We start from the raw sequence: 72,089 nt of genomic DNA on the forward strand, positions 1-72,089 counted from the left end.
CCGGTTCTCACGGATGAACTCGATGAGCGCGCTTTCCTATTTCGGATCCAGATTTGTGCTGATGCTAAATTGTTTAGATGAATCGCCAGGAACAAAGTCAACAAGTTTAGTCTCATCAGCCAGTTTGAAATACAGGGTTGGGTCGTGCTCAGTGGTGGGCTTCTTCAGAGGGGTCATGTCTGCCGGATCAACATTGTCCTTGTAGTGTTTCAACTCCTCTGTAGCACAAACCGACTCAGCATAGGCTGCATCACCTTCCTCGCAATCCAGAGCGATCTTACGACTTCCGTGAACTGTGATGGTCCCCTTGTGACCCGGCATCTTAAGCTGCAAATAAATATAACAGGGCCTTGCCATGAACTTTGCATAAGCCGGCCGTCCAAACAGTGCGTGATATGGGCTCTGGATCCTCACCACCTCAAAGTTCAATGTTTCAAACCGGGAGTCATGCTCATCACCAAACACAACCTCCAAAGCAATCTTGCCAATGGGATATGCCAATTTACCAGGTACCACACCATGGAAAATAGTGTTTGACGGTTTAAGACTCTTGTCTGTCAACCCCATGCGACGAAAGGTCTCATAATACAGAATGTTGATACTGCTCCCTCCATCCATCAGCACCTTGGTGAACTTGTAACCTCCCACCTGAGGTGCCACCACTAAGGCCAGGTGACCCGGATTGTCAACCCGGGGCGGATGATCCTCTCTGCTCCACACAATGGGTTGCTCGGACCACCGCAAGTAATGTGGTACTGCCAGTTCAACAGCATTAACTGCCCTCTTGTGGAGCTTCTGATCACGTTTGCACAAGCTAGTAGTGAATACATGATACTGCCCACCATTCAACTGCTTTGGGTGACTCTGATAACCCGACTGCTGCTGATTTCCTTGATTATTCTGTTGGCTATTACCACCTTGGTTGTTCTAGTTTCCTTGATTATTCTGAAATCCAGAGCTTGAACCGCCGCCACCATGAAAACCTGGACCTGAACCGCCTGATGGACCTTGATCATACCGGAAAAGATCAGAGTTTTTGAACTCCTTCATAATGTGACAATCCTTCCAAAGATGTGTTGCTGGAACCTCCTTGGTCCCATGCTTTGGGCAGGGCTGGTTTAATAAACGCTCCAGATTCATTCCGCCACCATGCTGGGGCGGTTTACCCTTACAACGCTGCACATTAGCGTTAGCCACAAAATCTGAATCCGCTTTACGCTTACCATTATTCCCATGGCCTCCTTGGTTGTGCTATTGTCCCTTTGCACCTCCGTTCTTCTTTCCCTTCTCCGGTTTCTCCTCATCAGAATCGGGATCCTTGGTATTATCAGAATCGGCATATTTGACCAAGGCGGCCATAAGGGTGCCCATATCATTGCAGTGGCGCTTGAGCCGTCCCAACTTCATCTTCAGCGACTTAAACCGGCAATTGCGTTCCAGAGTGATGATTGCTTGGTCGGCGTTAATCCGGTCTGATGAATGCAAAACCTCTGAAACCCGGTGCACCCAATCGGTTGTTGACTCGTTCTCCCCTAGAACACAGGTATCCAGATCCACAATGGGCATAGGCTGTTTACATGTGTCCTTGAAATTGGCTATAAACCGGGCCTTCAACTAGTCCCATGACTCAACGGAGTTAGCTGGTAAGTTCTTCAACCATGTACGGGTTGTTCCCTCCAACATCATCGTGAAGTACTTTGCACAAGCCGCTTCATCCACGTCCAGCATCTCCATAGCCATCTCATAACTTTCCACCCATGCCTCGGGTGGCTGATCAGCGGTATAATTAGGTACCTTACGTGGGCCCTTGAAGTCCTTAGGCAGTTGCACATTACGGAGAGACGGAATAAGACACGGCACTCCCCAAGAACTGAAAGCAAGCCCGGTGCCTCGGTCTACTGATGCTGCTGGCTGAACCGGGGCGGGTTGATAACGACCCGTATGCTGTGCTGCTAAAGTGGTCTCCCTTCGTGCTCTGCCATTATCCACCACGTCCTGAGCGTTCACCTCACCACGCGCCGGATTGGGTCCTTGAGGGAACATACGGCACCGCGCACTGCTGGACACCTCTGGTTCATCTATATGCCTGCTATAGCTTTTGCTTGGACATCGAGTTGAATGAACCCTGTCTCGGCTATACGAGTAAGTGATGTCTACTACACAACCTTCTTCTTGTAGACGTTGTTGGGCCTGCAAGTGCACAGGTTTGTAGGACAGTAGCAAATTTCCCTCAAGTGGATGACCTAAGGTTTATCAATTCGTAGGAGGCGTAGGATGAAGATGGTCTCTCTCAAGCAACCCTGTAACCAAATAACAAAGAGTCTCTTGTGTCCCCAACACACCCAATACAATGGTAAATTGTATAGGTGCACTAATTCGGCGAAGAGATGAAGATACAAGTGCAAAATAGATAGTAGATAAAGGTATTTGTAATCTGAAATTATAAAAACAGCAAGGTAGCAAGCGATAAAAGTGAGCGTAAATGGTATCGCAATGATAGGAAACAAGGCCTAGGGTTCATACTTTCACTAGTGCAAGTTCTCTCAACAATAATACCATAGATAGATCATATAACAATCCCTCAACATGCAACAAAGAGCCACTCCAATGCCACTAATAGCGGAGAACAAACGAAGAGTTATGGTATGGTACGAAACCACCTCAAAGTTATCCTTTCTATTCTATCTACTCAAGAGTTCGTATTAAAATAACATAAAGCTATTCTTTCCGCTCAATCCATCATAGAGTTCATACTAGAACAACACCTTAAGACACAAATCAACCAAAACCCTAATGTCACCTAGATACTCCATTGCCACCTCAAGTATCCGTGGGCATGATTATACGATATGCATCACACAATCTCAGATTCATCTATTCAACCAACACAAAGTACTTCAAAGAGTGCCCCAAAGTCTCTACCGGAGAGTCAAGAACGTGTGCCAACCCCTATGCATAGGTTCATGGGTGGAACCCGCAAGTTGGTCACCAAAACATACATCAAGAGGCACATGATATCCCATTGTCACCATAGATAAGCACGGCAAGACATACATCAAGTGTTCTCATAAAAGACTAAATCCGATAAGATAACGTCAAAGGGGAAACTCAATTCATCACAAGAGAGTAGAGGGGGAGAAACATCATAAGATCCAACTGCAATAGCAAAGCTCGGGATACATCAAGATCGTGCCATAGAGGGAACACGAGAGAGAACACGAGAGAGAGAGAGAGAGAGAGAGAGAGAGAGAGATCAAACACATAGCTACTGGTACATAACCTCAGCCCCGAGGGTGAACTACTCCCTCCTCGTCATGGAGAGCGCTGGGATGATGAAGATGGCCACCGATGATGGATCCCCCCTCTGGCAGGGTGCCGGGAAGGGCTCCCGAGAGGTTTTTGGTGGCTACAGAGGCTTGCGGCGGCGGAACTCCCGATCTATCTTGATATATGATGGTTTTAGGGTACGTAGGCATATATAGGCGAAAGAAGTCGATCGGGGGGTGCTCGAGGGGTCCACGAGACAAGGGGCGCGCCCTACAGGGGGGGCGCCCTCCTATCTCGTGGAGTTCTCGAGTATCTTATGACTTGAACTCCACGTCTCCAGGATGATATTCTTCCAAAAAATCACGTTGCCGAAGGTTTCGTTCCATTTGGACTCCATTTGATATTCCTTTTCTTCGAAATACTGAAGTATGCAATAAAACAACAATATGGGTTGGGCCTTCGGTTAATAGGTTAGTCCCAAAAGTAATATAAAAGTGTATAATAAAGCCCATAATCATTCAAAACAGGTAATATAATAGCATGGAACAATCAAAAATTATAGATACGTTGGACACGTATTAGTAAGCTTGCTGCTGGGTCATAGCCGTCTGAAGAAGATCCCTAGCCCGCCGTGTCTCGACCACCGCTGGCGATTCACAATCTATCGGAATAGCAGCCAGCCGGGATGCTGCTGCTATCATATTGTCCAAATGGGTAGAGAAGTGACCCGGTGGGGGGGGTATATACCGCGGCGGGTTGTCTGTGAGTCGAGGTGGACCCATCACCCGAGGTTGATCCGGCGCTTCGGTCCTTGGCACAATGGTCCGGTTTACTGCTGCAGGATTGCTAGTCCCTGCTCCTGGCGTACCAAAGAGGTTCATCGCATTGTAATCCGCCGGTAAGTGAGATCGATGTCTCCTCCTGAATACTTCATTTGAAGCGTTCTGATCAATCAAAAGTCGATAATTCTTGGCTTGAATCCTCTGCGCCTGGGCATCTAAAGTGGCCCGTTCCTCAGCCATCCTGGTCTCCTCAGCCGCTAAGTCCTCCTTGGCTTGTGTTATTTGATCCTTTAGCCTCGCAATATCCGCATTGTGTTGATCCTGTGTCGTCGGAGTAACTGCCGTGGTCAACAAGGTCGCCCAGGCATCCATCAAACCAGAGAGAACTTGAGCCGTCCGGCACATGGAGCCTCCTGCCCCTGCTACCGGTCCGGATGCTGCCGTAGTAGAGTTTTGCAAGGTTGGCTGTGTTCCGGTCATGAAGATCCCGATGTGGTTCGGTGGTTCAAGAAATTCCGGAATACTGGTGCCATCGGAATACCCTTCAAACACACCATCCTGAACTTGGTACAGGGATTCGGTTTCACCAGCGGATGACTCACCGTCGAAATAAGCGACCGTCTCACCTTCAGACTCCGGTTCAGATCCGATCCCGTGGACACATCCCATGAACGCATGCTTCACGGTGGGCTGAATCCGAGCGGGGCTTGCACGCTGAGCCGTCTCGACGAGGTCGGTGCAGATGTCCGGCTCAGGGCCCGGTTCGCCAATCTTGCCGATGAAAACGTGAATTCCGCCAAAGGGGACCCGATACCCGTACTCAATTGAGCCGCCTCGGGGCCCCATCCTGCATCGTCGATGTAGAGTTTGCCGTGATGACTCTTGGTCATCCGGCCAACCGCGTACCCTTTGAGTCCTTCAAAGTTTCCCTTCAAGAGCTTGAAACCATCGTGTGATAGCCCCACGGTGGGCGCCAACTGTCATGGAAATATCACGTCATATGTCCTCGTGAAAGGACCTAGTCGTGGAGCCATCGCGACGGGTTAGCTTAGAGGGGTTAAACCGGACAAAGGACACGAGGGATTTTATACTAGTTTGGCCCCTTCGATGATGGTAAAGGCCTACGTCTAGTTGTGATGGGATTATTGGGGTCTCGATTACTAGGGAGCTAAACACGCTATGCCTGGCTCTCGAGTTGTTGTTTCTTGTCCCTGAACCGCCGTCGGGTCATCCCCTTATATACATAGGTTGACGCCCGGCTGGTTTACAGAGTCCCGAGGCCGGCTCATAACAGCGTCTGGCTCGGTCTCTCCTTTTCTTATCTTACAATAAAAGTTACATGACTATGTCGGTTTACCACTATGGGCCCTATTCCGCCTTTGGGCTCCGGGCCTCTAAGCTTCATTAGTAAAGCTCCATCTTCTGGGTATTCGTGGGCTTCAATATAGTAGAGGGTGAACCGGTCCCTCCTGGGCGGTTTACACTCAGTAGTTATATCACCAACACTACCCCTCAGGAGGAGGGCACCGGGGGCTACCGGAGAGGGGCCGAGATCCGGCCTCACCCCCGTGGCGCTCGGAACAAGGCGTCCTCAGGAGGTAGGCCCTCTGCCGGGGAGGTGCCCCAGGGCCTGCCCCCGGCAGAGGACCTGTGGTCGGCAGCGTCCTTGGTCTCCGGTCGCCGTCGGTGGCAATAGAGTGTGGTGCAAGGCGAGGCCCTCGTCTGGCGATATGAAGCAAGGCTGGTACCTGTGAAGAAGGCCCAGTGCCTGTGAAGCTCGCCGCCCGTGACACTCTCACGTAATAATGAGTTGGGGTTGTACACGCCCCGGAGTCTCAGGAGAGCCGCCCTAGGGCCTCGGGGGCTCCCGCCCATGCCCAGTGGCAGCACTTAGCTCCGTGCTGGTGAGAAGACGTCGAAGACTAGACTAGGTGCCGGACGCGGCTTTTTTGCTTTTTTGCCTTTCTCTTGGTTGTTGAGTTTCTTCGATTTGAATTTAAGTTGGATATAAGCTTGAGACTTGCGTGTGTTCGGGGAAGGGGTGTTTAGTCTCGTTTGAGCAATCTTTCACGTTCTGGTTGCGGCTTTGCGTCCAAAGTTAGCGTCAGCTGCATCCCCTCGCGAGCCAGGCCAGGCCAGGCACGTCTATCGTCCGGACCGCTGTCACCACGCCCTCTTAAGGAGTTCTCACCACAGGATCAGCGGGTTCACTCAGAAGACACTCAGGGCACTGCGGCCCCCGCAAGCTCGCTCAGGACCCGTCCAGGTCGAAGGTAAACAAGTCAACCGACTCATCGTGGGGCCAATCGCTCAGCATAAGCATGCATGCGGCGTTATGTCTACAAGTACACTAACTGCAAACTTTTACATGAGGGGCTTCCCCTCCCAAAATGCTCTTACAACCTTCAGGGCCGAGCCCGAACTCTTTTTGCGCAGGATAAACAGCAGAAATGACATGCGATCAATCAGACAAATCTCCCAATGCATCTTCGGGAGCGCCTCCGGAAGCGTCACTGGCGTCACTGGCCTCACCATCACCCACGTTGTCGCCATCATCAACATCGTGCTCATTCACAATGCCACCTTCATCGGCGGCCACGACCACGCCATCGTCATCAGTGGCGAAGGCCCTGACGAGGGCGTCCACGTTGTCCTCCACCCACTGCGCCAGATCACCCCGAACGGCTATGGGCACCGACGCGATGGCTGCATCGAAGTCGAAGTGGGGGTCCCGGTCCTGAAGATAACTGAAGACTCGGGAAAAAGCACGTCCAAGCAGGGCTCGGCTCCTCTCCTCAACAAGCCCGTTGGCCCTGTCAGAGCGGGTCTCCAGCTGCGTCACCACGTCTCTGAAGAACCGGAGATTGCCAGCCTAGTTGATCACACAAGGCTCCGTGACGGCTGCCTCGTAGATGTTGCCCAGGGCAGTGTTGGCCCTTTCCCTGAGACTTCGGAGCATGGGGCCATGCTCGTGCTCTAAAGTCTGCCGCTGGCGGATCTCGTCCTCATTCCACCACGCAACGGCCTCGGCGCCATCAACCCTTTGTTGGAGAAGAAGCAGCTCAGCGCGGGAAGAAGCCAGCTCCGTCTACGCTGCGTCAAGGGCGGCTGCAGAGGCGTCCGCAAGCCGCGTCACTTCAGCCAGCTTGGTCCTGAGGGCAGCGGTCCTGCCCTCAGCTTCGGCCCTGATCAGCCCCAACCTCCTTTCGTACTCGCGCTCAAGACTCAAGCGAGCTCCCACCATGCGGCGGTCGACCTCTTCTTGGACACGGGCCTCCCTCGCGCCAACTTCATCCTCTGCATGGGTTACCAGGCGTTCCCTCGTCTCCAACCGCTCGAGGTCGAGGTTGCGCTCGGCGGCCTCCAGCACCAGCACCTCCTCACGCCTCTGGAGCTCCGCCTCGTCATCAAGTGCCCCCTTCAGCGACACAAGGGCCGCCTGGCGCAGCTCCACTTGCCGCTCCAGAGAGTTGCTCCAGGCCTGGAGCTCCCACGCGCGCTCCTCTGCAGCCCTGCGCCGACGGTCTGCTTCCTGGGCCTCCTCGACGGCTTGGGAGGAGGCCTCCCACGAGGCCACCAACGAAGCCTCGGCCTTCGCATTTTCAAGATCACGCTGGTGGCGTGCAAGGCTGACGGCCACCTTCAGCTTGCGCCTCTCACCAGTGAGGTGCAGGCCTTCGGCCTCGAGGCATGCATGTTGGGGAACGTAGTAATTTCAAAAAAAATTCCTACGTACACACAAGATCATGGTGATGGCATAGCAACGAGAGGGGAGAGTGTTGTCCACGTACCCTCGTAGACCGTAAGCGGAAGCGTTAGCATAACGCGGTTGATGTAGTCGTACGTCTTCACGATCCGACCGATCCAAGCACCGAACGTACGGCACCTCCGAGTTCAGCACACGTTCAGCTTGATGACGATCCCCGGGCTCCGATCCAGCAAAGCTTCGGGGATGAGTTCCGTCAGCACGACGGCGTGGTGACGATGATGATGCTCTACCGGCGCAGGGCTTCGCCTAAACTCCGCGACGATATGACCGAGGTGGAATATGGTGGAGGGGGGCACCGCACACGGCTAAGGAACAATCCGTAGATCAACTTGTGTGTCTATGGGGTGCCTCCCGCCCCCGTATATAAATGAGCCAGGGGGGAGGAGGCGGCCGGCCAAGGAGGGCGCGCCAAGGGGGGAGTCCTACTCCCACCGGGAGTAGGACTCCCTTCTTTCCTAGTTGGAATAGGAGAAGGGGGGGAAAGAGGAGGAAGAGGGGAAGGAAAGGGGGGGCGCCGCCCCCCTTCCCTTGTCCTATTCGGACTAGGAAGGGGAGGGGCGCGCAGCCCCCTCCTGCCTCCTTCCCTCTTCCCCCTCGAGGCCCATGTAGGCCCAATAACCCCCGGGGGGTTCCGGTAACCTCCCGGTACTCCGGTAAAATGCCGATTTCACCCGGAACGATTCCGATGTCCAAATATAGGCTTCCAATATATCGATCTTTATGTCTCAACCATTTCGAGACTCCTCGTTATGTCCGTGATCACATCCGGGACTCCGAACAAACTTCGGTACATCAAAACTTATAAACTCATACTAAAACTGTCATCGTAACGTTAAGCGTGCGGACCCTACGGGTTCGAGAACTATGTAGACATGACCTAGAACTATTCTCGGTCAATAACCAATAGCGGAACCTGGATGCCCATATTGGTTCCTACATATTCTACGAAGATATTTATCGGTCAAACCGCATAACAACATACGTTGTTCCCTTTGTCATCGGTATGTTAATTGCCCGAGATTTGATCGTCGGTATCCAATACCTAGTTCAATCTCGTTACCGGCAAGTCTCTTGACTCGTTCCGTAATGCATCATCCCGTAACCAACTCATTTGGTCACATTGCTTGCAAGGCTTATAATGATGTGGATTACCGAGAGGGCCCAGAGATAACTCTCTGACAATGGGAGTGACAAAACCTAATCTCGAAATACGCCAACTCAACATGTACCTTCGGAGACACCTGTAGTACTCCTATATAATCACCCAGTTACGTTGTGACGTTTGGTAGTACCCAAAGTGTTCCTCCGGTAAACGGGAGTTGCATAATTCTCATAGTTATAGGAACATGTATAAGTCATGAAGAAAGCAATAGCAATATACTAAACGATCAAGTGCCAGGCTAACGGAATGGGTCATGTCAATCACATCATTCTCCTAATGATATGATCCCATTAATCAAATGACAACACATGTCTATGGTTAGGAAACATAACCATCTTTGATTAATGAGCTAGTCAAGTAGAGGCATACTAGTGACTATATGTTTGTCTATGTATTCACACATGTATCATGTTTCCGGTTAATACAATTCTAGCATGAATAATAAACATTTATCATGATATGAGGAAATAAATAATAACTTTATTATTGCCTCTAGGGCATATTTCCTTCAGTCTCCCACTTGCACTAGAGTCAATAATCTAGATTACATAGTAATGATTCTAACACCCATGGAGACTTGGTGTTGATCATGTTTTGCTCGTGAGAGTGGCTTAGTCAACGGGTCTGCAACATTCAGATCCGTATGTATCTTGCAAATCTTTATGTCTCCCACTTGGACTTGGTCCCGAATGGAATTGAAGCGTCTCTTGATGTGCTTGGTCCTCTTGTGAAATCTGGATTCCTTTGCCAAGGCAATTGCACTAGTATTGTCACAGAAGATTTTCATTGGTCCCGATGCACTAGGTATGACACCTAGATCGGAAATGAACTCCTTCATCCAGACTCCTTCATTTGCTGCTTCCGAAGCAGCTATGTACTCCGCTTCACATGTAGATCCCGCCACGACGCTTTGTTTAGAACTGCACCAACTTACAGCTCCACCGTTTAATAAAAACACGTATCCGGTTTGCGATTTAGAATTGTCCGGATCAGTGTCAAAGCTTGCATCGACGTAACCATTTACGACTAGCTCTTTGTCACCTCCATATACGAGAAACATATCCTTAGTCCTTTTCAGGTATTTCAGGATGTTCTTGACCGCTGTCCAGTGATCCACTCCTGGATTACTTTGGTACCTTCCTGCCAAGCTTATTGCTAAGCATATGTCAGGTCTGGTACACAGCATTGCATACATGATAGAGCCTATGGCTGAAGCATAGAGAACATCTTTCATTTTCTCTCTATCTTCTGTTGTGGTCGGGCATTGAGTTTGACTCAACTTCACACCTTGTAGTACGGGCAAGAACCCTTTCTTTGCCTGATCCATTTTGAACTTTTTCAAAATTTTATCAAGGTATGTGCTTTGTGAAAGTCCTATCAAGCGTCTTGATCTATCTCTATAGATCTTGATGCCCAATATGTAAGCAGCTTCACCGAGGTCTTTCATTGAAAAACTTTTATTCAAGTATCCCTTTATGCTATCCAGAAATTCTATATCATTTCCAATTAATAATATGTCATCTACATATAATATCAGAAATGCTACAGAGCTCCCACTCACTTTCTTGTAAATACAGGCTTCTCCAAAAGTCTGTATAAAACCATATGCTTTGATCACACTATCAAAGCGTTTATTCCAACTCCGAGATGCTTGCACCAGTCCATAAATGGAACGTTGGAGTTTGCACACTTTGTTAGCACCTTTTGGATCAACAAAACCTTCTGGCTGCATCATATACAACTCTTCTTCCAGAAATCCATTCAAGAATGCAGTTTTTACATCCATTTGCCAAATTTCATAATCATGAAATGCAGCAATAGCTAACATGATTTGGACAGACTTAACCATCGCTACGGGTGAGAAAGTCTCATCGTAGTCAACTCCTTGAACTTGTTGAAAACCTTTCGCAACAAGTCGAGCTTTATAGACAGTTACATTACCATCAGCGTCAGTCTTCTTCTTAAAGATCCATTTATTCTCAATTGCTTGCCGATCATCGGGCAAGTCAACCAAAGTCCATACTTTGTTTTTATACATGGATCCCATCTCAGATTTCATGGCCTCTAGCCATTTTGCGGAATCTGGGCTCATCATCGCTTCCTCATAGTTCGTAGGTTCATCATGGTCAAGCAACATGACTTCCAGAATTGGATTACCGTACCACTCTGGTGTAGATCTTATTCTGGTAGACCTACGAGGTTCAGTAGAAACTTGATCTGAAGTTTCATGATCAATATCATTAGCTTCCTCACTAATTGGTGTAGTTGTCACAGGAACCGGTTCTTGTGATGAACTACTTTCCAATAGGGGAGTAGATACAGTTATCTCATCAAGTTCTACTTTCCTCCCACTCACTTCTTTCGAGAAAAACTCCTTCTCTAGAAAGGATCCGATTTTAGCAACGAAAATCTTGCCCTCAGATCTGTGATAGAAGGTGTACCCAATAGTCTCTTTTGGGTATCCTATGAAGACACATTTCTCCGATTTGGGTTCGAGCTTATCTGGTTGAAGTTTCTTCACATAAGCATTGCAGCCCCAAACTTTAAGAAACGACAACTTTGGTTTCTTGCCAAACCATAGTTCATAAGGCGTCGTCTCAACGGATTTGGATGGTGCCCTATTTAACGTGAATGCGGCCGTCTATAAAGCATAACCCCAAAACGATAGCGGTAAATCAGTAAGAGACATCATAGATCGCACCATATCTAGTAAAGTACGATTACGACGTTCGGACACACCATTTCGTTGTGGTGTTCCGGGTGGCGTGAGTTGCGAAACTATTCCGCATTGTTTCAAGTGTAGACCAAACTCGTAACTCAAATATTCTCCTCCACGATCAGATCGTAGAAATTTCATTTTCTTGTTACGATGATTTTCCACTTCACTCTGAAATTCTTTGAACTTTTCAAATGTTTCAGACTTGTGTTTCATCAAGTAGATATACCCATATCTGCTCAAATCATCTGTGAAGGTGAGAAAATAACGATACCCGCCGCGAGCCTCAACATTCATTGGACCACAAACATCAGTATGTATGATTTCCAACAAATCAGTTGCTCGCTCCATAGTTCCGGAGAATGGCGTTTTAGTCATCTTACCCATGAGACACGGTTCGCAAGCACCAAGTGATTCATAATCAAGTGATTCCAAAAGCCCATCAGTATGGAGTTTCTTCATGCGCTTTACATCGATATGACCTAAACGGCAGTGCCACAAATAAGTTGCACTATCGTTATCAACTCTACATCTTTTGGTTTCAACACTATGAATATGTGTATCACTACTATCGAGATTCAATAAAAATAGACCACTTTTCAAGGGTGCATGACCATAAAAGATATTACTCATATAAATAGAACAACCATTATTCTCTGATTTAAATGAATAAATGTCTCGCATCAAACAAGATCCAGATATAATGTTCATGCTCAACGCTGGCACCAAATAACAATTATTTAGGTCTAAAACTAATCCCGATGGTAGATGTAGAGGTAGCGTGCCGACCGCGATCACATCGACTTTGGAACCATTTCCCACGCGCATCGTCACCTCGTCCTTAGCCAATATTCGCTTAATTCATAGTCCCTGTTTCGAGTTGCAAATATTAGCAACAGAACCAGTATCAAATACCCAGGTGCTACTGCGAGCATTAGTAAGGTACACATCAATAACATGTATATCACATATACCTTTGTTCACTTTGCCATCCTTCTTATCTGCCAAATACTTGGGGCAGTTCCGCTTCCAGTGTCCAGTCTTCTTGCAGTAGAAGCACTCAGTTTCAGGTTTAGGTCCAGACTTGGGTTTCTTCTCTTGAGCAGCAACTTGCTTGCTGTTCTTTTTGAAGTTCCCCTTCTTCTTCCCTTTGCCCTTTTTCTTGAAACTGGTGGTCTTGTTAACCATCAACACTTGATGCTCCTTTTTGATTTCTACCTCAGCGGCTTTTAGCATCGCGAAGAGCTCGGGAATAGCCTTGTTCATCCCTTGCATATTATAGTTCATCACGAAGCTCTTGTAGCTTGGTGGCAGTAATTGAAGAATTCTGTCAATGACACTATCATCAGGAAGATTAACTCCCAGTTGAATCAAGTGATTATTATACCCAGTCATTTTGAGTATATGTTCACTGACAGAACTATTCTCCTCCATCTTGCAGCTATAGAACTTATTGGAGACTTCATATCTCTCAATCCGGGCATTTGCTTGAAATATTAACTTCAACTCCTGGAACATCTCATATGCTCCATGACGTTCAAAACGTCGTTGAAGACCCGGTTCTAAGCCGTAAAGCATGGCACACTGAACTATCGAGTAGTCATCAGCTTTGCTCTGCCAGACGTTCTTAACGTCGTCAGTTGCATCAGCAGCAGGCCTGGCACCCAGCGGTGCTTCCAGGACGTAACTTTTCTGTGCAGCAATGAGGATAATCCTCAGGTTACGGACCCAGTCCGTGTAATTGCTACCATCATCTTTCAACTTTGCTTTCTCAAGGAACGCATTAAAATTCAACAGAACAACAGCACGAGCCATCTATCTACAAACAAACATAGACAAGCAAGATACTATCAGGTACTAAGTTCATGATAAATTTAAGTTCAATTAATCATATTACTTAAGAACTCCCACTTAGACAGACATCTCTCTAGTCATCTAAGTGATCACGTGATCCAAATCAACTAAACCATGTCCGATCATCACGTGAGATGGAGTATTTTCAATGGTGAACATCGCTATGTTGATCATATCTACTATATGATTCACGTTCGACCTTTCGGTCTCCGTGTTCCGAGGCCATATCTGTATATGCTAGGCTCGTCAAGTATGACCTGAGTATTCCGCGTGTGCAACTGTTTTGCACCCGTTGTATTTGAACATAGAGCCTATCACACCCGATCATCACGTGGTGTCTCAGCACGAAGAACTTTCGCAAGGGAGCATACTCAGGGAGAACACTTCTTGATTATTAGTGAGAGATCATCTTAAAATGCTACCGTCAATCAAAGCAAGATAAGATGCATAAAGGATAAACATCACATGCAATCAATATAAGTGATATGATATGGCCATCATCATCTTGTGCTTGTGATCTCCATCTTTGAAGCACCGTCGTGATCACCATCGTCACCGGCGCGACACCTTGATCTCCATCGTAGTATCGTTGTTGTTACGCCATCTATTGCTTCTACGACTATCGCTACCGCTTAGAGATAAAGCAAAGCAATTACAGGGCGTTTGCATTTCATACAATAAAGCGACAACCATATGGCTCCAGCCAGTTGCCGATAACTTCGGTTACAAAACATGATCATCTCATACAATAAAATATAGCATCACCTCTTGACCATATCACATCACAACATGCCCTGCAAAAACAAGTTAGACGTCCTCTACTTTGTTGTTGCAAATTTTACTCTCAGGACCCCGACTCAATGTCACATCGATCTAGCATGTAACACCTCATATCACTTTGCGGCCTCACGCACGGTATTCCCACGGGTGTCACCTTACCTTAGCCCGGGACCGTTTGCGCCTTTTGGCACACGTATATGACAGTGTTGCTAGCATCCATATGATAAGGAGCCCGGGCTGACATGGCTAGTCGTAAACCCAAAGTGGCACAGACTTACAGGGACAGGCATCCATGACCCAGCATCGAACGTGTCGGTCATCAGCCAGTGAATCCAGGCTGTAGCACTGGGCTAGCAGGACTCCGGTGAACCGGGCTGTAGCGGGCTAACAGGACTCCAGTATTCATCGCGTGACATTTCCCCGAAGGGACAGACACAGGAACGAAGAAGGACACATGCCTGCCGGCCTAAGTGTTCCGGAGCAGTAGCAAGCTACCATGGCTCGGTGGAAACACTAGGAGACATTTCCCGGTAAGAGAGGCTACTAAAGATAAACAACTAGATGGTCAGATCCCACACATACCAAGCATTTCAATAACATACACACAATATGCTCGATATGTGCAAATACAACATGGCATCACAACATGACTCTACGACTCAAGTATTTATTCAATAGGCTCCGATGAGCGAGATATTACATATAGGGGTCTCACGACCCAACATTCAGAGCATACAAAACAAAGCACAAGCGGAAGCTATCATGTCTGAGTACAGACAACTATAAATGAAAAAGGCTGAGAAGCCTGACTATCTACCAGATCCTGCCGAGGGCACAAGATCGTAGCTGAGGTAACAAGCTAAACGTCGAAGTCCACGTGGAACTACTAGTGAGACTGAAGTCTCTCTGCAAAAACATAAATTAAGCAACGTGAGTACAAATGTACCCAGCAAGACTTACATCAGATCTATCTACATATGCATCATTATCAACAAAGGGGATGGTGGAGTTTGACTGCAGCAAGCCAGCTTTGACTCGGTGGCTATTCCTGAACTACGACTGCAAGCGACTCTTTTGAGGTGGCGCACACGAGTCCACATATTCACCATATCAATACACCACTATGGATCCGCTCCCGTCTCCCTACGAGAACGCCATCCATAGCACTCACGCTTATCTTGCGTATTTTAGAGTATCCACTTTCACTTGTCTATGAACTATGCAAGGGGTCCAAGTTTCCATATCCGAGGAATCCGGCTATTCGAATAGATGATGTTAACCCTGCAGGGGTGTACTTCTTCACACACGCTCTCGCCACTTACCGCCCTGTACACGTCATGTACCTCGGCAACCTTCAAGCGGAAGCCGGGCGAGGGAGTCGGCCACGACCTGACTAACCGAACAAGTCTCTAGTCCAGGTTTATCGCCTATTCGGGTTCCATCCGCAAGGAGATCCGGCCGGGGTGTCGCTCACGGCCCCAAACGATGTGAGCAGGGTTCCCAAGCCCACCATCCGGGTGCCACTTGGTACACCGTGCCACTGTGCCTAGTCTGTCCCAAGCCCACCTGTACCGGGTGCCACTTGGTAGACTACTAACACTACCTACAAACACCAGAAACTAGTTGCAACTCCTGGACAGAGATCATGTTGATTAATAAGTCGAGAGGGGTCGAGTTACCGGAACCCAATGTGTGGTAGTAACTGGTCATGGATCACAAACACAGAACTCAGTTCCTGAGGACGGCTGCAATGAGACAACCCACCATGTACTCCTACATGGCCTCTCACCGCTACCTTTACCAAATCGTGTTCACACACTTAGTTCACCCATAGTAGGACATGTTCACACGCCTCTGATTCATCCCCGATGAATCAGACCTGACTCAACTCTAAGCAGTAGCAGGCATGACAAACAAGCATGAATGAGTAGGCACATCAGGGCTCAAACAACTCCTACTCATGCTAGTGGGTTTCATCTATTTACTGTGGCAATGACAGGTCATGCAAAGGATAAAGGGTTCAGCTACCGCAGCAAGTATCAAATATGTCGTTGTTGTCCTAATGCAGTAAAAGAGAGCAGGAGCGAGAGAGTGGGATTTTATCGGAATGAACAAGGGGGTTTTGCTTGCCTGGCACTTCTGAAGATAACATTGAGTCTTCATCAGTGTCAACGATCACATCATCGGTATCACGTCTATCGAGAGGGGACAAATACCGGCAACACAAAAGGAACACAATCAATGCAATGCACAATATGATGCATGATCATGACATGGCAAAATGAATGTGTTTTGAGCTAATGCAACTAGCAACAGATTAAATGAAGTTGGTTTGAATACAAGATTCAAATTCAAACTCCATATGTGATTATTCAAATGTCATTCACTTCATTTGTCCTAAACAGTAGTGATAAGTTGTTCTAACATGCATGAAAATGGTACAGATGGATTCCTTGAATTTTTCTGATAATTTTTCATATATAAATTATTTAATTTGGAGTTACGGTTGAATTTCTATGATTTTTAGAAGTTTTAGGCATTTTCTGGAATTTCCTGAATATTAATAAATCCAGAAAATACGTATTGCGTCAGCATTGCGTCACTATGACGTCAGCAGGTCAACAGACGCTGCTGGTGGTCAAACCTGACCAGTGGGGCCCACTGGTCAGTGACTGGGGCTGGTTAGTGCCGCTGACGTGTGGGGCCGGTCAAAGGCCACGTCAGCACAGTCAACTCTGACTGGTGGGTCCCGTGTGTTTATTAACTAGTCTAAACAGAAATAAAACAGAGATTATTTCGAGCGTGGGGCCCAGGTGTCAGTGACATAGGGCTTAGTTAGTGGGGTGATTAACTCCTAACAGCTGCTATCACCGACGGCTAATCGCCGGCGTAACCAGGACGCGGCGGCGTTGCCCGTCCGGCCAACTCCGGCGACGGGAGCTCGCGCGGCTGGGCGCGTTGGAACCGGAGCAAGGAGGCGCGTCGATTGGTGGCCTCAGGCGATGCTAGGGTGGCCGGGAACGTCGACGGCGTCGAGTTCCACGGCGGCGCAGTTGCGGCTTGCACGGGTGCAAGGAGCACGGTGCACGATTGGGCGACCTGAGGCGCGCTACGGGTTCCTGGAGAAGCCCGGAGCATGACTCCATGCTTGGGTTGGTCGGGCGGGACGGCTAGCGGTGGCGAGCTTCACGGCGGCGGCGGCGAGCTCTCGGCCATCACAGAAACAACGGCTATGGGAGGCAATCGATGGTGGGGAGAGGGGGAGAACGTAGAGGAGCTCACAGCGGTGAAGGGGAGCAACTCGGTGTAGCCGGGGACGCGCTGAGGCCGCAAATTGACCGGAGGGGGCCGTCGGATCCGGAGGTTGAAGACGGCGCGTTGGCGGCGATGCAGGGCTTCCGGAGGGCTGTGGATTGGTGGGGAGGAAGAGGGGGTCGAGGCGGAGCTCCTGGGCGCATCGGCGAGGCTAGGGGTGGTCGGTGGCCATGGGTACGGCGACGATGACGGCGAGCTCCGCTCGGTGGTGTGCGCGAGAGGGAAGCAGAGGAGGGAATGGGGTCCAGGGGGAGAGAGGAGAGGTGCAGGGGGCGAGGGGGAGTGCGTGGCTCCCTCGGGTGCCTCCAGCGACGAGCAGGTAAGCAGGAGGTGGCCGGAGCTCTCGGGCACGCGCCACGCCTCGCCTCTGCCTACTGGCAGAGGAAGACGACAGGGGAGGGAGTAGCGGTGGCGGGCTGGGCCGGCTGGGCCGGTTGGTGGCGCCAGGTAGGCTGCGGGTAAGTGGCCCAGGTAGGTTTTCTGCTCTGTTTTATTTTTTTCTTCTGTTTTGTTTTATTTAATTTATTTTGCCACTGTTTTGAATTTAAAATAATTCAAACAATGCCAAAAAACTCCTCTGAATATTTTATATTGCTAGATGGACTTTTCCAAAAGCTTATAAAATATTTCAGGGGGATTTGAAATTATATTCTAATTATATGAATATAATTCAAATTCAAATAGCTAATGATTTAAATTCAAAGTCCCAAAAATAAATCCTTAAAAATGTTCAATATTTTGGTTGGAACCAGAACCCTTGCCAAAAATTATCAAACATTTAAGAAGAGCATTTTGGAACAATGAATGAGATTTTTAGGGTTTTTGCCCTACTTTTATTTAGGGTTTTGAGGCTTCTAAATTCCTCAGTTCAAGTTTCAAAAATTTAAACATGATGCACACACCAGGCAGCACCAGAAGCTAGGGATGTGACAACTCACCCCCACTAAACAAGAATCTCGTCTCGAGATTCAAGCGTAGGGTAAGGTGAAGGGGAAACGCAAACTAGTACAATCTTCACGATCCAGGTTGCACTTCAAATGAGCGTTGATTTGAACACCATCTTTGTCTTGTCGTCTTGCTCTGAGAACTTCAGCTAATCCTGACAAGAAGAGGAAAGGAAAACTCTAGAAGGATCGGTCTTCTCGAAGGTCGAACAACTCAGGATTAACTCACGGAATGAGACTTAGAACCATCTCTCGGGTTGAGACACGAGATACACATCAGGAGGGGTGGAAAGAATACGGATGACGAAGGTTCACTAGGTGGACAATAATTCCACACTTAAGAAGGTGGTAAACGATTGTCAATGTAGCGAGGAGTTAAGTTGACATGACACCATAATGATGCACCTTAGGGAAGGTGACTCGAAGATATATCCCCTTAAGTGGCAAAAGGAATTACTTTTGATTCAAAGATCATTGAAACTCTTTATACCAATTTAAGGCAATTCTCGACCAATCGTTTGGAGGGGGTCGGTAGAATGGCATACTCGGACTTGGATGATGTGGATTACCTTGTTGAAGACAACGTAATGGATGAATTTGCTTATCACCGGAGATGGAAGAGACCCGTGGTAGAATGGCACATTGGCGGTGCAAGCTAGGAACAAAATGCAAATGCTGGGAATGATTCTGGTAACTGGGGAAGAGCCCAACAATAGAGAGTGAATTCACTGTTTGAGAAGTTATAGTATAACCGAGGAAGGTGAGAGCAAACCCAGTTAGTGCCGATGATAACACCTAGCGCTTGTGCGTGCTCTCAAGAACTTGAGCAATTCCATATTCATCAAGGTTTTACCAACATCCGTGTCAAGGGTCCGGTAACACAACTTACTACCATGATGGCTAATGATGGATGATGCAGACGCAAAGGAAGATAACATCAACTCAGGTTTCACCCTAGCGAGGCCAAGGAAACAAAATCTAGATGATCGACCGAGAGACCTTTAGCACTCCGCTTCTAATGTTCTCCTTGACGTGCTAGTGTAACCCATTCATAGATATGGTTTGATAACTAGAACATCAAGTAAAGGTCGGACTTCGGGAGCAATAGAATCCATAAGGAACAGTTATGGAGGTAAATCCTGCGGAATCCTTATGGGGAGGTGGCCAACTTCCTCAAACAAGATACTACAATAATAGGTCTTCCGGCTGGGTGTGTTGGCCACGACATCCACTTTACCGGTTATCGAGGGACCAATATTATAGTTCTTGGGAAATATTCCAACCATCATATCTGCCTGAGACTCAGATCTGGTTGGTGTCAGGATATTCCAGAATCATCGAGTCTAGGAAGAAAAATGAAAGTTTGCAACACAAATCGACGAGATGACGTTGCGAGATTCTCAGGAAATGAACTACGATAGCAAGCTCCAAAACATGAGCTGGTTCTGCTACAAACATGTGAACACGTTGTTCCAGACAAGCATGCCCACATGGTAGTCTTACAATAAAACACTACCGAGTTCTGGTTGGGAGCCATCATCGAGGATATCGAAGTCTTTACGCAAGTCCATGGATTAGATCCCAAGCATAGACTTCTTTTCCTTGAACAAGTCAATCAGTGGCTTGGTGTGCTAGGATATACATATGGAATGAAGATGATCAGTCTAACAGACCACAGAATTCTTCGCACGTGCATGACCGACTTGGGATGATTCCAAAGGAGCAAAAACAAACTTTCTCGAATTCACGACGGCAACTTACATCAAAATGCACGTGAATCAAAGGAAGTCACTCCTTTCATCAAACAAGTACTTCATGAGCTAGCATGAAGAAAATGCTTTCAAAAGTTTCCAACACTAACTTAATGTTCAACAACATCATGGAGGAGATAAGGATGTTGTCAATGGGCTCAACAACAACTCATCGGAATTTCCATATCACTGAACTTCCACCATCATGTGAACACGGTGATAGCATTGGTCAGAACCAAAGGATATAATGGTGTATGCTCGAGGGATCAACCACGAGTAAGACAACATTACGAACATCGTTGGTTCTGACTTGATTTGACGATAGCCCATACTCAAATCAAAGGATTGATAGGACAATAGGTCCAACAACTGATCACAGGGACCAATCGATGAAGATATCATCTTTCTTCAACACACACTACACAAGAATATCCCTTTGGAACGAACTAAGTCAGGCAAGCTTTTATCTTCCAACCCTCCAAGTTGTCGTTTAGCTTAACCAACTAGCTCAGGGATATCTAACACCGACTCTTGGAGAGAAGGTGGTTCACAAGAAACCAACTTGATCACGAGCTCAACATAGCGGTCAGGTGACAACCTGGTAATACTTCTGAGAAGATATTCAGAAAATCACGAACCACCGGTATGTTACTAAGCTCGAGAACAATTTTGCTTTTCAGGGCAAGACGATATGATAAAAAGGGCGAGGGATTGCCAAAAATCCTAACTCATCAATCAAAGAGTGCACCAGGAAATAAGGACTAGGTAGCACAATCTATCTTAGAATGGTGATTCAATAACCAACATGCTAAGAATGAAAATATTGTCCATTTACTACCAAGCAACAGAGTTGCTAGCAGTATTGATTTCACACACCACGATTCACTTGTCGGCATTCCGGTTACGATAACACAGGAACCGAGGAATGAACAATGATGGCAAGAAGTATCACTGTACCAAGAGTTCATAGGATGGTGTGCAATTCCTATAACAATCCCGATATAAAGATGGTAATACTCCAAGGTAGAACAGAACAAAAGCTGGATTAGCAATTTGATCTGCGGAGCACAACTTCTTTGACCCAATCCTGGATATGGAAGAGGTACTGGAGTTTGTTTCTCCTAGTCATTCTGCGATAGAATGGCTTGACGGACCACAAGAGTAATAGGCATCGATAAACGAACGCGTGCATACTCTTGACTATCAATTGATAGACGAGGGCCAGAAAACAACTAAAGAGGGACAACTCAAAAGAACATATGATTTTCCAAGTTGTGGATGCATGGACTAGCATGTCGAACGAATTCAACATATTTCTTCCGGATAACCCATGCAGAAAGGTAGAACTGGCAGAGTCACAATATAGAATCGAGAACCCATCGAGAGCACTCTGATTGTGATCTTTCGATCAGCGAGGAACATCTGCCATAAACGGTTCATAGTATTTGGAAGAAGGAAATACCACGGACCTCGAGGACTAATGCAAGGGTTACTAATATCCTGAAGGAACTAGCAACACTATCAACATGATTTAAGTAGAGTGAATCTCGGGTTCAAAAACCCAGGAATAGAATACCTACTACTAAGTAGCATCACGGGATGCTTTCGAGAATGATGGCCAGAATCATCACACTGGGAACACAAATCATGGCTAAATTACTAGATGATCCCCTAAGACACCTAGGGTCATAATAATAACTCCAACATAAAGGTCGAGGCAGTAAAGTACCTCAACTCACTGATTTGTGTGATTAATCTGACCAAAGGCACATCGGAAACAGGAGGAAGGGATTTGCAAATGCATCAGACTGTTTGGAAACCTGGGATGACTCGGACAGCATAACGGCTGTAAATGCTCAGAAAAGATTTGAGACATTCACAAAAATGGTGGCATAACCACTCAGAAGCACAATATCAAGGTTTCGAGATCAACAGTTAACATACGGAGGTAGAAACTGAACTGAGGCTTGAATCAACAATCTTATAAGTCTGCGGATTAGTAACACGTGATCCTGATAGAAAGAAGAGATAACCTAGTTCTTAACCCTCGTAGGAAAATAAGATGATGACTCAGATCAGAACGGCATAAGGTATAAGGAGTAAAAAGAGCCTTACGTTCCATCCCACAATCAATTCCCTTATATAACTAAAGAATTTCTAGACTCAACTTCGACCAGTTTGGCTTGGTAATCCTACAGGCAGTCAAGCTCTGATACCAACGCTGTCAGGACCCCGACTCAATGTCACATCGATCTAGCATGTAACACCTCATATCACTTTGCGGCCTCACGCACGGTATTCCCACGGGTGTCGCCTTACCTTAGCCCGGGACCGTTTGCGCCTTTTGGCACACGTATATGACAGTGTCGCTAGCATCCATATGATAAGGAGCCCGGGCTGACATGGCTAGTCGTAAACCCAAAGTGGCACAGACTTACAGGGACAGGCATCCATGACCCAGCATCGAACGTGTCGGTCATCAGCGAGTGAATCCAGGCTGTAGCACTGGGCTAGCAGGACTCCGGTGAACCGGGCTGTAGCGGGCTAACAGGACTCCAGTATTCATCGCGTGACATTTCCCCGAAGGGACAGACACAGGAACGAAGAAGGACACATGCCGGCCAGCCTAAGTGTTCCGGAGCAGTAGCAAGCTACCATGGCTCGGTGGAAACACTAGGAGACATTTCCCGGTAAGAGAGGCTACTAAAGATAAACAACTAGATGGTCAGATCCCACACATACCAAGCATTTCAATAACATACACACAATATGCTCGATATGTGCAAATACAACATGGCATCACAACATGACTCTACGACTCAAGTATTTATTCAATAGGCTCCGAGGAGCGAGATATTACATACAGGGGTCTCACGACCCAACATTCAGAGCATACAAAACAAAGCACAAGCGGAAGCTATCATGTCTGAGTACAGACAACTATAAATGAAAAAGGCTGAGAAGCCTGACTATCTACCAGATCCTGCCGAGGGCACAAGATCGTAGCTGAGGTAACAAGCTAAACGTCGAAGTCCACGTGGAACTACTAGTGAGACTGAAGTCTCTCTGCAAAAACATAAATTAAGCAACGTGAGTACAAATGTACCCAGCAAGACTTACATCAGATCTATCTACATATGCATCATTATCAACAAAGGGGATGGTGGAGTTTGACTGCAGCAAGCCAGCTTTGACTCGGTGGCTATTCTGAACTACGACTGCAAGCGACTCTTTTGAGGTGGCGCACACGAGTCCACATATTCACCATATCAATACACCACTATGGATCCGCTCCCGTCTCCCTACGAGAACGCCATCCATAGCACTCACGCTTATCTTGCGTATTTTAGAGTATCCACTTTCACTTGTCTATGAACTATGCAAGGGGTCCAAGTTTCCATATCCGAGGAATCCGGCTATTCGAATAGATGATGTTAACCCTGCAGGGGTGTACTTCTTCACACACGCTCTCGCCACTTACCGCCCTGTACACGTCATGTACCTCGGCAACCTTCAAGCGGAAGCCGGGCGAGGGAGTCGGCCACGACCTGACTAACCGAACAAGTCTCTAGTCCAGGTTTATCGCCTATTCGGGTTCCATCCGCAAGGAGATCCGGCCGGGGTGTCGCTCACGGCCCCAAACGATGTGAGCAGGGTTCCCAAGCCCACCATCCGGGTGCCACTTGGTACACCGTGCCACTGTGCCTAGTCTATCCCAAGCCCACCTATACCGGGTGCCACTTGGTAGACTACTAACACTACCTACAAACACCAGAAACTAGTTGCAACTCCTGGACAGAGATCATGTTGATTAATAAGTCGAGAGGGGTCGAGTTACCGGAACCCAATGTGTGGTAGTAACTGGTCATGGATCACAAACACAGAACTCAGTTCCTGAGGACGGCTGCAATGAGACAACCCACCATGTACTCCTACATGGCCTCTCACCGCTACCTTTACCAAATCGTGTTCACACACTTAGTTCACCCATAGTAGGACATGTTCACACGCCTCTGATTCATCCCCGACGAATCAGACCTGACTCAACTCTAAGCAGTAGCAGGCATGACAAACAAGCATGAATGAGTAGGCACATCAGGGCTCAAACAACTCCTACTCATGCTAGTGGGTTTCATCTATTTACTGTGGCAATGACAGGTCATGCAAAGGATAAGGGTTCAGCTACCGCAGCAAGTATCAAATATGTCGTTGTTGTCCTAATGCAGTAAAAGAGAGCAGGAGCAAGAGAGTGGGATTTCATCGGAATGAACAAGGGGGTTTTGCTTGCCTGGCACTTCTGAAGATAACATTGAGTCTTCATCAGTGTCAACGATCACGTCATCGGTATCACGTCTATCGAGAGGGGACAAATGCCGGCAACACAAAAAGGAACACAATCAATGCAATGCACAATATGATGCATGATCATGACATGGCAAAATGAATGTGTTTTGAGCTAATGCAACTAGCAACAGATTAAATGAAGTTGGTTTGAATACAAGATTCAAATTCAAACTCCATATGTGATTATTCAAATGTCATTCACTTCATTTGTCCTAAACAGTAGTGATAAGTTGTTCTAACATGCATGAAAATGGTACAGATGGATTCCTTGATTTTTTCTGATAATTTTTCATATATAAATTATTTAATTTGGAGTTACGGTTGAATTTCTATGATTTTTAGAAGTTTTAGGCATTTTCTGGAATTTCCTGAATATTAATAAATCCAGAAAATACGTATTGCGTCAGCATTGCGTCACTATGACGTCAGCAGGTCAACAGACGCTGCTGGTGGTCAAACCTGACCAGTGGGGCCCACTGGTCAGTGACTGGGGCTGGTTAGTGCCGCTGACGTGTGGGGCCGGTCAAAGGCCACGTCAGCACAGTCAACTCTGACTGGTGGGTCCCGTGTGTTTATTAACTAGTCTAAACAGAAATAAAACAGAGATTATTTCGAGCGTGGGGCCCAGGTGTCAGTGACATAGGGCTTAGTTAGTGGGGTGATTAACTCCTAACAGCTGCTATCACCGGCGGCTAATCGCCGGCGTAACCAGGACGCGGCGGCGTTGCCCGTCCGGCCAACTCCGGCGACGGGAGCTCGCGTGGCTGGGCGCGTTGGAACCGGAGCAAGGAGGCGCGTCGATTGGTGGCCTCAGGCGATGCTAGGGTGTCCGGGAACGTCGACGGCGTCGAGTTCCGCGGTGGCGCAGTTGCGGCTTGCACGGGTGCGAGGAGCCCGGTGCACGATTGGGCGACCTGAGGCGCGCTACGGGTTCCTGGAGAAGCCCGGAGCATGACTCCATGCTTGGGTTGGTCGGGCGGGACGGCTAGCGGCGGCGAGCTTCACGGCGGCGGCGGCGAGCTCTCGGCCATCACAGAAACAACGGCTAGGGGAGGCAATCGATGGTGGGAGAGGGGGAGAACGTAGAGGAGCTCACAGCGGTGAAGGGGAGCAACTCGGTGTAGCCGGGGACGCGCTGAGGCCGCAAATTGACCGGAGGGGGCCGTCGGATCCGGAGGTTGAAGACGGCGCGTTGGCGGCGATGCAGGGCTTCCGGAGGGCCGTGGATCGGTGGGGAGGAAGAGGGGGTCGAGGCGGAGCTCCTGGGCGCATCGGCGAGGCTAGGGGTGGTCGGTGGCCATGGGTACGGCGACGATGACGGCGAGCTCCGCTCGGTGGTGTGCGCGAGAGGGAAGCAGAGGAGGGAATGGGGTCCAGGGGGAGAGAGGAGAGGTGCAGGGGGCGAGGGGGAGTGCGTGGCTCCCTCGGGTGCCTCCAGCGGCGAGCAGGTAAGCAGGAGGTGGCCGGAGCTCTCGGGCACGCGCCACGCCTCGCCTCTGCCTACTGGCAGAGGAAGACGACAGGGGGGGGAGTAGCGGTGGCGGGCTGGGCCGGCTGGGCCGGTTGGTGGCGCCAGGTAGGCTGCGGGTAAGTGGCCCAGGTAGGTTTTCTGCTCTGTTTTATTTTTTTCTTCTGTTTTGTTTTATTTAATTTATTTTGCCACTGTTTTGAATTTAAAATAATTCAAACAATGCCAAAAGACTCCTCTGAATATTTTATATTGCTAGATGGACTTTTCCAAAAGCTTATAAAATATTTCAGGGGTATTTGAAATTATATTCTAATTATATGAATATAATTCAAATTCAAATAGCTAATGATTTAAATTCAAAGTCCCAAAAATAAATCCTTAAAAATGTTCAATATTTTGGTTGGGACCAGAACCCTTGCCAAAAATTATCAAACATTTAAGAAGAGCATTTTGGAACAATGAATGAGATTTTTAGGGTTTTTGCCCTACTTTTATTTAGGGTTTTGAGGCTTCTAAATTCCTCAGTTCAAGTTTCAAAAAGTTAAACATGATGCACACACCAGGCAGCACCAGAAGCTAGGGATGTGACATTTACGTGGCCGCTACGGGCTTAGCAAGAACCGTTCTTACCTACGCATCAAAACCACAATGATAGTTCTTCAAGTTATTGCTGTTTTAACCTTCGCAAGGACCGGGCGTAGCCACACTCGATTCAGCTAAAGTGAGAGAGACAGACACCCGCCAGCCACCTTTAAGCACGAGTGCTCGCAACGGTGAAACCAGTCTTGCATAAGCGTACGCGTAATGTCAGTCCGGGCCGCTTCATCTCACAATACCGCCGAACCAAACTATGACATGCTGGTAAGTAGTATGACTTGTATCGCCCACAACTCACTTGTGTTCTACTCGTGCATATAACATCAACGCATAAAACCTAGGCTCGGATGCCACTGTTGGGGAACGTAGTAATTTCAAAAAAAAAATCCTACGTACACGCAAGATCATGGTGATGGCATAGCAACGAGAGGGGAGAGTGTTGTCCACATACCCTCGTAGACCGTAAGTGGAAGCGTTAGCACAACGCGGTTGATGTAGTCGTACGTCTTCACGATCCGACCGATCCAAGCACCGAACGTACGGCACCTCCGAGTTCAGCACACGTTCAGCTCGATGACGATCCCCGGGCTCCGATCCAGCAAAGCTTCGGGGATGAGTTCCGTCAGCACGACGGCGTGGTGACGATGATGATTCTCTACCGGCGCAGGGCTTCGCCTAAACTCCGCGACGATATGACCGAGGTGGAATATGGTGGAGGGGGCACCGCACACGGCTAAGGAACGATCCGTAGATCAACTTGTGTGTCTATGGGGTGCCCCCCGCCCCCGTATATAAAGGAGCCAGGGGGGAGGAGGCGGCCGGCCAAGGAGGGCGCGCCAAGGGGGAAGTCCTACTCCCACCGGGAGTAGGACTCCCTTCTTTCCTAGTTGGAATAGGAGAAGGGGGGAAAGAGGAGGAAGAGGGGAAGGAAAGGGGGGGCGCCGCCCCCCTTCCCTTGTCCTATTCGGACTAGGAAGGGGAGGGGCGCGCGGCCCCCTCCTGCCTCCTTCCCTCTTCTCCCTCGAGGCCCATGTAGGCCCAATAACCCCCGGGGGGTTCCGGTAACCTCCCGGTACTCCAGTAAAATGCCGATTTCACCCGGAACGATTCCAATGTCCAAATATAGGCTTCCAATATATCGATCTTTATGTCTCGACCATTTCGAGACTCCTCATTATGTCCGTGATCACATCCGGGACTCTGAACAAACTTCGGTACATCAAAACTTATAAACTCATAATAAAACTGTCATCGTAACGTTAAGCGTGCGGACCCTACGGGTTCGAGAACTATGTAGACATGACCTAGAACTATTCTCGTTCAATAACCAATAGTGGAACCTGGATGCCCATATTGGTTCCTACATATTCTACGAAGATCTTTATCGGTCAAACCGCATAACAACACACGTTGTTCCCTTTGTCATCGGTATGTTACTTGCCCGAGATTTGATCGTCGGTATCCAATACCTAGTTCAATCTCGTTACCGGCAAGTCTCTTTACTCGTTCCGTAATGCATCATCCCGTAACCAACTCATTTGGTCACATTGCTTGCAAGGCTTATAATGATGTGCATTACCGAGAGGGCCCAGAGATACCTCTCTGACAATCGGAGTGACAAAACCTAATCTCGAAATACGCCAACTCAACATGTACCTTCGGAGACACCTGTAGTACTCCTTTATAATCACCCAGTTACGTTGTGACGTTTGGTAGTACCCAAAGTGTTCCTCCGGTAAACGGGAGTTGCATAATTCTCATAGTTACAGGAACATGTATAAGTCATGAAGAAAGCAATAGCAATATACTAAACGATCAAGTGCTAGGCTAACGGAATGGGTCATGTCAATCACATCATTCTCCTAATGATATGATCCCATTAATCAAATGACAACACATGTCTATGGTTAGGAAACATAATCATCTTTGATTAATGAGCTAGTCAAGTAGAGGCATACTAGTGACTATATGTTTGTCTATGTATTCACACATGTATCATGTTTCCGGTTAATACAATTCTAGCATCAATAATAAACATTTATCATGATATGAGGAAATAAATAATAAATTTATTATTCCCTCTAGGGCATATTTCCTTCAATGCATCCTCGCGAGCAAGGTCTACCCCGAGCTGATCCACCGCATCCGCTGCCTTCCGAAGGAACTCTCGACAAAGGACGCTGCACTCCCGAGCGTGCCTAAGCGTGTCTTCCGCGTCGTCCTCCACCCCTGGCGCATGCGGAGGGCCGTGAGGCAGCACGCCCCCTCTGGGCAGGGGGTTGGGGGCTGGCGCCCTCGTGATAGACGGGAGTGCCCTGCCAGGGACCCAGTCTGGCGCTGGTTCGTCCCCCAAGGAGGAACTCAAGAACGACCTCAGCCAGTCACCGTTCACGACTAAGGGAGGAGCTCGGCGCAAGCTGGCTGTGCCCCAAGAGATCTCGCGAAGGAAGGGCATGAGGCGCGCAGAATCAAGATGCTCCGCAGGACAGCCCACTTCTCTGACCAGCCCCATGGCAAGAGCGGTGCTCGAGCTCGGGGCGCTCAAAATCGACGGTGAAGGTGAACCTAGAGGGGACGGCTCCCCAGCCGTCTCCATGAACTCGGCAGGAAGGGACCTGAAAGGCTATAATCAACTGAAGCAACAGGAAAGTAAGGAACCAAGAAAGAAGAGGACTTACTCGTCGATGGTGAAGTACTTCTTGCGCTTCAATAGGCGGCAGGGGCGATCATCGCCACCCAAGGTTTCCTTTCTCTTGCGGAGGGCTTGAAGTCTACGCGGAACCGGCCCAAGCGCTCGGCGGAGGGGTCGGCCTGCGGCGTGGAGGAGGCGTCAAGGTGATCGGCGCCAAGGGAATCAGCCTAGGACACACCGCCAGGCGCAGCCTCGTGAAGGACGGCCGGGGCCTCGGGAGCCTCGGCCACAAGAGTCGCAAGCCACAACTCCACGCCTACCGCTGCTCCATGGCAGGCTTCAGGAAATGCCACCTCTGGGGCTCCGCGCGGCGTCAGCATCTCGACAGCGGCCCCCTCAGCTCCCGGCGGTCCTCGCCCCCCAGCTCCATCACCTGAGGCAGGACCACCGTGGGCAACCGGAAGGGCAACCACAACAACTGGGTTCTCGCGGGCCCCCGTGAGGCCGGCTGGGCGCAGCCCCTATTCATCGAAGCTGGGCATCTGCTTCACAAAGTCGGCCTTACCCGAGCAAAGGTACAAGAGGGCAGCCCCGTGCCGAAGGCTGCCTGGGGAAGGATCGCCAGTCAGGACCATAAACACCTTCCTCAGCACTTCGGGCGCCAGATCTTCCTCCTGGAGCCTCATGCGGTCTTCATGCCCCTCAAAGGCCCACATTCGACGGGAATGGCGCTAGAGAGGAGCAATGTAGCGTTGAAGGAACTCCTTCACCACTTTGGGCGCCGTCACATCGAGCGCCCTCAGGCTCCGAAAGCGATGTCAGACGAAGGCGAGCCGGGGGCTCGTGAGCGCCTCATGACCCCAGCCTGAATTGGGGACATCGGGCAAGGTTGGGTGCGAGAGCAGGGGGCTGGGCACTCCAACATCCACATACAGCCACCGCTCTCAGAACCCAGCCATAGGAGGAGGAAGGCTGAAATCGATCCCTGAGGCAGCCGTCTCCGGCACGGCGAGGAAGCTCACGCACCCCGAGCATTGAGTGGGGTCACTCAGGCGCAAAGAGAAGAAATGGCGCAGGAGGGCAACGCAAGGAGGAATGCCCATCATGGCCTCGCACACAAAGGCGAAAACAGCGAGGAGAGTAATGGATTCGGGACCCGGGTGCATCATGTGGATCTGATAATGGGAGAGCACCGCATTGAAGAAAGCAGAAAAGGGGGGAACCAGACCCGCCCACAGGGCGTCAGCAAAGAATCGGACCTCCGTAACGACCCTGTCGAAGGATGAATGAGATGCGGGCCAGACCATCGTCCTCCCGCATTCATTGAAGATGGTGGCGAGAGCAGAGCTGACCTTGTCCAAGGCTTCTGGGTTGAGTATGATTGACCGATCGACAGCGGGAGCTGCTGCCGGCGGCGAGCGGGGCGAAGGCGCGGGCTTCTTCCCTCTCTCTTTCTTTGCTGGCGCCATGGTGATGGGAAGGGGGGAGAGTTCGAGATTGGATTGGAAGTAGAGGTTGGAGCTCAAGGGGGGGGGGGGGGGAAGAACAGGAGACGCGCGAACGGCGAAAAGGGAATGACTGTGTGGAACCACGGGTCCCCCTAGCCGGGTGCGTAATGAGTGGCGTGGAGAAATGGAGGCGCCCACGTCCAATCAACCGCCACATGGCGCCCAAGGCCGCAGGCTGTTGGGGCCCACGGTGCTTCGCACTTGCCCCTTTGCTTCTCTGCTAAGCCAAGTCAGGGCGCGCCTTGGGCCCGGGGGCTACTGTCGGCGTTCTTGGAGTGGGGGTACCTAGACTTGCCTGCCTGCGGCCTGCAGCGTGGCTCAAGGAGTGGCCCAGTATGGCCCAACTTCATCAACTCAAGCTCAAGACCCTCGCGAGGGGCCGAGCCTCGCGAGGGGCCGAGCCTCGCGAGGGGACGACATGAAGCTTCCTCAGGAGTAGCCTCGTCAGGCTGGCTCGCGAGGAGGCGGAGAGATCAAGGCAGGGTACCTCGCGAGGTACCCGTGACGTAAGCCATGACGACCGAAGCCAGGCGGGCGCCGACCTGCGCAATGTCCTTATTTCCTCTTTGGTGCAAAGGGGGCAAGCGCAGGCCAAGGTATCAGGCAAAGGCTACCATTTCGGTGCAACGAGACCAAGACCAGCGGGACGACAGGATGGAGGTCACCGTGGAGCACAAGACGGCGTCATCGTCAGAGTCTTTGGCAGGCGAGGACCAACTTTAGTCAGGATAAGTGTACTAGATGTTCCCCTTCAAAATGGTCAATTGTTGGCGCCCTTCCCGCTCAATATTTGGGAAAAGGACCAGGGCCTCGCTCTATAAATAGGGCTAGCCACCATAGTATAGAGGCATCTGATCTCGAGCCAAGAGATCTGGAATCGACCCCTCCAAAGGGGCAACACCACCACAAGAACATCCCTCGCGAGGCTGTTCTTCCCTTGTACTATTCATCATCAGCCCCAGAGGCAATCCACCACACCACATACTGGAGTAGGGTATTACACCACAATGGTGGCCTGAACCAGTATAAACCTGGTGTCCCTTGTGTTGTTCATCGAGTAGCCTAGATTCTTTGCGAGGCGACAAGACGTGAGTTGGTAGGGAAGAGATCTTCACGCGCACCCCAAAGTTTGAACCTTAAGGGTCTGCCGGAACCCGAAATCCGACATCCTCCTCTTCTCCCCGCACTGCCGCCGGCGCACCCCCGCCCTTCCCCGCCCTCCCCCGTCTCTCCGATGGCCGGACGTGGTGGCCGCCGGTCCCTACCGCCGATCCGCAACACAGATCCGCGTCGCCATGCGCGTGGGTCGTCCTCCACGGGCTCTTCATCGAGCCACCGCCGGTCGCCCAATCCGCCCGCCGCCGCGCCCCTACACCAGTTCGAGGACTTCCCTGTCCTCCCTCCTCCCCGGCCGCCGACGAGGACCTACCTCAGGGTCCGACAGCGACACTGGAGGGCGTGGGTGGCCGAAATCTCTCCTCGGGAGACCCATACCTGGCGGTGGCTCGGGACCTTTCACACGGCCGAGCTCGCGGCCATGGAGTACAACCGCTAACAGGTCCGCTTCCACGGCGCGGCGGGTCGGTTAATTTCCCCCCAAGCACACGTCCGATCCACCTCGTCCCGCCGGAGCCGGGGGTGATGAGCTCGCCTATGGCACGCGAGGACGCGAGGCGAGCGAGCGCTTCAAGGCCGAGGCCGCCGACGAGGCCTACATGGAAGAGCTCCGCCAGGAGCACCCGGAGCTCGTGGAGGTGAAGCAGATGATCTTTGTCGACGCCGGCGGCGAGGTTATCGTTATCTCCTCCTCCGACGAGGTCCAAGGCGGCGAGAACGGCGGCGAGGTGGGCGGCGATGACGAGGAGATCGACGTCGGCGAGTGGAGGAGTGTCTTCCCTGACGACCCCGACGACGGCACCGGCCCGGACGTGGCTTGCGGCACACCGTACCTGACGAGAAAGGATTGGCTCGACCTCCACTTCGACCGAAAGTAGTTTAGTTGCTTAGTTTAGTTTGAATTTATGTTTTATGTTCGGTTGTGCAAAACTATCTATGTTTATGTTTGAACGCAATGCTACTTTCGGTTTAAATTGCTTTGAACTTGATCGAATTGAAGTTTACTCCGTTAAGTTAAAGGGATCGACTAGAAACAATCAAAAGTTAGTGGAGTATATATATTCAATAAGAATTTTACTCCGTAAATTTTTAGGAAATCGGATAGAGATGGCCTTATCACATGTGTCATGTGGTGGACAACCCATTGGTAAATCACTTCTTTGCATGCGCCACGATTTACTTTCGTCCACACCGTGATCCAACAATGGATGATGAGAAGCTCCTTTTTCGCAAGAGTTAATCATGGAAACTTGGGAACCCCCTCACCAAACTCACCATGAGACGCCTATAAAACCCAGACCCCCTCCATGGAGTCGCTGCACTTGCAACGGCCGCGCGCTGCACTTACTACACAGATCGATGGCCGTCCAAGTCGTGACGTCCGAGCTGGTCGCGCCGAGCGAGGCCACCCCGCGGCGCGCGCTCTGGCTGTCCAACCTCGACCTCGGCGCCAGGAACGGTTACTCCCCCACCGTCTACTTCTTCCGAGCGCCCGATCGCGGCGACGGCAAGGCCGAGTCCTTCTTCTCGGCCGGCGTCCTCAGGGCGGCGCTGGCCAGGGCGCTGGTCCCGTTCCACCCCTTCGCCGGACGCCTCGGCGCGGGCCGCCACGGCCGGGCGGAGATCGACTGCAACGACGAGGGCGCGCTCTTCGTCGTCGCGCGGTCCGAGGCCGCGCTCGACGACTTCGAGGGCTTCGCGCCGTCCAAGGCGATGCGCGACATGTTCGTGCCGCCGTATGACAACGCCGGCGCGGGCGCCCCGTTGCTCATGCTTCAGGTTTGCAGCATTCGCGTGTACTTAATCGATCATCTTCCTTACGTGCATGGCGTACTGTATTAGTGCAACTATATGGAAGTGGGAAGATTAGAAGACTGAATAGATTCTTTGAGATGAGAAAAAGACGGTCAAGGTCAAGCGCACCAACCACACTGGCTCCGTTTCATTTCATTCCGGTGACGTATAAGCACCGCAGTTTGAACTCCAAACATGCCAATTCTACAAGTTGATTAGCCTGTCGTATTTAATATTTCGATTACTAGTAGCGGTGGCTAACTAGCTTCACTCCTAGTAATGGTTAGCGCACCTAAACTGGTTATTATAACAGGCGACGTGTCGGCGTGAACGCAGGTCACCTTCTTCCGGTGCGGCGGCGTGGCGCTCGGCACGGCCATGCACCACTTCGTCATCGACGGCCGCAGCGCCTTCCACTTCATCCAGACGTGGGCCAGCATCGCCCGCGGGGACGCCAGCGCCACCGTGCTCCCGTCCCTCGACCGCACCCCGCTGCGCGCGCGCTCCCCGCCGACCGTCCACTTCGACCACAGCCGCGAGTATCGCCTCACCGCCCCCGCATCAACCGATCCTCCTGTCGCTGGCGGCGTCAAGCCGTCGTTGGAGTACGCCAGCGCCATCCTGCGCGTGACAGGCGCACAGGCCGCCGCTCTCCGTGCGCGCGCGGGCGCGCCCTGCGTGTCGACGTTCCGCGCGCTGGTGGCCCACGTCTGGCGCTGCGCGTGCGCGGCGCGCTCCCTGGCCCCCGACGCCGAGTCCCGCCTCTACACCATGATCGACATGCGCGCCCGCCTCTCCCCGCCGCTCCCGGACGCCTACTTCGGCAACGCGGTGGTGCGCACGTCGGTGTCCGCGAGGGTGGGCGACCTGCTGTCCGGCCCTCTCGGGTTCGGGGCGCGGCGGCTCCGCGCGGCGACGGGGCAGGGCGACGAGTACGCGCGGTCGGTGGTGGACTACCTGGAGACGGCGGACATGGGGGCGCTGCCGAGGAGCGGGCTGCCGGGGACGGACCTGCGGGTGATCAGCTGGATGGGGATGCCGTCGCACGACGCTGACTTTGGGTGGGGCGAGCCGGCGTTCCTGGCGCCGGCGCTCATGTTCTACCCGGGGTTCGTGTACCTGATGAGCTGCCCGGGCAAGGGCGGCGACGTGGCGGTGGCCGTTTCGCTGGAGCCGGATCGCTTGGCGAGGTTCAAGGAGCTATTCTTCGAGGAGATGGCCGCCATGGAGTGAGAGCCTCGCCGAAGCCATGATCGTGCTACGTCCACGTGATACGTGTAATGTGAAATGTGCAGGTGAAAGTATATAGTTGTAGTAATAACGATACAAATTCTACTCGTGTATAATCAGAATTTCATGCGAATAAAGGATCAAATTTACATGCAAAAGAACTGCCAGACCATGTGATCCATTTTTATTTTTTTCTGAGAGAGAAAACGTGATCCGAATTTGAGTAAGCAACGGGCCGGCCCAATCAACGGAGGGGCAGTTGCGCTGCGAGTTGGCAACCAATCTCGCGAACCAACGCGCTATCGGAGGGACGAGTCCGCCTTCCCCTCGGCGCCTCCGTCCCAAAACCAAAACTTCCCTCCACTTCAAACCAAACCCTAACCAAACCTCCGCCCCGGTTCTGGCATTGCATTGCAATGGAGTTCGCCTACCGAGGCCGAGCAACCGCCGCGGCCGACGGCGTCGGCGTCGGCGATGGCCGCCGCCTCCCCGATCCTCCGCCGCCGCACGGTAATGAGGCCCCGCCGGGTCCTCTCTCGTCCGGGACTGCCAAATCTCCTCTCTTTTCTTACGGTTGTTCCAATGTCTATAAGTGAATTTTTCTTCTGCTGAAATTCGTCCCTGACTGCACATTGTTATTTTTTTTTTGGCGAATCGCAAGGGAGGTTCGGGGATTAGCGTAAGATTGTTTTGGTAGAGTGTACAAATCTAAGAGAGGTTCGGGGATTAGCGTGAGATTGTTTTGGTAGAGTGTACAAATCTAAGAGAGGCAGATGATCATTTTCCGATTTAGTTATTGTTCACCCTAATTCTCAGATGATTTCATAAATTTGTTCATATACAGTTGTAAAAATATTCACTGTGATGTAATAATTGGTTCATCCTTACCCGCAAAATAAAAATAAAAATAAAAATTGGTTCATCCTGGGCAAAAGAGGAATGTAGTATTTGTTCTCAGAGTTGCAAAAAATTATGAAATCTTGCACATAGCGCAATGCCGGATCGACGGTTTTCGGCGTCTGAATGTGAACTAAGAAATTCTCCGACGAATGTGAATTAGCGAAATTGTACTTTTTTGGTAGAGAAATCGCTAAACGTTTGTGTCTGGACATATAAATCTTTGAAAACATTATTCACAAGTCTATGAATAGGCTATTATTTACCACTGCAGCGGTGCACGCCATGTCCCTAAACACTTTGCTCCGTCGGCAGTGATACCTTAAGCCCTATCACCCACAATGCTCTGCCCCACAATCCTGCCTGCGCCTGGGTCGTGTTCATTTTTGGGATTAAAAGTACTAACAAATCACTGCATACTATATTTAAGAGTGGCAGATCCTTCAAGAGATATCTCCAGAAATAAAAAACTTCCCTAATTTATAATGCCTATATTATGATGTGATGATCATAAATACTTTCTGATTATTTTGATGTTACAACATGTGATGCCATGAAAAAGAACATCATATGATGCACGGTTAGTACAATACTTTGGCCTTTTATAGTACTGATCGTTCTGTCATTGGCAACGGGAAGGCAATGATGCCGACTCACCACAGGCAGACATGGTGGCGCTGGTGTTCAGGAGGGAGCAGCTGCTGCACGAGCTCCACAAGGAGCGCATCCGCCACGATATGATCTTGTGCGAGCTTGCCCAAACAGAGCGCGCCATGACCGCGTGCTTAGCAGGGCTTGGCGCTTTGCATGGGTTGCCGTTGATGACTCCACGGGAAGAGGTGATGTACCGCACACCACGGTCAAGTGAGGAAGCTTCTTGGTGGTACAGGAGCCCCTCGGGGCAAGTGATACCTCCTGTTTACCCACACGTTGAACGGTCGCCGTCACCAGTGCCGCAGCGAAGGCCAGTCGATGATGCTGAGCAGCAAGAACGCGGCAGCTCCTCTACGCCAGTTGTAGCAACTCCTTCAGCGTTTCCTGAAGTGGAACTATTCCGGTCACTGAGCAAGGACCCTGCAGTGGAAGAAGCTTTGGTACCTGCTGCGACCAATGTTGTTGCCAAACCAGCAGAGCCAGCATTGCTGCGCAAGGAGGTGGCAATAGAGAGCCGTGCCGCTGTTGATCATGAACACGTAGCAGGATTGAAGCACAGACATGCCGTGCAGCTGATGGAGAATGGAATTCAGATAAGTGGACAGTTAAAGCGTGCAGCCATTGGTCAGGAAAGCAAAGCAGGATCGAAGGACAGCCATGCCGTGCAGCCGATGGAGAGTGGAATTCAGATAAGTCAACAGCTAAATCATGTAGCCATTGGTCAAGGAAGCAAAGCAGAAGCGAAGGACAGCCATCCTGTGCAGCTGATGGAGAGTGGAATTCAGATAAATGAACCGCTAAAGCGTGCATCCATTGGTCAAGGAAGCAAAGCAGAAGTGAAGGACAACCATGCAGTGCAGCTGATGGGAAGTGGAATCGAGAGAAGCAAACGGCTAAAGCGTACAGCCGTTGGCCGAGAAACCAAAGCAGAAGTGAAGGACAACCATGCCTTGCAGCTGATGGAGAGTGAACTTCAGAGAACTGAACAGCCAAATCTTGCAGCTGTTGGCAAGGAACAGGAAGCAGGATTGAAGGACGGCCATGCCGTCCAGCTGCTGGCGAGTGGAATTCAGATAAGCGAACAGCTAAATTGTGCGGCCGTTGGTCAGGAACGCATAGCAGAAGCGAAGGACAGTCATGCTGTGCAGCTGACGGAAAATAAAATACAGAGAAGTGAGCAACCCAAGCGTGAAATTTTTGGTCAGGAACGTGAAGCAGTAGCGAAGGATGGCCATGCCGTGAAGCTGACGGAGAATAGAATCCAGAGAAGTGAACAGCCAAAGGTCTTTGGTCAGCAGTGTGAAGCAGAAGAAAAGCATAGACATGCTGTAAACTTGATGGAGGAGAGTGGAATCCAGGGAAGTGAACAGCCAACGCCTGCAAAGCCTCCTATGAAAGATTGCATCGATGAGCGGAGGCAATTGCCCCACCAATATGCGCTGGCTGGCAAGGAGAAGTCCCCATTTAATGAGCAGAAGAGACCAGCGCTCAACGAGGTGAGTGAGTAGACCTTTTAATTTGTCCTTGTTTGTTTCTGCTTCCATTTGCTATTGGGGTGTTGCCAATATTTAAGTTTCGCAATTGCTTGCTTCACTAATATCTTCAGTGACGAACATGGCAAATGTTTTTCTCTTGGTCTTAATGAAACTGATACACAATCCTGGTAGCCACTTTGAACTACCCAATGGAATGTTCCGCGTTCGTTAATCAACATGTATGTGCTATATAGGAAATGTGAAACAGAAATGATACCAAATAGCTCACTAATCCCGTTTCAATAAAAATGTCAGTTTACTAATAGAAATGATACCAAAAAGCTCACTGATCCCGTTACTTTAGTTTGGCAAATTCTTTGGATATGCAACTTACTTTAGTTAGGCAAGCTCTTCGGACATGCAAACTTTTAGTTAGGCAAGTTCTTCAGATATTGAACTACTTTAGTTAGGCAAGTTCTTCAAGTATGCAACTTAATATATATTTTTACATCTTATCGTCAAAATTAATTATAGAACTTGATTGTAGTAGTAGTAGTATATGTACCTGAGATTACCTTCCTTGCTCACTAGTCTATTACTATACTAATGCTCTGTAATCTAAACAAACTTTCAGCCTAATATGCAAACCACGCCTAGTGGAGTGAAAAGGAGACCGGTTTTTGGACCGGTTGTGACAACTCCATCACCAAAGAGGCAGAAGCCACTTGAAGAATGGAATTGCACCCTCTGTCAAGTGAACCTTACCCGTGAAGAAGACTTGATGCAACACAAAGCAGGCGAACTACACCGGTTGAACCTTGCGGCATTGCGGTCCAGGCAGAAAGCATTTGGATTCGACTTGCGCAACCATCTCAAGGGCAGCAGCCACCAGGAAAGCGCGCAGGCCCTGCACACAGAAGCTGGGAGCCACCATCTCAAAGGGAGGAGCCATCAGGAGAGCGCACAGACCCGGAAGGCAGGAGGAGGCAACGAGGAGGGCAAGCACCGCAGGGGTACTGAAGCTCCGAGGAAGGAGTTTGTAAGCAAATTTCCCTTCTGCAAGCTCTGCAAAGTGCAGTACTCCAGCGAGAAGGTGAAGGAGTCGCATCTCGCCGGGAAGAAACACAGGGAGAACCTTCAGGCACGCCATTGAGAGGCAGCGGTTGCAGAGCAGCGGCGGTTCGTTGCGAAGTTGCGTGTTTATTGTACCATGGGTTAGTGTCTGATTAACATGTCAATCTGCAAATGTTAGCACGGTGCAGCTGCAACTTGACATGTCGGTGGCTGCACTGGAGTTCATTTGGTGAAGAATCTACGTGTTTATGTCCCTAGGTGTCAACATGTTCCATCCAGGTGTACATATTAGGTTTTATAGATCTTTTAGTTTTAGTTAAACTAGAAAGGAGTGGTTCCCTTTTTCACGTATTCGATAGAGAGCTGATTTCTCCGATTTCCAGTGCTGATCGACTGAGGGTTCTAAGATAGTAGCTGTAATTGAAGAAGAATCTACCTTGTGTAATTTGGTTTCGATTTCGTTTGAAATGTCGGCAGCAATCAAAGTGCCCGTGATTTTATTCGACAATTTGATCTGTACAGATACATGTGTAGTGAACAGGCAGTACTCCTTGGTCGGAAAAGAGCCATTGTTGCTTGATAAAGACGAGTAGGAGAGGGATGCTTATTTATTAGTACTGCAGGAGGAGATATCTTTGACTGGAGGAGATGGTAGAAACCTGCAGGAAATAGGACGGTGCCGTGTAAACAAGATCTCATTTATTCCAAGTTTGTCTACGACGCATCCATCCTCACCGTTGAAACTCGCTTCGGCATTTCGGCTCCGGTTTCCTTTGCGACTAAGCAAAACATCTTAAGCCGCCGCGATCGATCAATCATTCGTTGTGATCGGGACCAATTTGCCTTTTCACGCTCCTTTTCCTCGAACGCCCGCCCACTGCTGTTCTCCTCTCCCGAGCAGAGCCACCAACTCCGGCGGCTCGGCCTCAGGTTCCTCTCGCCGCGGCTGCTCTGCTACCACCGGGACCCCGGACCCGACCGATGGAGTTCTCCCGCCGCGGCCGAGCCACCGATGACGCCGGCGACGGCCAACGCTTCCCTGACCCTCCGCCGCATGGTAACCGTCAAGTCACTGTCACTCGTACCTTCTCCTCGGTTTTGGTTGTTTCAGTTTTCCTGGGTTCAGATGCAGGCCACTGCTTCGATTCCAAGCCAAGAACTCAGGAACCTCCACCGCTGGGAGTGGGATGCCTTTCTCTACAATTTATACTAGAGAACTATATTTCAGATCTGTTTGTGAGGCACAAGATAAAAGAATCGGACATAGTTTGTGCAATCTTACCGCCAAAAGAATAAAAAACACTTGCAAATGTAGTACAACTCTTCCATCGGCAGATCATATGTTGTAGAGCGGTTGTGCAAAGGGACGCGCTAGTGTAGAATTCTTGTCACGCTGACACATCTAATGGCCGCACAATGCTGCTGATGCACGCAGGAGACCCGATGCTGGTGATGAGGGACGCGCTGCTGTCACAGCTCCAGAAGGACCGCTTTCGCCAGGAGATCATCGTGGCCGAGCTGGCTAAGATAGAGCGTGCCATGGCCCTGCGCGCCGCCACTGGCGGCCAGCAGGCCACACCGGCACCAGCCGGCGAATGCTTGAAGACGTACGATGGTAACGCGGCTCGACAGAATGCAGCGTCTGATGAGCAGAGGCTGCCGGGCTCCAATGAGGTGAGGACATTGTCCATTTTGTACTCTTTACATATGTCCTCTGTTTTGTCTCGATATATTACAGGGTGCTGTTTACAATCATGAATCCCCTCAAACTCCAACCACTTATCTTGTGATCATAATTCACAATACCTGATAATTTGTTTAGCATGGCAAGTTTACTGCCCAAGTTCTTGATTTTAGTTTATGTTGTTATTTCTGTTTTGCTGATTTAGTTTTCTCTTTGGTTTTTCTGGTTGTTGCTGTAAGGCTGGTGCACGTTTTTGAAAGAAAAAAAATGTTTCCAAGATCACTTACTACTGGTCTGATCAAACTCCATGTAACTTGGTATAATAGCTTAACTGCTCTTACAAGTCAACTTGCCAATGGCCTATTAGAACTGCATGTAACTCAGTAGCAAGTCTGTTCTACTTGTTTTCATAGGCTCAGTCACTTACTAACGATCTTAGTTAAATTATCAAACAGGCTGTTCCAGAGACTAAGACTTCGGTCGCGGAGAAGTGGGAACTAACAGGAATAACCATACCAGTTAAGAAGCCCAAAACACCCATGAAATGGTGTTGCGCCATCTGTGAGGTGCAAGCAACCAGTGAGCAGAACTTGCTGCAGCATTATGCTGGGCAGAAGCACTTGTCAGCAACACTGGACCCAAGAGCTACAGCAAGTGGTCAGAAGGCGACAACGGCGGCAGAACCTTCTCTTGGTACAGAGCAGAAGAAAACCTCCTCAATAAAATGGAGTTGCAATACCTGCCAGGCAACTGGCTCGGGTCAATCGGGGTTGGAAGCGCACCTCAAGGGCAAAAGACACCAGCAGAACATCTCAGCCACATCCATGCCGAAGAACGGCGCGGCGGGGGAAGCAAAATCGCTTGGCATCAATGTGCCGAAGCGTTCAGAGAAGCCACCATCAGCCTGGAGCTGCAGCATTTGCCAAGCTATATGTACCAGCGAATCAGACTTGAACAGCCACCTGAGGGGCATAAGACACCAAGCAAAGGTTCAGTCCTTGCTTGAAGGCAAGAACATGGCAAGGAAAGAAAAACTGAATCCAGATTCAAGATGGGCCTGCAGAATTTGCCAAGCTCACTGTACTTGTGAATCAGACTTGGAGAACCATCTTGCAGGCAAGAGACACCAACTAAACATTCAGGTTTTAAGCGCGAAAACCAAGCAAGAGAAAAACAATGCACCACGAGTGGCCATGAGCCAAGAACCACCCTCGGAATGGCATTGCACAATGTGCGAGGCCGAATGTAACTCTAAATCTCAATTTGAGGATCATTGCAGAAGCAGCAGGCACCAACAGAAGATAGAGGAGGTACTCGGAAAAGGCAAGACCGTGAAAGTGAGCAGTCGTAAGGCTGCAAATGAACTACTTTCAGATTGCTCTACCAAGAAGAATGCGAACTCAGAAAAGTTGGAGAAACGGCAGATAGTATATTTCTGTGAGCAATGCAATTTGCAGTGTAATAGTGGTACAGCGCTGGCACATCATCGTGCTGGGAAGAAGCACCGGGAAAAGCTCGACGAAAAGAAATAAAAGATATATGTCAATCTGGGCATCTATGGCAAAGCCATGACAACATATTAGTGATACCAGCCTATAGATGACTCCGTGAGGAAGTGATCCAAACGCATTTGGATGAGGAGAGTTGCCATACAATCCCACCATCTGGGTTCAAGTCCTCAGGGATTTGGGTTCCTACTTATACCCTAAGGGCTTCCCTTACAAATTTTCTTTAAAAAAAATGATACCGTGATACGAGCCTCAAAGTTCAGCACACAACTGAGAGGTGGTTGCGTGGTACACTATGCCAGGTAGCAGCATTTCCTTGTATCGCATTTATCGCCCTTAGAGCAAGTATAATAAGGTGACGTAAGCGGGATGTAAGACTTTAAGTAATATATTTTGCTTAGTTGACAGAGAGATAAGAGGAGAGAGAAAAGAAGTAGGCTACAAACTAATAGCTGGCTGCAGCACGTACTCCTAGAGACTTTGTGAGAGAGGGAGATAGGCCATGTATGAATAAAGGCGCCGGTCAGCCCGGACGTTTGAGGACGGTTCGAGGCGTCCGACTGAGTCAACTTTTTATGACCTGTCAATGACTGGTCAGCCCGACCGAGTGTTTGAGATGGATTCTAGGCATCCAGTTATAGATGCGCTCAGCACTACACCACTAGTCCCAGAAGGCGCAGCTACCACTTGCTGTGTACTACACCATTCCTTTTTGAGGGCAAGAGTGCTAATAATTGTATATGTATAGAGTAATTACATGGATTACACCACTACCCTACCGTTCCCATGATTCATCCGGATCTGAGCGTTCCTTTTTTTTTTTGCATGGTAATATGTCTCTCATTCATATCATAAAGATTAAAGTACAAGTCACGTAAGGACCAACATGATAAAACTGAAAAAATAGCAGAACATCTCTGAGCTTGACACCAACGCCCATCACCTGCCTCCGGTACCACGATAGCAGCCACGGAAGAAAAGAAGAATGATGGATCGCCTCCTGACCCGAGCTCGTCTGACAAGTCAACGCAATAAGGCAGTCCTCCATCAATAGCACACTTCTTCCCTGTCGTGACACTGGCTCGCTGAACAGGCAACCTGCTCGCAGCATGCCAGCGACATCGCTACACCGGCTTGCAGAATGGCGGAGACCGTCGCAACACCTTGGAGGTCGTCGAAATACTCGCATCACAACGGCGACAGAGCATAGGGGCACCAACGCAACATCACTGCGCCATGGATGCAAACCGGCACCATCGCAACACCAGCTTGCCCCACGACATCGTCGTCGCAGCACTAGCGTGCAACACAACGACACCATCACAGCACCCGCTCGCATCACTGCAGGGGCCGTCGGAGCACCGGCTGGTATCACCAGGGGGGAGGGGCGTTGCAACAACGGCTTGCACCACGTCCGCTCGTAGCATGGTGGTGGTCGTTGCAGCACCCATAACATGGTGGTGTCATCGCAGCATCGCCGGAGCAACATGGGCATCATCACATCGGTCATGGAGGAACTCCTCTCCCTCACAGAGGAGGGGGATGCCACAAGTTGGGCTCCAATGACTGGGGAGGTGCACCCATGACGATCGCTGCAATAGGGGGGTGACGAGATCAGGGAGACGACGACGACGAGGAACCGGGAAGGACAAGAAAATGTGTGGATGAACTAGGCTTGACGAAGATAGGAACAAGGGGAAGCGGTGAGTGGGCCCATGGAGGCCACGAGTCACATGTGCGACGCGGCTGGCTACAGCCGGTTGGAAGGAATCATTTTCCTAAGAAAATGTAGTTATTGGCAAAAGAAATCGATGCAAACTAGAGGTGACCGCAACATGGTCCATGTTGCAATCGATGATCAAATGCTCACATGTTTACAATGCTATGCAAGCTAAAGGTGATCGCAACATGGTCCATGTTGCAATGGGTTAACAAAGGCCCATGGGTTTGCAACGCCATGCACGATGGAGGTGACCACAAGATGGTTCATGTTGCAATGGGTGACCAAATACCCACGTGTTTGCAACGCCATGGAAGATGGAGGTGATTGCAACATGGTTCATGTTACAATGGGTGATCAAATGTCCACGGGTTTGCAGTGACATGCAAGCTGACAGTTAGCGTGATATGGCCATGTTGCAATGGGTGACCAAAGGCCCATGTGTTTACAATGTCATGCAAGTTGAAGATAACCGCATCATGGTCCATGTTGCAATGGGTGATCACGATATGGTCTGTGTTGCAATGACTGGCCAAAGGCTGATGTTTTTGCAACATCATGCAAGATTGAAGTGACGACAACATGCTTCATGTTGCAATGACCTGATGGTTACATGAGACATCCGATGACTAGTGACCCAGCTGATCTTTTGCCGGAGATTAGCGGGCTGACGGTGTAGTACATGTTTTTTTCTTATTGGACTAGGTGAGTGCCCGTGCCTTGCAACGGTCTTAGATCATTAGATCTGGATAGCGTCGCTCATAAAGGAAGAGTAGCGCACCGGCGCGACTTGCTTTGCTTTTCAATGCAGAACTCGCTGTTGTCTTTCTAGCTTTAAAACTACAGGTTCACCCGGGGCCAAAAAAGGAGAACTCCAGAATGCCCGTCAACGTTCTAATAAGGTGCATATCCCTTATCACTAAAGGAAAGATATATCCAAGTGATGCTATCAACAATCAACTCAACCAATAAAACCATTCTGCTGTTTACCCTGTTATTACACCATCATACATGCATGTATTTCATAGATCAATTCTCCAAGAAAGCTATATGTCCTAAGAGGCTGACTCAATTACTTTTCGGTTGTCAACTTTGCAAAACAGAGCCAGAGTCGGCGGCACACCTCCTTTTCAAGTGTAGATACTCCCTCGGAATTTGGGCCATGCTAAAAAATTTGGTTTAGGCTCCGGAGCTAACCCTTGCTACTTGGGGAGGGCTAAATTCGGTTCTTCACTGTGGACACAGGAGGAAGCCGATCTCCTTGCTGCTCATGCTTGTGGCATGAGAGGTTTGGAAAGAGAAAAACGCAAGGGTCTTCTGCAACAAGGCATCGATGTCCTCTATTGTTCTTGATAACATTAAAGGGAGGCCAAAAACTGGGTTAGCGCTGGGGCAAAACAATTGAGCTCTATCATGCCACTAGAGTAGGCTTTTTTCTTCCATTTGGTGAGGTCTCGTGAACCTTGTTCCTTCTCTCCTTCTTTCTTAATGAGATGAGGCAAAGATTTTGCCTCCGTTTTAAGAAAAAATATTTTTTCCGGCAAAAAAGGTATGGTGAGTCACTAAAAATCCACTTAGCACCAGCAAAATATTTCAATGTTCGGCTCATTATTTCAAGGCTGGTCTGGATGCATCCATGTCTCCTCACATTGAATCTGCAAATACGTCCAGAATGATTATTTGTTATCGATACTATTTAACTGAGTCAAGCAATAGACACATGTTCTGTAGCAGCGTAATACAAAATAAAAAAGTCACTATAAAAGGGAAGGAACCATATTAGGCCTGATAACTCAAACTTTTATAGTAAGCTATAAATAAAATGCTCATGGAGCGCTAAACTGAACAACGTTTACATGAGTATTCGTTCTTTAGGTACAAATGGTCTGTAAGTACCTGCAGGTCTAGCTGTGTACATGCTTGTGATGATGGTCAAATGAAGCCAAGGCAGTAAGAGCATCTCTAGCAGACCCCTTATATCGCAAAACCTTAAAACCATTATAAGGGTCACAAAAAAAGTGTTTTAAGGTTCGACTTTACCTCCCGCGGAACAAACCCTGTAAACGGCACTGTAAAAACGGATATTCCTCTCAGAGATGCTCCCCGCCTCGCCTCCTCATTCCCCGCCGTCCTCCAAACGCCCCCGGCGGCGGCCGGTCACATCCACGAGGTGGTGCTCATCCCGTACACCTCGCCCCGCCTTTCTCCGGCCCCAATTTGAACAACCGGCGGCCGATTCCGGCGGGCGGCGGCAGCAGACAATTCCGGTGAGCTATGCGGTGGAATTGCGGCGGCGCGTCCATCCCGACGAGGTTTGACCGGTATCAGGGTTGTCCTCAGTTTAGCCTTCGAGCCTTCAAATATATGGGTTTCAGATGTGGGTTTACGGTGCCCCTTAAAATATTTAAGGGCCGGACCACTTCTGCGGTTTCTGTTCTGCACACTTTTTTTCAACCAAACCGTTAAAATCAGAAAATTATAAGGGTTTGATCGGTTTTATGGGGTCTGAGATGCTCTAAAGCAGGTACAAACGGATCATCAATGGATAAGCCAACATGAAATTAACTATGCCCTGTAAATTGTTGGTCATGAGATAACACTTCAAGGAAGTACATGGGAGTGGCAATTACAAACTTTTTTTTTGAAAAGGAGGATGTACCCCCGGCCTCTGCATCTGGGTGATGCATGCAGCCATTTTATCAATTATTCACAAATCCTTTACAAAGGTAATACATCAGTAAGCCTGAAGCCACCATCTTGGCAACACCTGTCACTACGCCTATCCCCGTGATGAAGGGGTGCCGAATGTCCGAGCCTAATACCAAACATACATCACACCAACACCTAGCATCTAATGCCAGATGCCCCATCCAAGCCATATACCTGGACTGGGTTACACACCAGTCCCACGCATTTTTAGTGGGCACCACATGCGCACGTGATACGTCTCCAACGTATCTATAATTTTTGATTGTTCCATGCTATTATATTATATGTTTTGGATGTTTAATAGACATTTATATGCTATTTTATATTAATTTTGGGACTAACCTATTAACCGAGAGCCCAGTGTCATTTTCTGTTTTTCCCTATTTTAGAGTTTCGCGGAAAAGGAATACCAAACAGAATGAAACTTTCGCGATGATCTTTCTTGGAATAGAAGGAAACCAGAAGACTTGGGGATGAAGTCGGAGATGCAACAAGGCGGCCACGAGGCAGGAGGGCGCGCCCAGGGGGTAGGGCGCGCCCCTACCTCCTGGGCCCCTCGTGGGTCTCCTGACCTAGCTCCTTCGCCTATATATACTCTTATACCCTGAAAACATCTAGGGGAGCCACGAAACCACTTTTCCACCGTCGCAATCTTTTGTACCCGTGAGATCCCATCTAGGGACCTTTTACGGCGTCCTGCCGGAGGGGGATTCGATCACGGAGGACTTCTACATCAACACCATTGCCTCTCCGATGAAGCGTGAGTAATTTACCACAGACCTTCGGGTCCATAGCTAGTAGCTAGATGGGTGATTCTCTCTCTTTGATTCTCAATACCATGTTCTCCTCGATGTTCTTGGAGATCTATTTGATGTAATATTCTTTTGCGGTGTGTTTGCTGAGATCCGATGAATTGTGGATTTATATCAGATTATCTATGAATATTATTTGGTTCTTCTCTGAATTCTTATATGCATGATTTGATATCTTTGCAAGTCTATTCGAATTATCAGTTTAGTTTGGCCTACTAGATTGATCTTTCTTGCAATGGGAGAAGTGCTTAGCTATGGGTTCAATCTTGCGGTGTCCTTTCACTACAAAAAAATACACTTCTGTGATGATACGTGTTTGTCATAGTAGGTCGCGTTTTTTGTCATGCATGTACATCCATGACGATTTTATGACAGAATCAAGATAGTCATACCTGTGCTGTCGTAGAAGTGTTCCATGACATTACCAAAATTATCATCACGGAAGTGTCCACTTCCATGACGATAAATCGCACATCACAGAAGTGCTTTCGACAAGGGTGACCGACACATGGCATCCACCGTAATGGAACGCCGTTAAGCTATCAGGTCTGGTTTTGGATCCGATAACCCGTTAACAGCCCCGACCAATGGGGATTTTCCACGTGTAAAATCTTCATTGGCCGGAGGAAACACGGGTCGGCTCACCGTTGGGACAGATGTCATCCACTCATTGGATACAAGGCGCCTATGATACATCGACACGTGGCATGGCCCAAAAAAGGCCCATTCTTGTGAAAAGGCCGGCCCGTTTGACCTGGTCAAAAGGTGGCGGGCCGGCCCAATGAAAGCCTGTTAACGGCATGTTCGCATATAGCCCATTTACAACCTGCTAACTCATGGCCCGTTCCAGCCTAACGGTATTAGGCCCACTAGCGTCATCTGGGCCATCCAATATGATTCCAGCCCGTTGTAACTTCCGGCCCATGTATGGCCCATGACATCTTTTGGCCCATACGAGTCCCTTTGTAACTAGGGATGTAAACGGATCGGATCGGATCGGATAATGCTTTTACCATATCCTTTACCATATTTTTTGGTCGGATTCGGAGCGGAGCGGATAATGACCGGATGCGAATTCGAATGCGGATTATGTCGGACTCCGGATTCGGAGCGGAAGCGGAGTAAATTCGGACCGAAAACGGACTAAAATTATCGGATGATACACGCAAAGACATGATTTATTTCTACTAAGCAAACAATATGAAAACACGTTTTCATCCAAGCGCATAATAGTAGAGAGTGGCATTTTAAAGTTATAAATCACCAGTATAGCAATAATATGTAGTGCCGATAAGATGTGGATAGCATTACACATAGAGTCCAAGACAAAGGTTGTACTTAAGAAATACTTAATTCAATCGAAGTTTTTATTTATTATGAAAGGTAAGTATCCGATCAAGTAGAAGCCGGTAATCATCCTTGATTTCTCTTCAACATGGTGTTCTTCCAATCCATTGGCATCACCCAGTGGGAATGATAAGAGATATTAGATGCTACACTTGACAATCAGAGAAATTATTGATACTTAGCTGTGGACAATTAAGTAGTTCGAATACACATGCGTCAATTCTGAGGTGTATATATCCACATGATTAATCTGTAACTTCTTAGTGTGTGTGTATATAGAGAGAAGAGAAACATCAAGCACTAGATATTGCATTGATGCACGTACTATACATACATGACTAATTCAATTATATTGATATCTGATCAGTAACTAGCAACATACATATTCAATCATGAGTACAAATGTATATATAAATGTAAATCTAACATGATCGGCATGTGATTCGTAACTAGCAAGTAGCAGCACACATATAGAAGGCATATATTAGTAAAACTAATCCATATGTGCAAAGATGATACATGCTGGTAATATATACTAACATACATCAGAGAATTGCCGGTATAACTGCATACCTAAACTTCTTGCTCCTGATGCAGTTTATCAGCCTCTTATTCAAGATTCGTTCCTTGATTATCCTATGTTTCAGCAGCATGAAATTTAAGGAAAATATTGTTATTACTTAAAAGAAATAAAATAGCAGTAATGTTCAAGAGGCAATCAGACATACTTGCATAGCTAGCCTCTCCCCTAAAGTTGAAGTACTCATGGTATAATGGAAATTGTCATCATCACTGCCATCTTCTGCTTGTGACTACAAAGTCCAGGAAATATATTAACATTAGATGATGAATAGGGAATTAATGATCATGAAGGCAAGTCCCTTGAAAAATTAGTAAGAGCGGTAGAGAGGGCAGGGCCTTACCTTTTCGTCAAGCTGTTCCTCAAGACTCATATTAGCAATAAGTGTTTCCACGACCTCCAGATCATTCACAATAGAACCAAGTCTATCCCCTCTTTTATTGTCATTTTTCCTAGATGCAGCAACCCAGTCCTTTGTACATATTAATGCTTCTACCACATGGGGGTTGAGACGACTGCGGAATGGATCAATAACACGACCACCGGCACTGAAAGCTGCTTCCGAGGCAACAGTGGACACTTGTATGGCCAAAACATCACGAGCAAGCATTGATAACACAGGATATACATCTTGATGTGTTTTCCACCATGATAAGATATCAAAGTTCTCAAAATCAACCTTTGAAAGCCTTACTGTAGCTTCTGCCATGTACTTATCCAAGTCAGTTTCGCCATCATTAGCCCCATGAGTGCCCTGCTGAGACAGAAAATAATCATCTTCATCTTCTACCATAAGATCAGTCACACCTTCTTGGGAAGTGGTAGTACAGCTAGGTCCATCAGTGCTCTGTGAATACTTATAAGCATATGCTTGGTACATCTGCTTCACAGCAATAATCAACTCTTCTACTTTACCACGATACATTAGTTCCCCATGAACCTTTCTCATGTAATGTTCAATTCCACTTCTCTTGTATCTAGGGTCAAGAAAGAAGGCAACCGCAAGAGCAAGATTTGACTTCCTCCAGTACTTATCAAATTTAGTTTGCATAGAAGCTGCCATCTTTTTAATAGTAGTATCACTACTTTTACGCCAACCAAAAGTTAAAGCCTTGATCTCACAGAAGCCTTTATAGAACAAGTTTGCTGTTGGATATTGATTACCTGATAGCAGAGTAGTGAGATCATCAAACTTCTTCAAGCATCTACAAAGAGTAAGCACCTTGTCCCAATCATCAGCTGTAGGAGCAAACTTATCAAACTTCTTTTTGTTAATCTCATGCAACCTATCAAAGGCCTTCTTATAATATAGGGCATCACTGAACATGTGGTATGTAGAATTCCACCTCGTTTGGACATCCAGCCCTAGACCTTTTTCTGTGGACAACCCACACTCAGATGCACACTTATAGAATTCCTCCTCCAACTGAGGCGATGATTTTACTGCCAAAACAAATGCCTTAACACCTCAAACTGCATTTGAAATCTAATCAAGACCATCTCTAGCAACCAAATTAAGAACATGATTTGCACATCTCACATGAAAGAATTCACCATCACATACTAGAGGGGAATACTCTTTCAGTTTACTAATGACATGTTTAACACAAACTTCATTTGAAGATGCATTGTCCAAAGTAAGAGAAAACATTTTTTTCTCAATAAACCAGCGCAAAATGCAAGCAATAAATTCTCCAGACATGTTAAGACCAGTATGGCGCCCTTCTACATGCATAAATTTGATGATCCTTTTTTGAATAATCCATTCATCATCAATCCAATGCACAGTGACACACATGTACCCTTTATTCTGATTTGATGTCCACATGTCCATTGTGGTGCTAAAATGACAGTTAATTGTTTTGAAATACTCATACACCTTATCCTTTTCTGTTTCAAACATAGCCACTATTTCATTTCTAACAGTGTTACAGTTCTTTAAAGGAAATGAAGGGCGCAAAGATTTGATGAAGTCACAGAAGTATTCATGCTCAACATTATTGAAGGGATATTCATGCATGATTATTGCCAAGTGGAGCTTTCTCAAGGAAGACTCTTGATCGTACTTATAAGCCTCAACAGCAACAGAACCATGTTCCTTCTTCTCTACTTTGAGCAACTGTTGGCCTGACTTCACACTATGCATCTTAATATGGTTCAAGAAGACCGATGTCCCATTCCTGCTATTTCTCTTTGCATCATAAGTGCAGTACTTGCATTTAGCCCATGCGTCCTTAACTTTCTTGCCATCTACCACCACCATCTTGAAAAACTTATCAAAATGGTCCCAACATTCTGATGTGGTCTTCTTTTGTCTCTTCCCTACAGGCTCATCGACTCCTGCATCCTGAATATTGCCCTCCAGATCAATCACTTCATTTGCAACTTCATTTCCACTGCCAATATTTAGCGGCTCTTCATCTTGACTTTCAGCTGGGGGTGATACAACCATACTGTGAACTGAACCTGCACTTGTTCTTTCAGATGTTGATCTTTTCCCCAATATCTTATTCAGACGATCTATAAAAAGAATAACAATACAAAAGTAATCGGTCACTTTTTAATGATCAAAGGAATTAATATATGAGAAGGATCAGCAAGAAAGACATTAAACATCATAAATTCAGTGCTTTGTAGTCTATTAAGGTAAAGCCTACTCGACTACTACAAACTTGCCATTGTCATGTATGGGTGTCGATCATGGCCGTGAGCAACACTGATTTTGCTCCGCGCGAATCTAAACTGAATAATACGTGGGTGCCGAAGTGAAGTGGCATGCTGCAGTTTGCCTGCAACTGAAGCCAACTTACACATGTGCCAGAATGTTTTTCTATCCTGATAAGTTGAACTAGCTGGGTGTGTCAGTTCAGTGTTTAAGTCAGGTTTGTGTTGGCAAGTGGATCTTGCATAAATGTTCAGGAATATTTGTTCTACAGAAAAGGCTGGCTGAAAATTGAAGAAGAAAAGGGCAAGTGTTGACCAAATACTACTGTCTCTTTCTGTCTCCTCTGTTTTTCTGTGGAAGTCTGAAGCATACATCTTTCTGAAATACAGGTACAGCATGTGTGTGAGTCCATAGAAAGCAGACAGAGGCAAGAGCGATTGTGAGGGTCTGACCATAAATACATTGATTCAGCAAGATGTGTAAGTGCAAGAAGCTAACCCAAGGCCCAAGAAAGCAAGCAATCGGATTGATTTCTAGAGCTAGCTACTATATTCATTGCTTCCAACCTGATGAGTTTAGAGGAATATGTGCGTACATGCTAATGGTCACGTTCTATCGGCGTATTACCGATGGCGAACTGCGTCGACGAGAACCCACGTCGGATCCATGGAGTGATGGAGACCGCCATCAAGACGGTGGACGTTGACCATCGTCGCTTCCGGGCTGCCGATCATGGCCGTGAGAAGCGCCGGCCATGCCCGTCGAGGCTCTACGATGCTGGCGTGCGTTCTGGCGTGGTGTGGGCGTGCTGCGTGCAGCAGCTCACGACATCCATTGACAGTCGGACATGATCATAGATCATCGGTGCTTTACCTTGCGCGGGACTATGTGCATCTACGAATTCACTTACCTTCGTTTTTGGCACCAACTGACTGGCCACGGCCACGGGCATCTTTCACCATGGTTGAACCACCAGACTATCGAAATCGGGGAGTTCAGAGATGCAGTCGGCGGCTGGGGAAAAGCAAGAATGCAAGATGGCGATGGAGAGACCGAGAGAGGGATAAGTATGCGCTATCGCCGTTGTGCTACCAATTTTACAAGCGGTGATTGCGTACGAGATTATGGTAGAGTATATCCTAGGGGTGACTGCAAATCAACAATTACTAACTTAAGTTGGCATATGGACCGGGTCGTCTCGTCTGGGTCTGGGATTATTTTATCGGATATAATCTGTTTTTCTTTCCTCGGATAATCCGCAAAAAATAGCGGATAATCCACATCCGTCGGATAATAGGGATACCATATCCGCTACCATATCTGTCGGATATCCGATTGATCGAAATCCGTATCCGCATCCATATCCCGCGGATACACATAATTGCATACCATATCCTCAAAAACGGATGCGGATGCGGATTCGGCGCGGAAATTATCCGTACCATTTACATCCCTATTTGTAACTCTTGGCCCATTAATGGCCCGTGGTGAAACCGGCTCGTAATGAATAGTGTATCACTTTATACCCATTAGCGACCCATTATTCCATTGGGTCATTTCCAGCCCGTGTTACCTTTCGGCCTTCTCAGGGCCCATTTATTCTTGGGCTCATTTTCAGCATTCGGTTACTTACGACCTGTTACTGACCTTTTCTACTTGTGGGCCAAATTCAGCCCGTGGATACAGTCGGCCCGTTGGTGGCCTGCTAATCTGTTGGGCCATTTTCATAGCATCATTAAATACGGCCTATTAACGGCCTGTTATGGTCAGCCCATAAAATGTACGATTTCCACTCTAGCCTATTTACGGCCCATTAAAGGCCCGTACAAGGCCCATAGATGAGTCGGCCTGTACAAGGCCCATGGATCCTACGGGACGTAGAAGGCCCATGGATCTGACGGCCCATTGAAGGCCCATGGATCCGATGGCCATTGAAGGCCCATGGATGATGGCCCATAGATGGCCCATGGATCGTACGACCCATGGAGGGCCATGGTCACTACAACGTTTGGGCTAGTTGGCCCCCATTTGAACGATATAGCATATTCAAAGAATTATCCTACTCTATACTATCACCTCTAAAAAACATACACAATACAACAAAGAGACCAAGGCATAGAAACGTAGAATAATCCTACACTATACAAGAAATAAATTACAACCGATTATACCCATTGGGCATTATGGTTCGGCACCGGTGATAATAAAGCATACAAAAACAACAAATTACATACACTGGGCAAATACAGCTCATACATCATGGACGCGCATCAACTTAACTCCATTTGAACTATAATCTCTTCAGAAAATAGGATTGGCCGGATTCAGCACAAATTTCAGTCTGCAAAATCTCCAATTCCTTCATGGTTACCTCAGTGTCTTGTTTCATTTTTTTGACTACTGCATCTAATACATGCATGTCCAGTCTCAACTTGTTGATTGTACGTTGAGAATCATGTACACGTTGTCTTGCCACCTCTAGTTGATGCTCGAGAACATCAACACATTCCAATTCCAATCCATAATCATTCGGTAACGGCCATGCCGCACTGCTCGCAGATCTTTGTGTTGATGTCACTTCATCCTGAAATGTTTCTGTAAGTACACATGACTAGGGCAAAAATATAGTTACAACAGTGAAGCAAGCAAGACACTATTTTGTACTACATGGCAAAACAGGACTAACAATAATGTTACATGTCATGAAGTATAAGCAGGTGATATTTTAAAAATTATAAAAAAGATAGTTTGTGCAGCCTGCGTACAGAAATCTCTCTTAGCTCACCAGAGGAGCATGATGTTGGGGCCTAATCCAAAACACAGACAAGTTACAACTTTAGACAGCATGTTGCGTATAAGTAAGCAACCAGTTGGCCATTATGTAGCTCAATTAAAGTCTTAGGGAGCATAATGAACAGCAGAGGGTTTCATACAAACATACTACAACAAGCAAAAATATGCAATCATTAGCCTAGTATAAACTAGATTGTGAACTTCATGCAATAATAGTTGGTTAATAGACTTCAAAGCTTCAGGCACACTTCGGCAGAGTAATTAAATCGTAAGGCCTTTAATTATGTCAACTAATAGTTATACAAGTACCCAACATCAGGCATCATTCTTTGGGCATCTCATTAACTGAGGACAAATAAAGCAATTGAAAAGAGAAAATTCACTATGCCTGAAACAAACAAGGAACTGAACTGTTGAGTTGGATACAGTGACTTACCTTAACAGGTTGAAGAGGCTCAGCGCAACTCCTACTTCTCTTGCAAGGCTCCTTCCTAACATAAATCCTCAATCTTATCTTCATTGCACCCCCTCTGCAAGGTGACACAAACTAGTTACTCGTCTCCTCGGAAGATAAATATGCATACTTTCCAGTCTGTGAACACAAAAGGATGAGATTGTAACAAAACAACACCACATAATGAAACATGCCGCATCTCTTGCACTTGCACACAATGAAATGAGCATTTACTATGTCTGCACTATGTAAAAACTAGGCATACCTTCGAACTGGATCTCTAAGTACTCTTGGAGAGCCTACTTTAGTGTACAACCAAACCTTTATGTCACCTATGCGTTAGACAAGGCTCCACTACAGTAGCCATTAGTGTTTAAATCGTTGACAAGATCTGTTAGAGTGCTAGGTCAAGAACAACAAGTAATCAAAGCAAACAGTCCTAGTATGGCTGGCTGATGCAAACAAGCAATTGAACAAATGTGTGAGCAAATATTACATATCAAGAAAATAAGCAAAGAAGGAGGCTTAAAGACCATCACTTGACTGACCAGATTTAAGGGGCATTTAAACATCATGTGCAACGTATGAACTAACATAAACATTGCATATTCTAGATTCTACAATGAAATGCACATGTATTAGGTTATGCCATGTATGATGATGCCTAAATGTACACTATAGCAGGCAGGAGTGATTCATCATTGGACGCACAATTGAATTGCAGGTTAAGGGCTAGTTCGATTCCGCCTTTTTAGGGCTTATTGTCAAAACAAGCCATAAAATATGTAAAGAAGTCATTTTTGAGTTATGGGCTTGGGCTTAACTAATTTCGCTTTGGAGGGGGGTGTTTCGGGTAGAACCTCACTAAAAATTGAAGGGAAGGGGAATAGTGAAATGACTCTGTTGTCTGCCTATATTACACTCAAAATGCAACTGCTGACGCCCGTATCACACCTAACCCTCAAGTAAAAACAAACACGCAAGCGTTCATTGCCATGCCCGCTTGCATCTCCTCTCCCCTTTCCCTCTACCTCGATCCCCTGCCTGCAGCACTAGGGTTCCTCTGGCGAGTCGTCGCCACTGGTCCCATCTGGCCTGGTCCTCGATGATGCTCTGTCCAGCTAGGCTACATGGCCGGCGGGTAGGGGCAAATCTGCCTGGCTGCTCCTCCCTCTGGCGCTGCCCCTCATTCTCATGGTCTCTAGTAGCTTCTCCATAGCGGTTCATCCAACGCACTACTCCGGTGGGCGTTGCACAACTACGGCTGATGCCACACTATGGCAAAAGGCACCTTATTCCCCCTCCCCTCCTCCCAGGCCATGGCCTTGAGGTGTTGTTGAAGGATGAGCTCATCCAACAAGGTGAGGATCTCCTCTAATTTTTTGCCAAATTTTCATTCTGATCCACTATACGATGAATTGCTATGAGCTACTTCTGCTACTTCTATATGATGCATTGCTATGAGCTGCTCCTGCTGGTGCTATATGATGAATTGCTATGAGCTGCTGCTGCTATATGACGAATTGCTACGAGCTGCTGCTGCTGCTATATGATGAATTGCTATGAGCTGCAGTTGCTGCTATATGATGAGTTGTTATAAGCTGCTCCTACTGATGCTATATGATGAATTGCTATGAGCTGCTCCTACTGCTGCTATATGATGAATTGGTATGAGCTGCTCCTGCTGCTGCTATATGATGAATTGCTACGAGCTGCTCCTGCTGCTGCTATATGATGAATTGCTACGAGCTGCTGCTGGTATATGATGAATTGTACACTGCTGCTGCTGTATGATGAGTTGCTATGAGCTGCTGCTGCTATATGATGCTTTCAGGTGGTGCTGCTATATGATAATAACCAGCTACTTGGACCATCGAATTTCAATAAATAATTGTTCTTCATTTAAATGTGGTCATGCGTTCTTCGTTTAAATTAGGCAATGTGATCTTTATGGAAAACATTGACCAAAGTAGATCGTGCCAAGTAGATGGTATCTTTGTATTTACATTTTGAGCAAATAGTGATGGTGTTGTTTTCCTATCATATTAATTACTACAATGGGTTCAATTTGTGATCTTTGCAAGTCAAATTAATTTTCACATGGGCAGCAAAATGAAAAAATATAATGCAATCTAGACTTTTCACTGATCATACCAAAGATAAGCTGAAAACGCAATGAAAAGAACTGGTTGGCTTATTACATGGAGCTTATATTCACAGGTGCTTATTTTCTTAGGATAACTCGTAATAACTGTCCCTAAGAAACTTGGCCAATAGAACTGACAGATAAATACCATGTCACGATGATTGCAATGGATGAGTGACGTACCATAGCACACTGTATAGGCTCACCGCTGCCTCTCCTTTTTTGCAATGTTCCATGAAATTGCCACATACATCTTGTACTTTTTCATTGTGTAACCCTATCTGCAAGTTGACACGGCTAATTTCAGACATCTCTACATGATACTACATTGCATATCCCTTGCGCATATTTAAACCACCAATTAACGACTGTGTGCGTAGCATAAACTAGCCATGAATCTATGTGCTGGACTAGCAGGCACTCTAAGGGAGCCTAATGTAGTGCACTGGAATTTCTACATGCCACCTACGATTTTGTGTAATGTACTGCCTCTGTTCCTAAATATATGTCTTTGTAGAGATTCCAGTATGTACCACATACAGATGTATATAGATGCATTTTCGAGTGTAGATTCACTCATTTTGCTCCGTATGTAGCCTATAGTGGAATCTCTAGAAAGACTTATATTTAGGAACGGAGGTACGAGGTAGTATCATGTGTAACATCTACATATCTAATTTAGCAGCCAGTAGTAGAAATCATTGTCTGCACAAAGGGATTACTGGTCGAAAATCCTAGCAAAGCACGCTGGCAGGCACAGAACAATACAAGAGAGAGAGAGACGCACTTACAAGATCATAGCAATGCCTTAGTCTAGGATCTTGATTGGCCAAGCTGTTAGATCCAGAAGAAACATCGTCCTTGTAGTTTTTGCCAGCTGCATAACAGGTAATAGCGACCTGTTAGTATATTTGAAGTACATCGGGCAGGTGATGCTGGACGGGTTTAAAGGTGACAAGTACCTAGGCCGTGGCGGGTGCTTGGCATCTCTCCAGACGGTGGTAATTAGGTTAGAAACATCAAGGGTGATGACGCCGCACTGGTTGTCGGGTCCGGTAAGGAGATCTAGAATCGTCGAGTAGGGTGTTTGTGGAGCGGCTCGAGTAGGGTGGACTACGGTGTGGGCGAAGCAGATCTGTGGCCGTGGACGAGGGCGTATGTGAAGCTGCTCCGGTGGTTGGGTTAAGGATGGTGTCAATGATGCAGATCTGCGGCCGTGGACGGGGCGTCAGAAGCTGCTCCGGTGGTTGGGTTAAGGATGGTGTCAACAATGCAGATCTGTGGCCGTGGACGGGGCATCAGAAGCTTCTTCGGTAGGTTGGATGAGGGTGCGAGGAAGCGGATCTAAGGCTGTGGACTTGTGAGTTTGCAAAGCGGCCCCAGTAGGGTTGAGAATGGTATAGGCGAAGCTACTCCGGTAGGGCTGACGATGGTGTCGGCGAAGCGGCTCCGGTAGGGTTGAGGAAGATGTCGGCGAAGAGTATCAAAAGCCATCGACGGGGGCGTCAGTGGGGCAGCTCCGGGGGGTGTGGACGAAGCGTCTCCGGTGGGGAGTACGAATGAGCTGCTGCAGATGCGTAGTGGTTGACGAGACTACCGGCGAAGCAGATCCGGCGCCGTGGACAAGGCCGACACTGAATGGGCTGTGGTACAGTGGTGGATGAGCAGTCTACTTGTTTCTAGGGGAGGTGGGAGTGGTAGATGCGGTTGCAGAAGCAGATCCGGCGAGGTGGACGCCGCTGGCAGTGAATGGGCTATGGTACGCCGGTGGATGAGCAGTGTACGGTTTCGAGAGGGGAGGGGAGGAAGGCCGATGAAGTACAGACTGCATGATGTAAGATGCTCTGGTGCTGTGAGTTAGTCGTTTTTGCGGGAGAGGGAGAGGAAATGGGGGTGCCGTGTAGTGGGGGGAACCGGAAGTTACCAAAGCAGCCCCGGCCTATTATGTAGATGAGGGCGGTATTGTAACTGTTGGTCTCCGTGCACCAAGGACAAAAGGGGAATTTCACATGCTAAAGACTAAGGTGGCGGAAATTTTAGAAGGAGGTGGGAGATTTTGCCGCCTGCGGGATTGTTCGTATCCAGTTTCAACTAATTTTGGACCATGCTAGTGAGAAGGTCATGCTAGACTGTGTACATAGGGCACGCGTCAGCAGTTAATAACTGGTGTGATGTCCACCCTAGAAAAAAAGACAATAACTCGGGATGATGCGCCGATAACTTGGACGTTCACACGGGCGCGACCAATCGTACGGGTGTAGTGGCGCGTTCACAAAAAAGGATCAAACGCTCAGCCTATGTATTTCTCGTGTAAATAGATAATTTAGTGCCATTGGTTATTTACTTTAAACATAATGCATTGACGTGTTAGTGTAGAGGCGCACAAAAAGAAATGGATATTGTAGTCCGCTACTTAAAAGTGTTACCTCATATGATTACATAGCCTCCATTTCATAAATTGCGTACCCGTTGAATTCATATATGAATATTACTTATATTACTTCAAAATAGAAACTTAAATCATCTAAGACTAATGAATTTGAATGCAAGAGTAACAATGGTGCATGTACATGATAGCTACATTGATTGTTTGAAGAAACATCACTGTAACTTTGGCATGCACAATTGAAAAGGTTTATTTAAATAGAAAAATGTGATATGTGAGTGTCCAATCTTTATAGTGAGTGTCCAATCTTTATAGAGTTGAATCGATATTGTACCTTTGGCCACGAACGATACGAAGTAGATATTGATTTATGTTCAAGCGATGCACGTCCACGATCGCTAGATAATGATACCTGAATGAATTGTGCAATCTCTCTCACACGCATACATATCTCATTTCCCTATGGGCATCGGAATCACACACGGGCACTTCGTGTATTTCTCTCCCTCCGTCAAGGTTAAATTCGTTTTTCTACTCCGTCCTACAAGTCTCTCACACAGAAACACACACGCTCTCTCTGTCTAACACACCCACCCCTTTAATTCCGCCCACCCACAACCACTAGTGTCTCAAAGTATAATAATGTCTCTCACACATATGCCTAAGGTTAACTCGAGTTCCGGAACCATATGAATACATACAATGGGATTCCAACAGAGCACCTTTTGTTTTGAGATTTCTCTCTCTCTCTCTCTCTCACACACACACACATACACACACACACACACACATATAAGCGCGCGCGCACATTGTTTCTTGCTTCATTTTTTCCGGCACTTGCATGCACACCGTTTGCTTATCTTCGTGATGCTTTAAGTATGCCTCGCACAAATGCTATATACCTATCCCTTAATATAGCTAGATATGTGTCACACAAACCCCTTCTCCCTACTAGCAAGATGCCCATGCGTTGCACGGAACATCAAGATGCATTTGTATGAGTAGTTTATCTTGTGGGATAAAAGGATGAACGAGGGAATGCCTTATTTGCAAATGCGGAAAGGGGTGTGGGTATGTTTTTGCAAAATTGCCATAGTTTCCTTCCTATCCGTCGGATATAAATCGGATGGTCTATATTGTAGGATGGCAGGAACACCATCATCACCAACTCTGTTTTTTATAAGAGTAGAGATATGTGAGTGTCATTGCCCCACCACACACCCACACACCCACACTTCCCAACACCGAAGGAGTAGGGTGACACCTCGATCTTGATACTAATCTATCGACTGGCTTCTCTCTCAAACACACACACACACACACACACACACACACACACACACACACACACACTACCCGGCACTAAAGGAGTAGGGTGGCACCTCGATCTTGATAGTAATATATCTACTCCTCTTTCAAACACACACACATGCACACACACTCTCTAGTTGTGCCTCTGTGCCTACCGCGCACACTCTCGATACGTCTTTCTCTCCCTCCCCCTCCCCCACCCCAACAATGACAACAGAAGGGTGACAACTCGATCTGATCATAATATGTCAATTGGTTTCTCTCTCAAACATTGTGTCTCCGTGCCTCGCTCAGTAGCCCCCTCGATATGTAGACTTCTTGCGCGCGCACAGTTGTAGTGACGATGACGCTGAACCCAGTGTGCCTTGTTTTTTACTGGCCTCATGTGATAGTTTTCACCCTGTGTTCTGTTAATTAACAAGGCAACCTTTTCTTTGTTACTACTAGTGAATCTGAAATCATTCGGGGCAGACATAAAATATATCACTTCAACCCAATTATCGCAGCAACTATTTTAAAAGAAACTAGCTAGCTGCCCGTGCGTTGCACGAAACATCAAGGTGCATTTGTATGAGTAGTTTATCTTTAAAGGTTGAACGAGGGAAGGCCTTATTTGCGAACGTGGAGAGGCGTGTGGGTATATTTTTGCAAAATTGCCATAGTTTCTTTCCTATCCGTTAGATATAAATCCGACGGCCTATATTGCAGGATGGCACGCACACCATCATCACCAACTCTGTTTTCTACTCCCTCCGTCCGAAAATACTTGTCATCAAAATGGATAAAAAGAGATGTATCTAAAACTAAAATACGTCTAGATACATTTTGTTTTATCCATTTTGATGACAAGTATTTCCGGACGGAGGGAGTATTTGTCTTTTTAGAGATTTTAACAAGTGACTATGACCGGACCTTACCAACATACTCAAAAAAGTAGTCCATAATTTTGATGTTACCCTCTTTTCTTGGCAGTGCAGTGCCATCTGGATACCTCATAAATAAATCAAGGAGAAATCTGTCCCCTTCCTAAAAAGACATACAGAGCAAAATGAGTGAATCTACACTCTAAAATATGTCTACATACACATCCGTATGTGGTAGTCCATTTGAAATCTGAAAACGACAAATATTTAGGAAAGAATGGAAGCGTAGACATGGAGATATATCTCCATCATGGTCTACAACAAAAATGTGCTGGACTGGTTAGCGCCGGATGCTCGCAACGCGATGACATGAGTTCGAATTCTGCCTTTTAGCTTTAGATTTGAGTACTTAGAATACAAGATTAAGGATGGACTTGTTTCTTTTTAACTTTCTATATGAAGCTGTAGCCACCCTGCAAGTCACGTGTACACTGTACATGTAATTAACTTTTTATAGAGGGACAATCATACAGGCAATTAACTCAAATGGATTGGATGTCACTCTATTATTTCCAGCATAAGAGCATCTCCAACGGCAGCCGACAAATTTCCTCCCGCTTCCTTCCACGGAGGATGACATCAAACTCTAGCGGCATACATTTTCACAACTCTAACCAACTAGATGAAATTCATGCAAACACGGACTGATTTCATATAAGCATGAAGGATTTCGTATAAAAAAGCCGGATCTTCATATAAACATGATAGATTTCATTACATTTACATGAACTAAGCGGTGCCAATCCGGCTCTCTTGGTATAATTAATACTCCCTACATCCGGAAATACTTGTCCTAGAAATGGATGTATCTAGACTTTTTTAGTTATAGATACATAAAATTTATCCATTCTTAGAACAAATATTTCCTGCCAGCTAGAGAGGTAGTACATAATCTAAAGGGCCGCCCGCGGATCCCTTTGTCTTCCTCATGTACGTCAGACACCTGCGGGGTCGACAAAGGTCCTTGGAAGAGACGAAGCAGCAAAGAAACCACCTGAATGCGCTTTCGTCGCCTTGGCGGTGGCCTTCATGGGTCCCAAGTGGCGGTGGCCTCCCGTGTTCTACTTCTCCTCGATGATGGCGGCGGACATGGAGAAGCTGGCCACCGACTCGTCGCTTTCCATGCACCCGACTTCTGTCTCTACTGCATGGCGTTGCCGCAGGCATGGGAGGCGCGCCCATAGGCGCGACACCACAGATACTGGTGGCGCGGTACGACGCGGCAGCGACGACACCCGTCCCGGTGTGCTCGCCACCGTGCCGGCGTGGAGCAACTCTCCATTCCTCATCGAGCGGAACTGGAGCGGCGAGTTGCTGAACCACGCGCCTGCTTGGGGCGGCAGCTGGCTCCATCGGGCCAAGCAAGGTTCGTGAAGCACCGAGCGGCCTCGCCCATATCCGGAGGGCTCGGCGGGCCACCTAGCCGGGTAATATGTCGGAGAACGGATCCTCAGAAGCCATCAGAAGAGTGGAGAAAATGGTGAAGGAGGAGATGGGGAGCGGCGGAGGGGTGCGATTCTTGCCCGCTGTCTGCCTGGCCTCGTGTAAATAGAGGGCGGATGGTAGGAGCTTGGCCGGTGTCTGGCCTCGTTTAAACTGAGGGCGGACGGGAGGAGCTCGGCCGGTGTTGCGTTTAATTCCGGCCCGCTCATGAATGGACGTGTGGCCGGAGTAGCATTCTCGGTTTGCATGCGAGTTTAATGGAGGGGTTTGATGGAGGCGAGGAGACGTGTTCAGCCGGTCGTGCAGCCGGCGGCGCAGTACTATTCGATTTGACAGCAGTAATGAGCCGTCAAATCACAAAGGCCCTCGCCTCTTGTGAAACCTACCAAGCTAGACTGCCCCGCCCTCTAGCCTTTTAAAAAAATGTATATACTCCACTTTTATACAATAGTAGTTTCGATGGATTGCGCCATGGAGCAAAACTTGAAATTAAAAAAAAGGTGGGACATATAGAGAGCGCTCGTTGCCAAATTATGCATATAGTACTATTAGAAAAGCTAGTAGGTGCTTAAATGGGGTGCTAAATTCTATTAAAGAAATACTAGTAGTGTGTACATACTGAAGAGTTAAAGTAACGAGAAGAAACATAACATAGTTCTGCTAGGGGCTCAGCATAACACACCCCTCAAATTAAACTAAGCACACCTGAAATTAAACTATGCAACTAATCCGATAGACATTGCATTAGAACCACCATGAGCAACGACACTGACATCTTACTCACTCGGATTCCTCTTCCACATCCTCGACTTCGTCCTTGTCCCTCTTCCTCTTGGCCTATACTTCTTTGCTTGAACCGCACACTTGGCTCTTGCTCTTCATCCAACCCTTGTAGATATTGAAACAAAGGTAGCAATCCATTGTAGCATAGTGGATGTGGTCTATATCTAGCACATTCTGCTGCCATGCAGGACGATGAAACATGTGATTAGGTTTCTCCAGTTTACCGTACGAAGGATGAACCATGGCTCCTGCCAGGGTCAGCATTGAAGGCTGGACACTGGAGGGCAACAGCCGATTCTTCTGGAGGTCGAAGGGGTTGCCTACAACGAGGCCTATCTGACCCAGGACTCTTTTGTCGTTCATAAAGTCTACAATAACGAATTTGACTAGGTTGCTCTCGAGGAAGTTCTTAAAATCCAGGAATTCAACGTCAGTGATACGTCTCCAACGTATCTATAATTTTTGATTGTTCCATGCTATTATATTACCTGTTTTGGATGTCTATGGGCTTTATTTTACACATTTATATCATTTTTGGGACTAACCTACTAACCGGAGGCCCAACCCGTATTGTTGTTTTTTTGTCTATCAGTATTCCGAAGAAAAGGAATATCAAACAGAGTCCAAACGGAATGAAACCTTCGGGAGCGTGATTTTTGGAACGAACGTGATCTAGAGGACTTGGAGTGCAAGCCAAGAAGCAGCCGAGGCGGCCACGAGATAGGAGGGCGCGCCCACCCCTATAGGGCGCGACCCCCTATCTCGTGGGCCCCTCGGGTGTCCACCGACGTACTTCTTCCTCCAATATAAGCCTACATACCCCGAAAACATCCGAGGAGCCACTGAAGAAATATTTCGACCACCACAACCTTCTGTATCTGCGAGATCCCATCTTGGAGCCGTCGCCGACATTCTGCCGGAGGGGGAATCCACCACGGAGGGCTTCTACATCAACACCATAGCCCCTCCGATGAGTTGTGAGTAGTTTACTACAGACCTTCGGGTCCATAGTTATTAGCTAGTTGGCTTCTTCTCTCTTTTTTGGATCTCAATACAATGTTCTCCCTCTCTCTTGTGGAGATCTATTTGATGTAATCTCTTTTTGCGGTGCATTTGTCGAGATCCGATGAATTGTGGGTTTATGATCAAGTTTATCTATGAATAATAATTGAATCTCCTCTGATTTCTTTTATGTATGATTGAGTTATCTTTGCAAGTCTCTTTGAATTATCGATTTGGTTTGGCCTACTAGATTGATCTTTCTTGCCATGGGAGAAGTGCTTAGCTTTGGGTTCAATCTTGCGGTGTCCTTACCGACTAACAGAAAGGGTTGCAAGGCACATATTGTATTGTTGCCATCGAGGATAAAACGATGGGGTTTATATCATATTGCTTCAGTTTATCCCTCTACATCATGTCATCTTTCTTAATGCGTTACTCTGTTCTTATGAACTTAATACTCTAGATGCATGCTGGATAGCGGTCGATGTGTGGAGTAATAGTAGTAGATGCAGGCAGGAGTGGGTCTACTTGTCATGAACGTGATGCCTATATACATGATCATGCCTAGATAATCTCATAATTATTCGCTTTTCTATCAATTGCTCGACAGTAATTTGTTCACCCACCATAATACTTATCCTATCTTGAGAGAAGCCACTAGTGAAACCTATGGCCCCCGGGTCTATCTTTTATCATATAAGTTTCCAATCTACTTTTATTTGCATCTTTATTTTCTGCATCTATATTATAAAATACCAAAAATATATTTATCTTATCATATTATCTCTATCAGATCTCACTTTCGCAAGTGGTCGTGAAGGGATTGACAACCCCTTTATCGCGTTGGTTGCGAGTTCTTTGTTTGTTTGTGTAGGTTCGTGGGACTTGTGAGGAGCCTCCTACTGGATTGATACCTTGGTTCTCAAAAACTGAGGGAAATACTTACACTACTGTGCTGCATCACCCTTTCCTCTTCAAGGAAAACCAACGCAAGCTCAAGACGTAGCAAGAAGGATTTCTGGCACCGTTGCCGGGGAGGTCTTCGCTCAAGTCAAGAAATACCAAGTACCCATCACAAACTCATCTCCCTCGCATTTACATTATTTGACATTTGCCTCTCGTTTTCCTCTCCCCCACTTCACCCTTGCCGTTTTATTCGCCCTCTCTTTCGCAATCTCCTCTCTTTTCCGCTTGCCTTCTTCTTCCTCCCTCTTTCGCTTGCCTTTTTCTCTTTGCCTGTGTGCTTGTTTGTCCTTATGGCTTTGCCTAAGAGTACCGACCTCCTTCTTAGGAGGTTCGAAGAGATTGAATCAAATATTAGAAGCTTTATGAATTTGCAATTTGAGCATAATAATTTCTTCAGAAAGGAGCTTAAAGAGCAAAAAGATTTTTTGGGTCTTATGAATAAGGAGCTTGATGATATGAATAAAGAATTTTATGGTGTGAACTCTCAAATTATCCGGCTTGAGAAGGCTATAGCCAAAATTTCTGATAAGCAAGCCACCTTAGTCAATAATATGGCTGCCAAACCAGAAAAGTTAGATGAAAATAATGATGAAGATATTAAAGTTATTGATGTGTCACCTATTAGATCTTTGTTTTCCAATATGAATCTTGATAATAATGGGACTGGAGATGAGTCAACTTTATTTAGAAGGCGTCCCAAGAATTTGGAGTTTTTAGATCTTGATGCTAAAATTGGTAAAAGAGGGATTGGAGAGGTCATGACTTTAAGTAGTATTGAACCCACTATTTTGGATTTTGGATTTTGATTATGATAATTGTTCTTTAGAAAGTTGTATTTCCTTGTTGCAATCCGTTGTTAATTCTCCTCATGCTTATAGTCAAAATAAAGCGTTTACCAAACATATTGTTGATGCCTTGATGCAATGTTTTGATGAAAAACTTAATTTGGAAGTTTCTATACCTAGAAAACTTAATGATGAGTGGGAACCTACTATAAAGATTAAAATTAAAGATTATGAGTGTTTTTCTTTGTGTGATTTGGGTTCTAGTGTTTCCACAATTCCGAAAACTTTATGTGATATTCTAGGCTTCCATGATCTTGACGATTGTTCTTTAAATTTGCACCTTGCGGATTCCACCATTAAAAAGCCAATGGGAAGGATCAATGATGTCCTAATTGTTGCAAATAGAAATTTGGTGCCCGTTGATTTTATTGTTCTTGATATAGATTGCAATCTTTCTTGCCCTATTATTCTTGGTAGACCTTTCCTTAGAACGATTGGTGCGATTATTGATATGAAGGAAGGGAATATTAGATTCCAATTTCCATTAAATAAAGGCATGGAGAACTTTCCAAGAAAGAAAGTTAAATTACCTTATGAATCTATTATGCGAGCTACCTATGAATCAAGTGCCAAAGATGGCACTACTTAGATCTATCTTCGCTTTTATGCCTAGCTAGGGGCGTTAAACGATAGCGCTAGTTGGGAGGCAACCCAATTTTCTTTGTGTTTTTTGTTTTGCTCCTGTTTAGTAATAAATTTTGCATCTACTTTCTGTTTAGATGCGTTTCATGTTTTATTTAGTGTTTGTGCCAAGTAGAACCTATAGGATAACCTATGATATGAGTTGATTTGATTCTGCTGAAAAACAGAAACTTTGCACTGACGAGAAAAAATTCAATAAGTCACAGAAATGAGCTTTTGCATTGATTCTTTTTGCTTATGTTCAATAAACAAATTATTTAGGACGTCCTATTTTCGTAGGAGTTTTAAGGTTCCAGAAGTTTGCATTAGTTACAGATTGCTATAGACTGTTCTGTTTTTGACAGATTCTGTTTTTCGTGTGTTGTTTGCTTATTTTGATGCATCTGTGGCTAGTATGTAAGGGTATGAACCATAGAGAACTTGGAATACAGTAGGTTTAACACCAATATAAATAAAGAATGAGTTCATTACAGTACCTTATGTGTTGGATTTGTTTTCTTTCACTAACGGAGCTTATGAGATTTCCTGTTGAGTTTTGTGTGGTGAAGTTTTCAAGTTTTGGGTAAAGATTTGATGGACTATGGAATAAAGGGTGGCAAAATCCTAAGCTTGGGGATTCCCAAGGCACCCCAAGATATTCAAGAATAGCCAAAAGCCTAAGCTTGGGGATGCTCCCGGAAGGCATCCCCTCTTTCGTCTTTGTTCATTGGTAACTTTACTTGGAGCTATATTTTTTCGCCACATGATATGTGTTTTGCTTGGAGTGTCGTGTATTATATTAGTCTTTGCTTTTTAGTTTACCACAATCATCCTTGCTGTAACACACCTTTTGGGAGAAGCCTCCTTGATTGAAATTTATTATAATACTCTATGTGCTTCACTTATATCTTTTGAGCTAGATAGTTTTTGCTCTAGTGCTTCACTTATATCTTTTAGAGCACAACGATGGATTAATTTTGAAGAAATTGTTGACCTCTCATGATTCACTTATATTATTTTGAGAGTCTTATAGAACAACATGGTATTTTCTATGGTTATAAATTGGTCCTAGAATGATGAGCATCCAAGTTGGGTATAAATAAAAACTATCATAGGAAGTGAATTGGATGCTATGATCAACTTGATACTTGATAATTATTTTGAGATAGGGAGGTAGTGATATTAAAGTCATGCTAGTTGGGTGATTATGAATTTAAAGAATGCTTGTGTTGAAATTAGCAAGTCCCGTAGCATGCACGTATGGTTAAAGTTGTGTAACAAGTTTGAAGCATGAAGTGTACCTGGCTTGTGCATCCTTATGAGTGGCGGGCGGGGACGAGCGATGGTCTTTTCCTACCAATCTACCCCCCTAGGAGCCTGCTCGTAGTTCTGGGTTTTTGATGACTTCTAAATTTTTGCAATAAGTATATGAGTTCTTTTGAGTAATGTTGAGTCCATGGATTATACGCACTTTTACCTTTCCATCATTGCTAGCCTCTTCGGTACCGTGCTTTGCCCTTTCTCACCTTGAGAGTTGGTGCAAACTTCGCCGGTGCATCCAAACCCCGTGATATGATACGCTCTATCACACATAAACCTCCTTATATCTTCCTCAAAACAGCCACCATACCTACCTATTTATCGCATTTCCATAGCCATTTTGGGATATATTGCCATGCAACTTTCGACCATTCCGTTCATCATCATCATGACATACATTACTTTTGTCATATTGCCATTGCATGATCATGTAGTTGACATCGTATTTGTGGTGAAGCCACCATGCATAATTTTTATACATGTCACTCTTGATTCATTGCACCATCCTGGTACACCACCAGAGGCATTCATATAGAGTCATATCTTGTTCTATTTTCGAGTTGTAATTCATGTGTTGTAATCAATAAAAGTGTGATGATCATAATTATTAGAGCATTGACCAAAAAGGAAAAAAAAGAAAGGCCAAAAAAGGCCAAAGAAAAAAAAGAAAAAAAAGAAAAAAAAGAAAGTAAATAAAGGGGCAGTGCTACTATCTCTTTTTCGACACTTGTGCTTCAAACTAGCACCTTGTTCTTCATGTAGTGAGTCTCATATATTGTGCTTCAAAGTAGCACCATGTTTTCATGTAGAGAGTCTCATAGGTTGTCACTTTCATATACTAGTGGGAATTTTTCATTATAGAACTTGGCTTGTATATTCCTACGATGGGCTTCCTCAAATGCCCTAGGTCTTCGTGAGCAAGCAAGTTGGATGCACACCCACTAGTTTTCTTTTGTTAAGCTTTCATTCATTTATAGCTCTAGTGCATCCGTTGCATGGAAATCCCTACTCCTCATGTTCGCATCAATTGATGGACATCTCCATAGCCCGTTGATTATCCTCGTCAATGTGAGACTTTCTCCTTTTTTGTCTTCTGCACACAATCCCCAATCATTATTCTATTCCACCCATAGTGCTATATCCATGGCTCACACTCATGTATTGCGTGAAGGTTGAAAAAGTTTGAGATTATTTAAGTACGAAACAATTGCTTGGCTTGCCATCGGGGGTATAGAAGTTGGGAACATCTTTGTGTGACAAAAATGAAGCATATCGTAACTATAAGATTTTGTAGGGATGAACTTTCTTTGGCCATGTTATTTTGAGAGACATGATTGCTTTTATTAGTATGCTTGAAGTATTGCTATTTCTTTTGTCAATATGAACTTTTGTTTTGAATCACTTGGATCTGAACATTCATGCCACAATAAAGAGAAATTACATTGAGAATTATGCTAGGTAGCATTCCACATCAAAATTTCCGTTTTTATCCTTTACCTACTCGAGGACGAGCAGGAATTAAGCTTGGGGATGCCTGATATGTCTCCAACGTATCTATAATTTTTGATTGGTCCATGCTATTATATTACCTCTTTTGGATGTCTATGGGCTTTATTTTACACATTTATATCATTTTTGGTACTAACCTACTAACCGGAGGCCCAGCCCGTATTGATGTTTTTTGTCTATTTTAGTATTTCGAAGAAAAGGAATATCGAACGGAGTCCAAACGGAATGAAACCTTAGGGAGCGTGATTTTTGGAACGAACATGATCCAGAGGACTTGGAATGCAAGCCAAGAAGCAGCCGAGGCGGCCACAAGATAGGAGGGCGCGCGCACCCCTATAGGGCGCTCCCCCCTGTCTCGTGGGCCCCTCGGGCGGCCACCACGTACTTCTTCCTCCTATATAAGCCTACATACCCTGAAAACATCCGGGGAGCCACCGAAGAAATATTTCCACCACCGTAACCTTCTGTATCCGCGAGATCCCATCTTGGAGCCATCGCCGGTGTTCTGCCGGAGGGGGCATCCACCACGGAGGGCCTCTACATCAACACCATAGCCCCTCCGATGAGTTGTGAGTAGTTTACCACAGACCTTTGGGTCCATAGTTATTAGCTAGTTGGCTTCTTCTCTCTTTTTTGGATCTCAATACAATGTTCTCCCTCTCTCTTGTGGAGATCTATTTGATGTCATCTCTTTTTGCGGTGTGTTTGTCGAGATCCGATGAATTGTGGGTTTATGATCAAGTTTATCTATGAATAATAATTGAATCTCCTCTGAATTCTTTTATGTATGATTGAGTTATCTTTGCAAGTCTCTTCGAATTATCGATTTGGTTTGGCCTACTAGATTGATCTTTCTTGCCATGGGAGAAGTGCTTAGCTTTGGGTTCAATCTTGCGGTGTCCTTACCCAGTGACAGAAAGGGTTGCAAGGAACGTATTGTATTGTTGCCATCGAGGATAAAAAGATGGGGTTTATATCATATTGCTTGAGTTTATCCCTCTACATCATGTCATCTTTCTTAATGCGTTACTCTATTCTTATGAACTTAATACTCTAGATGCATGCTGGATAGCGGTCGATGTGTGGAGTAATAGTAGTAGATGCAGGCAGGAGTCGGTCTACTTGTCACGGACGTGATTCCTATATACATGATCATGCCTAGATAATCTCATAATTATTCACTTTTCTATCATCCCGAGACCGTGGTGTACTCAACATCTAGCCCAACAACCCACTCATCATCTGATTTTTCGAACATGCGTCTGAAGCGAGAAAGGCATTCTTTCACCGTCACGGAAGAACGAGTGTAGATGACGTCGAACTCATCGCCGGTGATGGTTCTAACCTTGTACTCACCGCCGATCATGGAGATTTGGGACGCCATGGATTTGGGAGGAGGGTTAGGATTAGTGGAACTGCCGTAATGTGAA

General features: G+C 47.1%; 3 protein-coding genes across 3 annotated transcripts; all 3 read left to right on the forward strand.

The window, feature by feature from the left end:
* Window positions 1-33,346: 33,346 nt before the first annotated feature.
* Window positions 33,347-35,176, forward strand: LOC123116222 (hydroxycinnamoyltransferase 4). Its single transcript, XM_044537210.1, has 2 exons — window positions 33,347-33,787; window positions 34,139-35,176. Exons 1-2 carry the CDS (start codon window positions 33,368-33,370, stop codon window positions 35,033-35,035), a joined length of 1,317 nt encoding a protein of 438 aa, XP_044393145.1. The 5' UTR covers window positions 33,347-33,367; the 3' UTR covers window positions 35,036-35,176.
* A 122-nt stretch (window positions 35,177-35,298) lies between these two features.
* LOC123116223 (uncharacterized) lies at window positions 35,299-39,603 on the forward strand. The gene is made up of 3 exons (XM_044537211.1): window positions 35,299-35,542; window positions 36,569-38,079; window positions 38,693-39,603. Exons 1-3 carry the CDS (start codon window positions 35,449-35,451, stop codon window positions 39,209-39,211), a joined length of 2,124 nt encoding a protein of 707 aa, XP_044393146.1. The 5' UTR covers window positions 35,299-35,448; the 3' UTR covers window positions 39,212-39,603.
* A 334-nt stretch (window positions 39,604-39,937) lies between these two features.
* LOC123112081 (UBP1-associated proteins 1C) lies at window positions 39,938-42,737 on the forward strand. The gene is made up of 3 exons (XM_044533003.1): window positions 39,938-40,189; window positions 40,568-40,806; window positions 41,272-42,737. Exons 1-3 carry the CDS (start codon window positions 40,114-40,116, stop codon window positions 42,346-42,348), a joined length of 1,392 nt encoding a protein of 463 aa, XP_044388938.1. The 5' UTR covers window positions 39,938-40,113; the 3' UTR covers window positions 42,349-42,737.
* Window positions 42,738-72,089: the final 29,352 nt, after the last annotated feature.

The sequence above is a fragment of the Triticum aestivum genome, chromosome 5B (genome assembly GCF_018294505.1).
Source record: "Triticum aestivum cultivar Chinese Spring chromosome 5B, IWGSC CS RefSeq v2.1, whole genome shotgun sequence".
NCBI lineage: Eukaryota > Viridiplantae > Streptophyta > Magnoliopsida > Poales > Poaceae > Triticum > Triticum aestivum.

Excerpts from the sequence above, each read along its gene's own strand:
- LOC123116222 (XM_044537210.1), top strand. The coding sequence starts at position 33,368 with ATGGCCGTCCAAGTCGTGACGTCCGAGCTGGTCGCGCCGAGCGAGGCC. Across the intron at positions 33,788-34,138 it reads CCCCGTTGCTCATGCTTCAG|GTCACCTTCTTCCGGTGCGG; the intron begins GTTTGCAGCATT and ends GCGTGAACGCAG.
- LOC123116223 (XM_044537211.1), top strand. The coding sequence starts at position 35,449 with ATGGAGTTCGCCTACCGAGGCCGAGCAACCGCCGCGGCCGACGGCGTC. Across the intron at positions 35,543-36,568 it reads CGATCCTCCGCCGCCGCACG|GCAATGATGCCGACTCACCA; the intron begins GTAATGAGGCCC and ends GGCAACGGGAAG. Across the intron at positions 38,080-38,692 it reads AGAGACCAGCGCTCAACGAG|CCTAATATGCAAACCACGCC; the intron begins GTGAGTGAGTAG and ends ACAAACTTTCAG.
- LOC123112081 (XM_044533003.1), top strand. The coding sequence starts at position 40,114 with ATGGAGTTCTCCCGCCGCGGCCGAGCCACCGATGACGCCGGCGACGGC. Across the intron at positions 40,190-40,567 it reads CCCTGACCCTCCGCCGCATG|GAGACCCGATGCTGGTGATG; the intron begins GTAACCGTCAAG and ends TGATGCACGCAG. Across the intron at positions 40,807-41,271 it reads GGCTGCCGGGCTCCAATGAG|GCTGTTCCAGAGACTAAGAC; the intron begins GTGAGGACATTG and ends ATTATCAAACAG.